Source organism: Rhinolophus hipposideros (assembly GCF_964194185.1).
Source record: "Rhinolophus hipposideros genome assembly, contig: HAP1_SCAFFOLD_260, whole genome shotgun sequence".
NCBI lineage: Eukaryota > Metazoa > Chordata > Mammalia > Chiroptera > Rhinolophidae > Rhinolophus > Rhinolophus hipposideros.
This window is the reverse complement of record NW_027669405.1, coordinates 1-72,089: the sequence shown is the minus strand read 5'-3', so window position 1 is coordinate 72,089 and position 72,089 is coordinate 1. Positions and strand designations below refer to the sequence as shown.

At 41.5% G+C, this 72,089-nt stretch overlaps 1 protein-coding gene across 2 annotated transcripts; it reads right to left on the bottom strand.

Annotated features, from left to right (window-relative positions):
* Positions 1 to 31,075: 31,075 nt before the first annotated feature.
* LOC308495605 (ankyrin repeat domain-containing protein 26-like) lies at positions 31,076 to 68,769 on the bottom strand. Of its 2 annotated transcripts, XM_081080573.1 has the most exons (6): positions 68,571 to 68,761; positions 67,140 to 67,365; positions 46,878 to 47,083; positions 45,430 to 45,655; positions 34,485 to 34,533; positions 31,076 to 33,168 (listed from the first exon to the last, which is right to left on the bottom strand). In XM_081080573.1, exons 1-6 carry the CDS (start codon positions 68,705 to 68,707, stop codon positions 33,050 to 33,052), a joined length of 963 nt encoding a protein of 320 aa, XP_080936699.1. In that variant the 5' UTR covers positions 68,708 to 68,761; the 3' UTR covers positions 31,076 to 33,049. The 2 variants fall into 2 exon arrangements, with proteins under 2 accessions (XP_080936699.1, XP_080936700.1); XM_081080574.1 differs by lacking the exon at positions 34,485 to 34,533 and having other exon boundaries at positions 68,571 to 68,769.
* Positions 68,770 to 72,089: the final 3,320 nt, after the last annotated feature.

Here is a 72,089-nt window from a genome sequence, read left to right as displayed (position 1 = left end):
TTGGTTGTGTCTTTCTGGGAGGCACCAGAGCGGTGATGCTCCTGCTCTGTCCAAAGATGGCCACCAGGTATGTCAGCCCTAGGGACTCCTAGAAGTGGCCCGGCCACAGGCCTAGTTCAGCCGCAGCCTATGTCCTGCGAGGGCCACCTAGCTTGACCACAAAGCAGGATGCAGATGGCTGCCACCTGCACCGGCTTTGGAGGTGCCTCAAGAGTTCCAGTTATGAACCATAGCCAGCTTCCATTAGTGCCATCTTGGGTCTACACAGCAAGAAGTAAAGGACAGCTGAGGCCACATAACGCTTGTTTAGGTTTTGTGAACCTTTGAGAGATTTTAGGCAAGTCTGCAGCATGAGCCAAGACAGGATGTTTTTTTTTGGAAAAGTCACTGGAAGAAGCTTGGGTTGGCTCTCAAGTTAGGTGGGGCAGGTTCTCAGGGAATCACTGTTCTCAGGGACAGTGTTAGCCAGGTTGATGTAGACTCAAGTGATGGAGGCCGTCTATGTCTCACACTGCGACGGGTGATGGATCAGTACAGAAACAATGGATTCTACAAGGACCTCTGTGTGGGAAGAAGCTCCCCTCCAGCCAGCACCCTAAAGGCAAAAAACTTAGTTCCTCCCCTTATATCCCTGAACTACTGCCCAGTGTTAGAGTTCAGGGCAAATGAATCTGTCAGTTAGTAAGCCCATTCCAAGCCCTATAAAAGAATCAACTGGGACTCTAGCCATCCTTTTCATCTCACCCAACCAGAATGACCAGTGGTTTCCACAGCCAGAAGCTATGGGGACATCTCTCTCTAGCATTGGAATCCTGGGCTAGGATGCCTGGTGTGGAGCTGGGACCTCTCACACCCCTAGTGGACCTCGACAAGCAAGATATCCCTCCAGACTTCTGACAGTCGCACAAGGGTCTGGCATCAGCTTGTTCTGTTTTTCTGCTCCTCCTACCAGTCTCGACGTGACTTCTTCTGTATGTCCCTAGAGGTAGGACGACTTTGGTTGAGCTTGACTTCAGGTGATGCTCAGTGATGATTGTTCTGTAGTTTAGTTGTAATTTTGATGTGGTCATGAGAGGAGGCAAGCATGGCATTTACCTACTCTGCTATCTTGACCACAAATCCCCAATTTTTCAATTTTTGATACCTTAATATAATAGATTTCTCTATAAAGCTGTGATGTGACAACTCATGGAACTCACATTCATGTAAGACTCCTTATCAACACATTATCATGTCACTCATATGAAAAGTATGTTAGCAACATAATGTGACTTAATTGACAAGAAGTCTAGACTAAATTTTTTTTCAAAGTTTCTTTGGCCACAAGAAGGACCATCAGAACAATCTTCTGTTTCCCTTGATGGGCATGACTGTCTAATGAAATTGCTTAGCCCTGGCTACTGTGACTGAAAGACACCAGCTGGAAGGTACATCTATGTCATTGGTCCACCTCAGGGGTCACAATGCGATCTTGTGATGGGAAATCCTAGGGAGCCTCTCCTACAGAGGACAGGAGGATGGCAGCGGAATGTTGTTCTGCTTAGGAAAGATAGTGACACGTTTTTCACTGTCCATCAGGAAATTGTCATCCTGGATGACACATCAATCTTTTCTGACATCGAACTGTTAAATCTTTAAAAGCCTATGATTAACTCAAGTGAATGGAAAAAGATTAGTTTCTAAACTTGCAAAGCTAGAATCACTATGTTACTATGTAAGGACTTGATTGGGCATTCATTTCTACTTTTACACTGGCATCTCTTTTCTTTTTCAAAATCCAACAAAGAGAAAAGTATATTCTTTTCAGGAAACATTTGCCTAATGACCCAGTATTCGTTAATGATGAAGAAAACAAATTAGAACATTAAAAGTAATTCATTCTCCAAATCTCACTAAAGGGTTTAGATTTCAAGGGAAATTTAGAATTCTGGATCAAATCATTACTCAAATGCCTGGACTCAAACAGATATTTGTAGTCCGATGTTTGTGGCAGCATAAATAGCAACAGCCAACAGTTGGAAAAACCCAAATGTTGTACACACGAAAGGATAAATGAAACATGGTGTATATCAAATGTTGCCTTTAGACTATCACAATCTTTTCCTATAAAAATCTTACTACAAAAATCATTAATTTTATGAACTGAGATTTCTTTCTCTGTGAAGAGGAATTACGTTACTCCCAGCAAGTAGTATCAACATGAATACAGTACTTTTATTAATGAGACTGTTCTTATTGTCTAAAATATCCTTATATGCTACTATGACAAACAGAAATTCCTTTGCAGTATGACAGAAATGAAGAGATTCACTTACCAAACTTGTACCTGACAGGTGCCTGAGAAGCTGTTCGATTATGCCCACTAGCTTTTTATTTGTCAGTCTTAGGTCAGTATTTTCAGCTGCAAGCCTAAAGTGAATATTTTGACATAATTATTCTCACACATTGACTTTAAAGCATACCACATAATCACTGAACAAATATCTAAGGTGCAACTACATAAAATCTTACAATTTGAAAAGCGCATGATTTGGCAATTGTGCTATTTTCTAGTTGTGAATTTTGCATAATATGCAAAATTAGAGATAATGTACACAAATTATTCTTTTCAAGGTAGCTCAAAGCTGACATTTTGACCCAGCTTTACACTCATGTGTTTATTGTTATAACTGATCTAATGGTCATACTACACTACACATCTGCTTTATAAATACTCAAGTTATTTTCTGTGCTGCTTTAACTTATACTTTTGCACGTGATCTTGTATCTTCTCAGTGCATCGTGCATCCTCTGGATGTCGAGCTCCTGCTTCTTGCAGCTAAAATAAAGAAAAAGTTATGTTTACTGATGATCTATGACATCTGACAATTAAGTTCGCAAACTTGTTGCAATGATGTTGCTCCCCTTTTTTTATATATATGTGAGGGACTGTTCATTATGAATTTCTACCAACTGGACACACAGTTAACCAAGTTTACTCTTTGGAATTGCTTAAAAGATTGTGTGAAAAAGTTAAGATGACCTGAACTTTTAGCCAACGACTCATTGCTCTTGCATCACGACAATGCACCAGCTCACAGGGCACTGTCTCTGAGGGAGTTTTTAGCCTGTAAACAAATAACTGTATTGCAACACCCTCCCTACTCACCTGATCTGGTCCCCAGTGACTAAATATGTCATTATCCAAAGATAAAGAAAATATGGAAAGGAAGACTATTTGATGACATTCAGGACATCAAGGGTAATATGATGACAGCAATGATGGCCATTCCAGAAAAAAAGTTCCAGAAGTGCTTTGAACTGTGAACTAGGCGGTGGCATTGGTGCACAGCTTCCCAAAGGGAGCTTTGTGACCGCAGTGATATTCAGCAATGAGGTATGGAGCACTTTTTCTTGAATGAGTTCTCACACATAATTATCATACCTTGTGGTACAAATGACCCAAGAAATCAAACATACTGTATTCCAAGCATCCCATCAACTCTAATTTTAAATATTCACATACGTGAATTACCAGGCTAGTCCAGTGATTATGAAAGTTAACAGGCTACTCTTGGGGGCAGTCAGATAGTCATGGAATAGTTTGATGGGCAGTAACTAAATAAGAGCCAAAATGCCTAGGTTTTTAATCCCAAGTCCATCAGTTATTAGCTGGGTAACCTTGAGCAAAATACTTAAATTTTTGGGGTCTCAGTTTCTTCATGTATAAAATGAGACAATAGTGGCATCTACCTCACTGGGATATTGGGAAGATTAAATTATGGAACATATGTAAAAGAAAAGGACATGGCACACAGTAAAACCAAAGGGTTTGCAGTTAGCCTTATTATTGTTGCTGTATTTTATGTTCTAATAAAATTTGATATTTTACACAGATGGGATGCCAATGGAAGTGGAACCAGTGTAAGAGTACACCAGTTACACTGAAATCATTCATCAAACTATCGGCAATGTCAGCAAATGGGGAGCATTAAGCCTAGAATATAACCCCAGTACTAAAATCCTTTTCCCAATTCCAAGAGCCAACAGTACATTTTCTCTGCTTGTAATAATGTATACGTTCCTATGTACACTCAGTGTAGTCCATAATGAGTATGGACTACAATGCAAATACCACCTCCTGGATTGAGCATACAATTTATATGACCGTGAGAGGCAGGGTAAAGCCACTGAAACAAATCTATAAATTATGATCCTCTCCTATTTGTTCCAGTATAAGAGTTTGAAAGCATACTAATTAAATTATAATCTTAGGTAAGTAACATAAAACAATTGTGATACATATGATACAGACTTCATATTGTAACAATGTAAGGTTCTTATAATTAAAGTATTATTAATATCCACTTAAGATTGTTAGTATCAAACATATTAAATATCAGCTATAAACCAGAGATTAGTATCCAAGATACTTCTCAGCAGCAAGTGATAAGGATGCCCACACCCTTTCTATAGGGAAAACAATATGGAAGCTCCTCAAAAATTTGAAAATAGAACTACCAGGTGGCATAGCAATCCCACTTCTGGGTTTTTCTCTGCAGGAATCCCAAACACTGATTTGAAACATGTATGCATCTGTATGGTTCTATTTACATTATTTACAATACTCCAGATAAAGAAATAACTGAAGTATCCATCCTAGTGGATAAAGAAGAAGTGGTACATATACACAACGACATACTACTTGGCTGTAAACAAAGAACAAAATCTTACCATTTGCGACAATGTGCGTGGACCTAGAGGGTATTATTCGAAGTGAAAAAAGTCAGATAGAGAAAGGCAAATACCACATGATTTCACCTATTGGTGATATGTAAAAAAAAATAAATGAACACAGTAAAAAGAAACAAACTCATAGGTGCAGAGAACTAACTGATCGTTGCCCAGAGGGAAGAGTATTGGGGAACAAATTGAAAAGGTTAAAGGGTTAAGAAGTACAAATTGGCAGTTATAAAATAGTCATGTAGATGTCAAGTACAGCACGAAGATATAGTAAATAACACTGTAATAACTAAGTATGGTGTCAGGTATACCACACTAATCAGGGTACCACTTTACACATTATATAAATGCCTAACCACTATGCTGTGCTCCTGAGGCTGACATCATTGAATGTCAACTGTAACAGAAATGAAAAATTTTACATTTAAAACTAAAAACTTTCTGAAATTTGATATTTTATTACGTAGTTTTTAAGAATCTCTGTTTTTGACCAGAGTAAAGAAATGATCCTGTCTTTTGCAGACACAGATCCTTTCTTTACTTTGGTCAATGCATCATGGTCAATGGGCATAAAATCTCATGGACATGTTTTTATAGGGAGCAGCTAAGAGCATCATCAGCTTTGGAGCCAAGTGGATTTTGCATCAAACCCTCAAACTTCTCCCTGGCTACTGCAAGACATGCTGCCTAGATTGCCTTGGACTCCATTTCCTTATCTCTGAACATGAGGATTCCCTTCCTTGACAAAGCTATTCAGAGGATTAAATCAGATCATGCTTGTTACAGAATAGGTACAGAACAAGTGTTGATTTGACGATGGAGTATTTCAGCATATCAGTTAAATGAAAATCTGTGTCGCTCTTGTGTATACGGACGCAGGGGCCCACGCATCAAAAACCATGTAATCAAACACGCCATTAAAACACTAAAATTGAAAAAAAAAGAACCTCTGCTTTGCAAATTGGTTATTATTTTATACAAAACATATACTCTTCAATTAGATAAAGACATTTAAATATATTCACAATGCAATGATTTAGAACATAGTGGAATCCCTTTGTAATTGGGTTTTGAGATAGAGAACATGAATTCTAAACTTTCAAAACTTCTACTATTATTTTAAGTCTAAATGATGAACCTGGTAAACCGGAAACTAATATAAAATAATATGGAATGTCCACGGGATGTAAGTGAAAAAATAATGGAGAAAACACTCCCTCCTAACAAGTATACCATACCAACATACAAAGCGTAAAAAAATAAAACTATATGTCATATGCTATATAGTTTTAAAACTGAAAGGTATCAGGAAGAATTCATGACTGTTACAATGAGTACCTGAATCCATTAAAGATTTCATTTCGGCACGAGTATGATAAAAGTCATGCTGGTATAACGTAAAAGTCACATTAAGAATCCTTACCTTTAACCAAATTGCATATCTCCGTCACTGTGGGAAAACTCCCTATAGAATTTTACTATCACTATACATTTCCCAGACCCTTCTTTTTTCAGCTCCCATCTTCGATACTTACTAAAGTTAAAAGAACAACAACAAAACAATGAAGCGTCAAATGGTCATATGTTATAAAATGGTTCACGCTGACCAATTTTCCATAACAAACATAAAAAAAATGATAGGTGGAGCACTGCTAAATTTTACAACTCGGTGCTACACAAAACTAAATTAAGAGCACAACAGTTAATTTCACACAGGAGCCTTTTACCTTGGTACCAACATCGAAGAGTCCATTGTCTGACGTAGACCATGAATCATCACTGCCAGGTTTCCAGGAAAGATTTCCGGGGAAAGATACACAACAGAAACAAGTGAATTCATTTCTTTACAAAGGCAGCAACAACAACAACAAAAGGAGTAAAATTCAGCTATCTGCATATGAAATGCGGTTTCTTGATATGATTAAAATTTAGACGATGTTCTAGAAAAGCTATCAGTTATCTATTGCTGCCTCCACCACTCCCAACTCGTGCAATATTTAATGAAGATACACTCTAAGTTTCCATAACAAAGAATGACAGCAAACATGTTGGCAACACCTGAGAGTACCTTGTTTTCACCAAAAGTCCTGAAGGCTGAATTGAAAACGCAATTAATAGCTGACAATAGGAACCTGAACCGAGACAAAAGCAATGACCTAAACCAAGGTAGAACGATACACTGAGCCTTCTCCACGGTCTGTCCCTGGTTCAAAGATTAATCTGTGTGGGTCACAAACGGCAGTCTTGCTTCTTTAACATAGAAAGCAGTTACTAAACTTACCCCATTCCTTGTTTTCACTCAAAAACACTACAGTGAGGTCCCTGAAATGCATGAAATGTTTGCAACTTACATGTACAAAAGTCAAAGAACAAATATGTATGTTGTTAGCCTCCCCACTTCCAGATCACTTGTCCGCACAGCTTCCTGGCAATCTCCAACCTTGAAAACTTCAGCCTACGAAGGCATAGACTCCTGAAACAAGGTTGGGCTCAAATGACCCACAGTAGGAGTTCTCTATTTCGCTGTTCCTGGAAAACAAGCTAAATGGAGCCTCAGTCATCCACTCCCAACACAGGCATGTTACCACCTACCCAACTCCATTACTGTTTTCACAATCAGTCCTCCCTCTGCCCAACCCTCCATCTCCATGGGAAGGACATCAGCGCGTTGGGAAAAGAGGTGGAGGTGACGAGACACCTGCCGTGGGCCATAGATCTATGTAGTTCAGCAATCTCCAGTGCCTTTGGACTCAAGGGGACCCCCTCTGTAATTTCGGGTGCAGGTGGATGATACCACATTCCTACTTGCTATAAAGAGAATGTTTCCAGAGGCTCAAAGGTTTAATATGTTTTCATACAAACCTTACATTTTGCTGGTTCCTCCAATTCAACAAACAAAACAGCAGCAACCTGTTCAGGCAGGACGCCCTTGAGCCCCTTATTTTAATCTGCTTTTTTAGACAACTACCAACATCCTGTGTCCTTCCTTCTTGTAATTTCTCTTTACCTTGTCATACCCTACCATTCTGATCTCTTTTCCCTCTACTGATGTCTAATCTCTGCTCTAAGAGCCTTATTCCTATCCCAACCTGTGTTGTTCCTCTTGAAACGTGGATTCCCCTGCTAATTCCATTCTTAGCCTCTTCCATTGCATTCACTAGAGCTTTCCATAATTAAAACACTCACCCAAAGGATGATAAAGAAGGAAGTGTACTGGGCTTAGAAACCTATACTAATCTCATTTCATCACTCACTGTAGTCAAATAAGTCACTTCAATCTCTTGGAGTTCAAACTCCTCATGTGATCAACCACTTGACCAAAACATTAATGGCAGCATGAAGTACTAGGGGTGTTTTGAATAATAATGATAATGTTTGAATGATAACATTCCTTCAACACCTGGAATTCTATGTACCTTTGATTCTGTCAAGAAAAATGGAGAACACTTAGCTGGCAAAAGTGGAAAAAAAAATAACATAACAACAGCAACAAAACTACCCCGAGTAAAGCAGAGAAAAAGGTAAAAAATCAAGAAAAGTCATGGAAGAAGGAAGAAAGACTCTGGAAAAAGAGAAAAAAACTTCCTAGAACAAGGTAAAGGTATTAGCCAGAAGGAAAACACAGGCTGAGGAGTCAGTAAGTAGAGGAATCAATTAGAAATATCCTCTCAATTTGTGCTGAATTAGCACAACAGTCTATACAGAGATGATCTTCACTTACAGAACAACGATTCGTCTCAAGAAGGGTACATCGCATTATCCCTGAAAACATTTATCTGATTAGGTCTTGCTTATGTACAACCTGTGGTTCTGTGGCCACAGCGAACTGACATCTGCCCTTAACACTGATGGTGAAAACAAGGTTCTCGTGACTGCTGCAATTGTCAAGTACATTAAGACAGAGCTTGGGCTACCTGGGCTTGATAGGAAACTTCGAAATCAGCTTTAAGGCATCACTAAACGGGACTCTCTGAGGCCACCTGACGTGCACCTGAATCTTGAATCCAGACCTGTCCAGGCACTTCTCAGTACAGGCTGAGGGACAAGAGAACGGACTTGGGAAGCCAAGCAGGCTGAAGGTCACACCACGGGTCAGCCACTTGGTAACTATGGAACCAAGGGTCAATTAATCCACCTCCTGGAACCACACTCCTCTAATGAATAAAAACGGCCGAACAGCACAGCTACTTTGCAAATCTACTGTGCCGACGACCTGGGATAACCAATATTAGGCACATAGTATAGGGTCTAGCCCAGAGCAGAACACTCATTAAAGCTTACTGGCTTCTCTCCGCAGTCTCTTAGTTAACATGCAATTTTAGAAATCCATAAAATCCTACCTGCTTGCATGGTCGCATTGAGAACACTCATCCACTGTTAAAAGAAAAAAGTCAAATACATTGTAAATACACAATAGAAAAACACAGAACTTTGAAAGTGTCAGATTGAAGTGATGTAAAAATATTTCTTTGGGAACACCCCTGAAGACTATAGTAGAGTGAATGTTACTCATACAACTGGTGGGCAATTAATACATGAAGAACTTTTACTTCCTCTCCTCTATGTCTGTGTGTGTGTGTGTGTGTGTGTGTATTTATATTTATATATTAATATATATATACATACACATATACACAAATATATATAAATATATACATATATACATATGTACCTATATATGTGTGCATGTATGCATATATACTCCCCAGTGTACGCTAAATACTAGTCTAAATGGAATCACACTTTCTTCTTATTCCCTTTCTTATTTCCTTATGTTACTCTGATTGAGGAAGAATGCCAATGTCTTCCTGAAAGTTATTTTATTTGGCTGTGAGTTGCGTAAACATAAAGCAGATTTTGCTACAAATGACTGTAGGAAATTCATAACTACGATCAACCTACACAGTGGTAGGCTAGGGTTGAACTCTTTCTGTTTTTTTTTTTTTTATTTCCTTCTTTGCTTTCTCTGTTTTCTTGTAGCTGTGATTCACACAATTCACGGAGCGAAGAATTATGTCAGAGAAACACACCTACAATCTGAGTCTTTCGTTTGTCTATGATGGTCATCTGTCCAAACTCTGTGGATGCTGACAGAGGTTTTCTCATTGAGTGCGTGGCAAATGGCCTTTTATCACCAAATTTGGAATTCCCGGATCTTTGACAAGTTCCATGATTGAAAGTCAAAGAAGTAGAATCCCAGCTGGAAGAATCTGAAAATAAAATTTTCGTTTATGAGGAGGTAAAAATAACACAAAGTTGACCATCTTGTAAAACTTCCTTCTTCAGAGAAGCAGTCCCACGTCCTCCTTTCTCCCAAACACTCTACTCCTTCAGTGCTCATTTTATTTTAGGTGTCTTATACTTGCCATTCACGTTAGTTAAGTTGAATTAACTATTGTCACTCAGCAATTTCTTTTATGTAATGTGTTTCCAATTAAAGCTTTTCTTCTTAATACTTAACATGGTGCTGGGTGTAAAATTTTTTGTCATTATCAAAATTTACGTCTAACCGCTTATCTTAATTTTAAATATGCGTGACAAACATGGATTTAAAAAAACTTTCATTGAATGGTACAATTCCAAATAAGAAACTACTTATTAAAAGAAAATGGTCTTTTCTAAATGTTCGAATATCTTCAGAATTCATTTTTTAAGCCTTAGATAACTGAAATTCAAATGACAAATGACAGGCTTGGGTGACCTTATTGTTTCCAAGTAAAATACAATTAAACTAGGTCCCCATGAGCTCCAAAGAGTACAGGGCACCATGAGACAGAAAACAAATACATAACAAAACATTTTCCTTTTGCTTTTTAAACACAATCTCAGCTTAAATCTATGAGACAAGTGAAAGAAAACCACAACAACTGTAGAAGTGAAGCTTTAAAGGCTCTTTTATCACTTCACATCCAGGAAGCCCGTACATCATTTAAAACGGTGGTTTCCAATGTCATGTGAGAATCCGTGAAGTCCCAGGGTCTGTCAGTCGAGGGGCTCGAAAAGGTCAAAGCTATTTTCACAGAAATACTGAATGTCATTTGCCATTTTCACTCTCATTCTCTTCTAAGTGTACAGTAGAGTTTTCCACAGCCGTGATATCACAGCTCTGATGGTGACATCATAGCTCTATGGTTACTGGGTCGTAGCTCCAATGGCTCACGGAATGCATGACTGTGTGTGCTCGTATTTTAAATTGTTCACTTTTTATTTCTAATATTGTAACTATCTATGGAGACTACCGACTTAAAAATATTCTTGGGAATTCTCAATAATTTTTAATCGCATAAAAGCATCCCAAGGCACAAAAGCTTCAGAATTCCTATTTTCAAAGATTGTGTCTACCAAATATTTATTACCATTAATTACTTCTCCCATTTTTAATAATTGAAGACACCATAGGCGCACGTACAGACATAGCCAGTGTCTGCTCAGCAGAACATCTGATTGGCTTAAGACCATCAGTGTCACAACACTAAGAGGAAGTAAAGTTAAAACACAATTGACATGGTAGCAACTGAGGCTTACTTGGGTAAACTTCAAAATTCAAATAACCATTTGAAACACTGGAAGTATGTTCCAGTTTGATTATTAACCTCTGAGAACCCCTATTAAGTACAGGGGTTCCAAACTGGGACATTTAGGGTATCGAACAAACGGAGAACTATCTTAGTGAAGTCACCGTTTTAAAATCTCATTTTCTTATTCCTGTGAATACCTTTTCTCAAACACCGATACTAACAATGAAATCACGTTATTTATGTCAAATCCTTCCATTAAATTTGTAACAAAAAAAAGGATTGAGGAAGAGAAGACTGCAAGCATGTCACATGTCCTTGCGTACTCCTTCCCAAAATTAAATTGGTATTACAAAGTGTACCTGGTCTGAAGGGTTGCACATCGTCCATTCCTATAGGTTTGTAAGGAACAGGATCTTCCACTTCAATGCTCGGCTGAAGGGGTTAGGAAACAAGATGATTAGTAATTAATGGACACTTCATGCAATCTCTAGTTAACAATTCAGGATAACAATATTAATGTTATAATCTGCAGGAAATGGACTTTTTGAAAAATAGGTATTTAAGCAAATATTAGGTTGGTACAAATGATACTGCAGTTTGTGCAATTTTTTTTAAACCTTGTAAACTGCAATTACCCTTACACCGAACTAATACCTTGAAAAGTGTACTTCCTATAACTTCGAAATATTTCTAATGATACATTATTTTTGTTTGTTTTTTTTTTTTAGTGTTAAAACAAGATACTTGCTTGACATGGTAAGAAACCTTGGTGTATGTCCTGTTGAGTCTAAATAGAACATTTTAGAACCTACTTCATCTAGGTCAACAAGAGCTTGGAAAAACCAAACTCTTATTTGATAAAAATTTTGATAGAAAAAAATGATTAAATAGAATGACAAAGTTGTAAGAAAAGCTTTTCGTTAAATTATATTTAAATAAATAATAGGAAAAACGTTATATATAGTTCTGCAACTTTTCAAAAAAGTTTAATAAATTCTAATCAGGGAGATAAGAACATTTATTTACTAACCATCTCAAATGTACCAGGCATCTGCCATGCACAGTTTATTTCTTTTCCACACAAACAACAAATATAAAAATGGTTTGATGCTGGTTAGCCCTCTTCCTGCTTCCTGACCATTCCAAGACATTAGAATAAAATGATGAACCCACACGATCCATTGCTGTCCGTGCCCAGCAGGTTTCGCTCCTAGATTGTCACATGACTGGCTCCTTCTCATGCTTCACGTGGCAGGATCCCACACAGACATTTACTTAAAGCTGCACCACTCAAGGAAAGTTACAGAGACCCCTCTGGCCCTCAGTGCCTGTTCTGAGATGCGGGAATGTGAGGACGACCTCCTTATTGGTATTCTGCAATGAGGCAGAACACAATACTGACAAATCCTCCAGAAAAACAAATAGCTGGTGGAATGTAAGTACTCAGAGTGTCTACTCATTGAATGTCAGCAAGACTGAGCTAGATAGACCCATGGTGTGGTTAGATGGAGAGAGGGGATACGGATGGCTCCACAGCAAGAAAGGGAGGGAGGTGACTTCTCTTCCTTTACAAGGGTGTGATGATTCATAGCTCACAGACAGTATCCATTATCATCTCCTGTGATGACAACAGCTGCCCTACGTCAGGAGAGGCAAAGCAGGGCTTTGACTTATATTTTACGGCAAACGGCACAAGCATTTAGAGATATCAAGTGGGTCACCCAGACTCGCAACACTGCTGTGTTGGGATCTGGAAGTAGTGGTTGGTGTTCAGGGCACAGAAATCACAAGCCCTGGGTCACCTGAGATAGTGCCCTGGACCCCTGAACCACACCAACCCTCCCTTCCTCCTGCCTAAAGTTTCAGTGGGTGGCAGATGACGCCCTGAACGAGGTGACAGAACTACGCACAGTCCGCACTCATCACTCAGCCCTGCCTTCCCTATTTGAGCCTTGACACAGATACAGAGGTTTCCCCGAAACAAAGCCCCTCTGAAGGACCAGGGAAAGTCCGCACGTTGGGCCATCCTTCCTCAGTGTCTTCACACTATCAGTGTTCCACACGAAGCTTTCCCCGTGATCAGGTGACCACGCTGAGGGGCCAGAGGTCTGTGTGCCTCCCAAGCCAGCTCAGAACATTCTGGGTCGACGGCCATGTGACCACTTGGCCAAAAACTAGCTTCCCTTTAAGTGACCTACTCTGGATGAGCAGTTCATGCACATGACCCAGGAAAGTAGCCGTCTGTGCTGGTGCTTTGGTAGATAGTTCAATGAATTATGGCTCAAACCTCCACTGTGTGCAGACTACTGATGTGAGCACTCATCTGGGAAGCCTGAAATCAGGCCTGACTTAGAGGGGGAAGTGGCAGCACCAGCTCTGAGTGTCCGCTTCCCTGCCCAGGGACCCCCTCACTATATCACAGCCTCTAAAACCGCCTCATCCCACCCGACCCGGAAGAAGCAGGGGGCAGAGTCCCGTTCCTCTGAGAGGGTCCCTTACTTAGTCATAGCCAGTGACCCTCCCTGAGAACTACCCAGACCCTCGTAATCCTAGTTCTTTGCACCCACTCGAGGCAAGGGCATGTCGCACTGACCTCCCAGGAAGAACCCACACAGTCACGTCCCCTGTGCACTTCAACCCATGGATTCCCACCATCTTGTGTCCATCTATTCTTAAAACCTCTGCACTAAGACTGCTGATGTCAGGTGTTGGATTTTACAACTGCAGTCAGAGAAGTTTCCCTGACCCAGACCCAGTGAAAGCGGCGTGTCTGTGCCTGCGCTTGATCTATTCTCTTGAAGAATGAGTGCAAAACTGGCACTAGGAAATGCTCCACTTTTCTAAGTTTAGGAAAATAAATGTCAGCCCTCTGGTTGGAAGAATCAGAAATGTCAATTAAGTGATACAAGTAAACTACAGATGAATTGATCACTCCACAGTCAAATTGGGAATGGTGGAAAGGACTTTAAAAAATGAGGAAAATATTTGCAGTAAAAGGTGAGCAGCCTGCTGAAGGAGCAGCATTCAGGCGATCATTGGGAACGTACCTCCACAGCAGTTGAGATTTCCCATCACTAGGATCTGAGGTGTGAGAGCCTAAGAAGGTCTCACCTCTTTCCTCTCAGTACACAGAGTGACAGTTGGAAGGGAAGGCAGTTGGGCATCATCATGTTACCATGGTGACCCGTCCTCATAGAACTTTCAGGGAGACCACTGTCTACACTACCACAGGGGCCCAACTTCTGCTTTCTACACTAGTGTGTGTTTACATGGACACATGTGGCATTTAAGAGTGCATGTTTGGTTTCAAACACTGAATCCCCTCATTATTATGCATGTCATGGAAATAGGTTACACGACAAAAGTGACCTGCCCACCTAAAATATTTGATAGTGGAAATTACAGGGTGAACACGAACAAGGCCAACATGTTGATAATCACAATTAATTCCATTCATGTTTGATATATGACTCTCAACCATTTTCACTATTCCTGAGACTCCAGACTTTCTAGAAAGAACAGCTTGAAATCAGTTCCACATAAAAAGCAGAAGTGATAGAAACTCAGTTTTAAAGTCATATTTCTGTCTAAGCATATAATTATCAAATTATATAATCCTTGCCTCATTCTTTATGCATATTACTTATTTTTCTCTGCATGCAATGAAATCTATATACTTATTCATGTCTCCATCTCTGCCAATTCTCTGAACAGTTTCCTGACATTCTGCGTTTTCAAGAGTGGCTCTTCACAGAGTAATTCAGAAAAACGAATCACTATATTTTACCAGTGGGTTGGGTGAATATATATAATCGATGCCTTTCTAAATGAATTTTACCTAACTCAAAACTCTAGAGGTCAAGTTGTGTTTTGTCTCTTAATGCAACACCCAATCACAATCTTACAATGTGGCCATGCACACTTGCTACAGCAAGGTATGTATCAGACCCCAAAATTTGGAACAAGTGACAATTTTAGGATAAAGATGAAAGTATTGCATATTTCAAACAAAGTGGATACCCTTCACGGTGTGAAAGGCCATAGTCCAAATCATTGCTGATTCAGGGCTAATTTCTAGAAGTAAAAAATAAAATTGGGTGGCAACGGGTCACTAATAAGTTATAAAACCTGCATTAACATACACGGTGCCATAGTTTCTCTAGGGATTACCCAAATGAGCAGAAGTGGGAAGAAAGTAATATTGTGTTGTTCTAAAGGAAGAATTTTGATGGTCTCTACTTGAAAACAAAGTGTGCCTGTGTGTATGCGCATACAAAGACAGAAACCGGAGGAGGAAACGAAGACTTGGACTTGCTGATGACGGAACATATGCTCCTGAAATTATTGGGCTTTCAAGACAGAAATGTTCGTTGGTCATCTAGCGGGAAAAAAGCCAGTGACCTGTAAGGGAAATAAAATTAGAATCTCATCCACCTTCTTGTACTAATTGGTACAAGAAGACAATGGAACGTTATAGTTAGTGAAGAACAGTGAGCCACGATCTTGTACTCAGTTAGAGGAGCTCATGGGTATGGAAGGCACTGATGGCCACGCCTGCATGAACGACCCCAGATAATATTATTGTTCGCAGAAACCCCCTTCCAGGAGAATGAAAAACGTCAGAAAATACAATTCCTAGAAAGATAATGGCATAAGGACATGTGGTAAGTATTAAATTCGAGGTTACTTTTTTGAAGGAATACTAAGTGAGGCTGATGGGAGAGATGGCGTGACTTGCTTAGGGTCACTGAAGTGACCGGGTGTAATAATTCATTAAGTTCTAACAGGTTTGGTATGCTTTTCTATGGATGTGTTTTATTTACATAAAATATTTAAAAGGAAATCAGTAGTAAATAAATACATTCATGTAAAAGTCTCTAGATGTAAACATAAAACATAGACCTAAATCTATACATTCAGGGATGAATTAACCACCACTATATGTGCTGGGCTGGGAGAGGAGGAACAGGAAGGGTGCTCCTGTTCCTTGGCCTCATGGAATCCCCTGAAGTTGTGCCAACTCCATCCCTCTGAGACTCAGGCCGAGGCCCCAGGTCTGGGCCTGCACAGGTATTGGTACCAGCTGTGCAAGGAGAACATGGCTGCTGGACTGCTGGGGAGTCACAGAGACGGAGGAGGGAACCTGGTGAGGGTGTGTGGGACCCAGGAGATTCCTCACACCCTGGAGAAGTGACCATGGGCCCTGATTTCCCCAGGGGTTAGGTCATGAGGCACTGAGGCCTGTGTGCTGCTCTCGGCTAAGGGTGAGGTCTCTGGCCTGGACTGTCTATAAATGTCTGACAGGAGTCAACTGAACCTGGACATTTAGCCAGGCCGGCTTCAGGTGACTGGTCCCCTGCTCAGCGAGACTGATGAAGAAGAAAGAGGGGGACTCCAGGTCTCCAGGAAGGAAACACCAAGTACGGCCCCTCCCATGCTCTGTGAAGAGCAGGAGGCCCGATGACAGGTGGGAGTGGTGACCCTGCCCCTCCACCCACACTCAAAGCCACCCAGCATGAGAGCAGCACAGTAAATGTGGACAGGCTCCTGGAATTCTTCCCTTTTCCTTTTTTAAATTTCAGTCTTTTTAGACTGGCTATCATCAGCAAGGCAAATATTAACAAGTGTTAGAGAGGCTGTGGAGCAAAAGGAACCCTCATACACTGTTGGTGGGAATGGGAATCTTTTTTTGTTTCTTTTAACATCCTGAAGCTTTCTCTGTGCCTTGCAATTTAAATACAATGATGTTGTGGTAATCATAATATTAATAATTATTTTATTATAAAAGAAATTTTGGCTTAGTGTAGTCTGGAGTGAAAAGATCACAGATGACAGACACAGCTGTTTTAAATGTAATGAAACCAATTATACTTCTTATACAGACTTAAAAATTGGAAAAGAAAAAAAGAACATAGGCAGATTGTAATCAAACCTTACCATATCCTAACAGAGCACTGCCCTGAGTTTTCAATATTTTTGTATTTTGATTGATTTGTTACATATATGTGAAAATCCAATAGACACTCAACCTGAAAAATGGTGCTGTGAGGCGACCCTGGCTCTCCACAGGCCTTTACAGAGGCTGAGAGGTCCCCACTGGTTGGCCTCATGTATATTTGCACATACAGTTACAATGAACCTACCCCACAATGAACAACCAGTTTAGGTTTTCACATGCAGAGTCTCCCTCCTCCTACCGGAAGTGGTCTTTGATGACTTGCTGGGTCAATATATCAAATCTGGCATCAGCAGGATCAAAACATATAAAGGAATTAATCTTTGGCCAATTACCTAACTGCACCTCCCACTCTCATACTTGATTTTCCCAGAGCCGTCACCTTACCTGCTTGACAACCCGATTGCTCCTTGTCCTTCACCTGCGCTGTGCATTCCTGTGACTCAGATCCTTCGTGTTGACATTTGGTCAGGGCTAACTCCATCCCTGCTCCCAGTTCCGTTTCCTAGGGCCCCATGCTTGAGCTTTAATGCTCTGCCCTTGACATCTTGAAATTTGAATTCGTGTTTGCCAAGTGAAGTCAGGCGGAAGCCAGATGGGACAATGATACATGAACTGGAAATGTGGACACTTGGCTGACATGCCGTCTCTCTTTCTGCCATGACTCCAGAGTACCTTCGCAGCAGCCCGACTCCCATTCCCTGGGGCCCGCACCCTGCTTGGCCTTCTCTCTCGCTTCTTTACACACACAATGATGGCTGCTGCTCTCCACCCCTGACAGAGTCCTGGATATGAGTGTGGGGAGGGCTGAGTTAGGTACCAGCATTACACAGCATCTCACTGCAAGGACTGGTGTTCCCTCCACATAGGCTGGAAGCACCACCCTGCATCTGGTGGGCAACCATCCAGAGGTAGCTTCTTGAATGCCATGAGCCTCTCACCCACCCCCACTCAAATAACTAGTGTGCCCCGGTGCAGAGGTTGAAATCCTTAGGAACCATCCATCCACCAAGGGTAGTGACAATGGGCTCATGAGAAAACTCCTGGCTCACATTCCTCACACTCCTCCCCAGCTGGGGTGTGGAACGTCATTTTGGTGGCTGGCAGACTATTGCGTTTGTGAGGGTTTGCACTGGCCTTGAAATGACCTCTCTACCTGGATCTTTCAGTCCACTACTTGCCTGCAGGGATCCTTTGTTCTCCTTCCAACGCTCTTGATTCTGACCTGTGATTTTTCTCTTCTGTCCTGCCGGGTGCACCCTTCAAGATCAGACACAAGATATACATTGTTTAATTTTGCTGGTTCTGCATCAAAGTTAAATGGTCTGATATTTGCATTTAAAACCGGCATGATTTTAGATGAACCAGGAGCAATAAAAATTCATCCTAGTAGTTTAAAATGTGAATCTTTATTTACTTAGAACAACATTAAATAGCAAACATAAAACACTATACGTCAAGATAGCGAGGCCATAGAAGAAAGACAAAGATTCATGCATACCTTTAATGACACTATGTTTTTATGGGTTTTAGAGAAGTAACTCCACAATTAATATTTGTTCTGGATCCTATAAATTACATAGTTAAATTACATGGTGTTAAATCCTGAAATTACGTTTTAATGTTATGAGCTGCCTTGATATCTAGTAAAACTGGGAGTGACTCAATTGTTTTAACTTAAATGAGTTCTCTTCCCTATTCTGCTCCAATGGATAAGGTCCCAAACAACCCCGCCAAAGCACGGGGCCGGACACCGTTCCTGCTTATCCCTGAGTAGATTTCCCTGCCAGTCTGTGGACTTATTCACACAAGCCAATCACATCTTCCTGCAGGAACCAGGGAGCGTTCTTCCTCTAGTACTGCAAAGCCTGCCCTCCACAGCCCCTGTTCACTCCGTTCCCAAGTACAATTCTTATGGGACATGCATGGCACGCAATATCTTCTACTCAGCTGTGCATGCGACTCTTAAACTGTTGTTATCTCATGTTCCTAGTGTCCACTGTCATGCGCTCATTCATGCTTTATAACATTAGTCTAGAAATCCCTCCCTCACAAGTGGAGCAAAGAAGTGCCAAGCACAACTGCCTGCTTCTGGTGTACAACAGAAATCATCTTTCAGCTTAGCTTCTAGTCACTGACCGTGTTAGTTATCTATTGCAGTCTAACAAATTAGCTCCAAATCTAGTGGTTTGAAACAACAAATGTTTTTTAACTCCCAGGGTCTGTGCTCAAGAACCTGGGTGTGGATTAGTTGTGTAACTCTGGTTGAAGATTTTTCAAAAGTTTGTAGTCAAACTACTGTCCAGGACTGAGAACTCGTCTGGGGTTCAGCATGGGTGGATCCACTTCCAAATCCTCTCACATGGCTAGGGACTGGCTTTATCCCCCGCAGCACGTTTCTCAGTGCCTCTCCCTCCCCAGGGCTGCCTCAGGTAAGGGCAACCTGGTTCTCCTAGGGCAAGAAACCTGAGAGAACAAGAGAGGGGGAAAAATCCGAGATTGAAGGTGAAGTCCTTTAAAATCGAACCTCAGAAGTGACATCCTATCATCTATACAGTATATTTGTAAGAAGCAAGTTGCTAAATCCAGCTCACACTCACATGGCGGGAACTGTGTATATTAGGAGGTTAGGATCACTGGGGGCCATGTCAGTGGCTACTTACCACAGTCACCTCCCCGGTTCCCAATGATTCACGTCTCTCCTACAGGCAAAATATACTCTCTCCCTTCTAAGGTTTCTGGGCTAGTTTCCTATGGCTGCTGTAACAAAATACTACAAAATGGACGTCTTAAAACAACATAAATGCATTATTTTGTAGTTAGGCAGACAAGAAGTCTGAGTCAAGGTGTTGGCAGGGCCATGTTCCCTCTAATGCTTCTAGAGGAATATCCCTCCTTTCCTCTCCTACTTTCCGGTAGCCTGAGATGTTCCTTGGTTATGACAGCATAACTCTTACTGCCCCCATGGCTGTCTTCTCTTTGTGTGTCTCCTTGTTTTCACATGCATTTTCCTCTCCGTGTTTCTTTTCTTCTTATAAAGACGCCACTCAGACTGGATCAGGTGCCCACCCTGTCCCAGTCTAACCTCATCTTAACTCATTACGTTTATAATAAGATCACATTCTGAGGTACTACGGGTACAACATATCTCTAGGAAATACCTTCAACCAATAAGATATCCAAATATACTTTAATATTATGAAAAACAGTTTTCTTATTTTAAAAGCTTTTTTACATTTGTTTTATGTAAATTAACACATTTTACTAAATCCAACGGATAAAAATAAGGAAATATATAATAAATGTATAACTTATGAACAAACTAATAATGTAACGCCAATCAATGACAAATACATTCCAGAAGAGTTCCTGAAACTTACATGTAGATGTACCCTATATCAATATCTGGCAATCCATAATAGAAGGGAGGAATACTAACATAAACACATTCATAGTTGACTGAGAGAAAGTGGATGTTAATTCTTATACACAAATTCACACTTGACTTTTATTGAGAAAGAAGCTTTTAAAAGATAGAAATAAACGTTTACATATGCAGTAAGCCAATTTATTTAGGTTTTGTTTCAGCTAAGACTGTGTTCTGATTTAGGTAACAGAAAATCTAACCTGCAATAGCTTAAAAAACAAGTATTCTTTTTCCTCACATAACACAAAATCTAGGAGTTAACATAATTTGCATAAATTCAGCCTATCAAAGATGCCAGACTGGGTCTCGCACGGCATTGTCCCATACAAAGCTTTTAGGAATAAATGGCTTTATTCTGCACGCTTGTTACTTTTGTTCACAAGACAACTTTTCTGCTGCAAAATATACATTCATTTTCAAGACAGAATGACAGAGAAAAGAGGGCAGTGCCATGTATGTCTGCTTTGTTTTTGGAGGACAAGCAAAAGAAAGACACACTTTCTAAAAAGCTCTCACTGAAAAATAGGTATGTCTCAGGGGCCAGAGTGAGTCACATGGTCACTAGACTCACTGAACTGAAGTGGCAAATGGCCACCTTCATCACCGTAGAGATCAGTATTCAGTGAAAGTGTTGATTTCACTAACTCATTCTCCAATATTTAAAACAAATTTATTTCAATACAAAATGAAGTAAAGAATAAAAACAAACAAACAAAAAAATCTGTAATTCAAAAAAGTGACTTTTTGACATATTAAGCAATTCGTACTAATGCAAATGTCATCAGTGGTTCACCTTGCGTGATAGAAAGAAGGCACTGTTTTCTAGTCCCAATATCTTGTACAATACTTTCCTGTAAGGAATATCTAGGTTCTATCACATCCCTAGAAAAATCTCAGACATTAGCCCTGAGGAGAACCTCGATGAGAGACAAAAGATGTTCAAATAAAGCTCCGACCTTCTTTGGCAAAGGAGAAAAATTGAGAATTTATTTTTGGCATATTATTGGGTCCAGGAAGAAAGTGGTGTCATGGGACACTAAGTCCCCATGAGGCAGACAACCCATCAATATTTCAAGTTTAGAATGTGACTGAAGTTCAACAAGACAGAGTGACTGAGGATGATTTAGTCTCTCTCTCTCTTTTTGTTTTTTTTGAGAGAGAGATTAAGCATGTTTTCTTTTGGAATAGCAAGATTTAAATTGTATTACGCAGGATGATGTTATTGCTGTACATTTTTAAAGATTTGAGTTCCTGAATAGTTTAATTGGCTAGAGTGGCTTTGATTGATTGGTACTCTGTCCCCTATCCATCTTGCATCTAGTGAACTCCCCGTCACATAGAGGATGAAAATCTGAAAACTTCTTATCTTGGGTTGTTTGCAATTGGCATGCTTGGTACTAAATTGGGTTTTATCACTAAGAAGCAGCGACTAAAGTTTGAGATGACAGAACTGTCAATTTTCTGTTGCTTTTTCCTATGTCTGCAGGACATTGGATGGATTCACTTATTCCCTATTCATACATGTCCAGGGGTAATTGCAGTTGTGGTGGTGGTGACGTGTTATACAATGACATCCTCATCTTTGGAGAGCAACTGCACAATGGTATGAATTTTTTTCACAAGAGTTCTAGTGACAGCCTCTGGGGAATATTCCTCCAAGGCTTTCAATAATTTTATAACCACTGAGTTCTCATATTAGATGTCTTTTGCTCCTTAATATTCTTTGGATGGTTTAGGTTTCAGTCACTGAATCCTGACGGATCCAGTTTAAGTATGTGTGTTGACATTATGGTCAAAACAACTGCAGAATGTAAACAGAATGTATATTTTTCGAGGCAATGAATGTGAGAAAACAAAATGACAAACTGCTCAATTGAAAAGAAGACAAGAAAAGAAAGGAAATATAAGAAACGGTACAAATAGGAAGTTCAAAATTTGAGTATACAGAAAGGTCTAAATGCAATACTATTTAAAATAATGGTAAATACACAGAATTCTAGATTTACTAAATTTACATTAACAGAATAGACTAAGGAAAATCCAACTACATGCTGTTTACAAAAAAAAACTAAATATAATTTAAAATATGTGTCACTAAAATATGAGCAAAATATGTCACATAAACACCAACCAAATGAAAATTCTTATAGCTGATCCTTTATGCTGTAACATATATTCAATATATATAAATCAAAAGTTGATAGAAATACATGAATAAATTAAGAAATATATAAATATATCGAGCGATTTGAAGATAACTTTCATACCTAATTAACTCCTCGGACACACATATTAGCATATGCACAAAAACATCCATAAGCAGCATTTACAATCAAAGAACATAATTGACACAATAAATTTAATGGACTCCAAGTTGATGCCTGAAACTTCGGATAATGCCAAACCTTAAATATAGAATGATTTTTCTTACACATATTATATATACCGATGATAAAATTTAATTTAAAAAGTAGGCACAGTGAGGGATCAACAAGAACTGATAATAAATTACAATTATAACAATATACTGTAATAAAAGTTACGTGAATGTGGTTTCTATCTCAAATTATCTTGCTTCACAAATATATTTTTTTTAATACCGTAGATCTTACTAACCTGCGTATATGGCTTTTTTTCCCCTTATTAAATCAAGAGCTTGCACCTTTTCACTTAAAGGTAGCATTTTACCACTTTTCTTTGGCCTATCTGAATTGCCAGCATTACTAATCTTGCACTTTAGGGGCATTCAGTAAAACAAGGGTGACTTGAACACAAGCACTGCCATACCATGATGGTCCATCTAATAATTGAGGTGGCTAAGTGAGTGATGGGGGGTATTGTATACAGTGTGATGAACAAAGGGGTGGTTCACATCCTGGGCAGCATGTGTTGGAGTGGGACAGCATGAGATTTAATCACACTACTCAGAATGGCCTGTAATTTAACTTATGAATTGTTAATTTCTGGAATTTTCCATTTAATATTTTTCTACCAGGGCTTACTGCAGGTAACTGAACCTGTGGAAAGTGAAACTTTGTGTGTGTGTGTGTGTGGGGGGGGTTGCTACCATTGTTTCATAGTAAATTTTGAAATTGGGAAGTTTGAGTCCTCCTACTTTATTCTTCTTTTTCAGGATTGATTTGGCTATGCTGGGTCCCTTGCAATTCTGAATGGATTTTAGAATCAGCTTGTCAATTGCTGCACAAAGAATTAGCTGGGATTCTTAGAAAGATTCCTGTTGAATTTGTTGATTAGGTTGTGTAAGGCTTGAGGCGAGATAATGAAGCTAAGAGAGTCAGGCAGGTTGAGAAAAGTGAGGGCTTTATTCTGCGCTCCCGGGCGAGGTGCAGCGGTCCGCAGACGGGGCCGGTGAAGTGGCTCCCAGGGCAGAGGAGGGAGGCAGATATGCGATTTGGGGGAGGGGGTTGGCTGAGTGAGGTGGCAGATGAGCAAGCCCGCACCCCCAGTGCAGATAGGGCCCCAGTGGCTGTGTCTGGAGTTGTTTATTGCACCAAGGTCTGCTGCCTCTTCTGGGAAATGCCAGGGGCCCCAGTTTCCATCATGCGAGGAGGGGTCTGACTTGGCAGAGGGGTATGACTTTGCTCCCGGCCTCTTTGACCATGCCCGTATCTGACCTAATAGGTTGAGGAATATGGCCATGTTAACAGTGTTCAGACCAAAATCGTGGAATATTTTCGCAATTAGGTTGTCTTTAATTTATTTGCATCAGTTTTGCAGTTTTTAGAGAATAAGTTTGGCTCTTATTTTGTTAAATATATTCCTAAGTATTCTATTATTTTTGATGCTGTTGCAAATTGAGTTGAAGTATGCAGAAATGCAATTGATTTTTATATATTGATCTTGAATCCTGCAAATCTGCTGACTTATACATGCAAATACAGCTGGGCCTTGGTCAGAGTTGTTTCCTTATAACTTGCATGAGTTGTGGCAGGAATGCACCTCTTGTTTATAGCAGTCAGCCTATGGTAAAATTGGTTTCCTTATATGTGGTTTCACTTAAAGCGTAAAACTTACCCATGATGTTAAGTGAGGACTTACTGTAGTTCTTAAGCGGAATTCTCATAATGTCGTATACTACAGGTTATGTAATCTGTGAATAGAGAGCATTTTGCTTCTGTCTTTCCAATATGAATGGCTTTTATTTCCATGTCTTACCTAATTGCTCTGGATAAAATATTCAGTACAATATTGAATAGAACTGGCCACAGTTGTCATCGTTTCGAGTTCACTGTCTTAGGAAGAAAGCATCCAGGCTTCCACTCTTAAATATTATGCAAGTTATAGCTGTTCTATAGATGCTCTTTTCAGGTTTAGAGAATTATCTCACATGCTTAGTTGGTTGAGGTATTTTTGTTGTTGTTGTTGTTGATTGTTTTTGTTTTTTGTTTGTTTTGTTTTTCATGAAATGGCATTATATTTTGTTAAATGCTTTTACTGAAGTTGTAGCAATGATCATGATAGTGTTTTTTGTTTAATTAATATGATGTGTTACATTAAGTGATGTTTGAGTTTTAAATCAACTTTGTATTTCAGGGATATCTCACATGGTCATGGAATATGCTTTTTTTCTGTATTTTGCTGAATATGATTTGCTAGTATTTTGCTGAGGATTTTTACATCCACTTTCATAAGAAATATTAGCCTTTAGGTATATTTTCTTTTGATGTGTTTGGTTTGGAATCAGTGTAACACTGGTCTCATAAAATGAGTTGAGATACGTTCCCTCGTCTACCTTTTGGAATAGTTTGTGAAGAATTGGCATTAATTCTTTAACCTTTGGTAGAATTCAGTAGTGAGAACTTCTGGGCATTTCTTTATGACTCATTTTTCGTTACCTATTCATATCTTTACTTAATCGGTTTATTTCTTCTTGAGTCAACTTTGTTAGTTTGTGTCTGTCTAGGAATTATTATTTCATCAAGTTATCTTATTTGTTGGTGTACAGTTTTTCATAGTATTCCTTTATTATCTTTTTATTTCTGTAAGGTAATGCCCCCTTTTTTGATTATGATTCTAGAATTGAGTCTTCTCTCTTTTTCTCTTGATCAATATAGCTAAATGTTTATCAATTTTGCTGACATTTTTATTGATTTTTCTCTATTATTTTTCTCTTCTCTCTTACACTAATTTCTGCCCTAATATATATTATTTCCTTCACAATTTCTTTAGGTTTAGTTTGTTCCTCTCTTTTCAGCATTTGAGGATGAAAGGTTAGATTATTTACTTGAGATATTTCTTTTTCTTAATATACATATTTTATAGCTGTATATTTTCCTCTAAGTACTGTTTTAGATGCATCAGAAAACTTTATTTATTTTGTCTTTATTTTTATTCATTTCAAAATATTTTTTATTTTTAGGATTTCCTTTGTGATTTATATTTTGACCGATTAGTATATATTAGTGTGTTGTTCTGCTGCTAGTTCTGCTTTTATTCCATATTGTCAGAAAACATAATTTGTGTTATTTCTTTTCTTTTAAATTTATTTTAATTTTTTTATGGCCTAGCACAATGTCTATCCTAGAGAATGTTCCTTGGGTACCTGAAATGAATGTCTAACCTGCTATTGATGTATTGTTATTGTTATTGGCTTATTTGTGTGTTCAGTACATGTTTGCATTACTTTCCTGAAGCCTATGTTTCCTCCCCCACTGTTAAGCCTCTATTGTTACTCCCCAAGGAGGTGCAGCTTTGCATGTAACTACAGTCACCATAGGATGACAATGGTTTTGGTCGTGAATTTTTGATCTCTGAACTCCAACCCGAACTCAAACTCAAACGCGGACAATCCGAACCTGTAGGAAACCGTGCTGAAGTGCTAGCAGGTGTTGCTTTGTGAAATGTTGAACCTTTGACTTCCTTGAGTGGTTTGTGCCCCCAGCAAGGCAAAACTTGCTACTCTGAGAACACAGAACCAGACAAGGTCAGGAAGTGTGGAGCTGGACAAAAAACAAGCCCTTGTGTATCCAAACATTGTAACTACTAGATTGCAGACAGTTCTGTTACTTTTTGATGCCCAGAGGATACAAGCTGCAAAAATAAATTTGGGCTGAGGCATTCTACTTAGAACTCCAGCAGTCTACTTAGAACTGCGGCAGTCTACTTAGAATTGCCTGCCCTCCCGATCCCATCTTTGTCTCTCTTCTTTTCTCTCAATCCTCACTCCCCACTTCAGGGACTGTTCCTCTCGTGGGCAGGCACCGACAAGTGGCGCCCGAACAGGGACCTGAATACTGGGGATAAAGTGAAGGACACCGCACGGAGCTGAGACGCGTCGCATAAGGTAAGGGGTTCGGTGAGACACCACGGTCAGGAGTAAAAAATCATGGGACAGGGTAACAGCAGAATGTCTTTTACTCAAATGTTAAAAAGTGTGCTAAACGGACTGGACCCCCAGGATGAGGAGGGCCTAGATGGGGAGGGGCCAGTGAGGGTGGTAGACGGTGCAGGGACAAGACAGCAGAGTGGGGCTGAGAGGATGGCAGAGGGGCCGGACGAGGCCCGAGGCCACCGTCCCGGGCGGGGCAAAGGTGGAGGAGACCAAGAGCCCGTCACTTCTCTGACGGGCCCTCCTGCCGCCACCCCGCATCCCTGGGACGAGCCGCGGGCCTCGCCTCCACTAAGGCCACCGCCCAGGAGTGCGAGCCACAGTGCGAGCCTGTGAAGCGCGGGGATGCGATATCCAGCTCCAGGGCAGGGCTGCCCGAGCCGGTCGGCTGCAAGTCGCCGGAGGCCGTGGCGCCCCGGGAGAAACCCGCGCAGCTGAGCGCCCGCGAGGACTCCCGGCAGGTGCACGCGTGGTTGTGGCAGTCTTATTGCGGCCACTCACCTGGCACAGCGGCCTGGCCGCCTTCCCAGCTTACTGTGGCCCCGCAACAATGCTATGGGGCGCTGCCGCAGTTGGTCCCCCTACCAGGGAAATCCATTCAGGAACTCTTCCCAGCAACCCCAGGCAGCGCAGGATTGGACCTCAGTAGCGCCGCCTACACAGAACTAACACCTGAGATGGGAATGCGAGCTATTCCTACAGGGGTCTTTGGGCCTCTGCCTCCACAGACTGTGGGACTAATCCTAGGAAGGAGTAGTATTACCATGACAGGGCTATTGGCTGCTCCGGGAGTGTGGATATGGATTATACAGGAGAGATCAGGATTATGACACATTCGCCTGGAGGCACTTCAGTGATGGATAAGGGCCAACGCACAGCACAGTCATTGTTAATTCCACGTGTCAAAGCGGGTAACACAGCAGGCCATAAATCCCGAGGCGACGCGGGCCTTGGTTCATCAGATGCTTATTGGGCCCAGGCCATTCACCACCAGGCCGGAATTACCACTATCCATTAATGGCCGTTCCTTCATGGGCCTTTTAGACACGGGGCCGATGTCTCTGTTTTAACTGCAGATCAGTGGCCTAGCCACTGGCCAAAGCAGCAAACACTAACCCAGTTACAAGGCATAGGACAATCTCAGTCACCAGAACAGAGCAGTGATATATTGTTGTGGAAAGATCAAGAGGGACATGAAGGATCCTTTCAACCATACATAGTGGCAGGATTGCCTGTCAATCTATGGGGCAGACGTGTCATGAGTCAGATGGGAGGTTACCTGTACAGCCCTAATCAACAGGTCACTATGATGATGTTCGATCAGGGACATCTGCCTAGAGATGGCTCAGGTCCCTCTGGACAAGGGAGAAAAGAGCCTATCTTTCCCTCGCCCTTACCACAAAGAGCTGGCTTGGGATATTTTTAACGGGGGTCACTACTCCTCCTGTACCCCATGCAGATGCTATCACTTGGAAAAGCGACACACCTGTTTGGGTAGAACAGTGGCCCCTGTCATCAGAAAAGATACAGGCTGCAAGGTTGCTGGAACAGGAGCAACTCGATAAGGGACATACAGCACTTTCTAACTCTCCATGGAACTCTCCCATATTTGTAATTAAGAAAAAATCAGGTAAATGGAGGTTGTTACAAGATTGGAGAAAAATAAATGAGACTATGGAGCTCATGGGGGCTTTACAACCGGGATTGCCTAATCCTTCTGCTATACCCCAAAACACATATAAGAGAATCCTGGCTTTAAAAGATTGTTTTTATACCATACCATTGTGCCCCAAGGACTGTAAAAGGTTTGCTTTAAGTAACTTACAAAAACCTATGAAAAGATATCAATGGCTGGTGCTGCCTCAAGGTATGGCTAATAGCCCTACTCTATGTCAAGAATGTGTGGCAGCAGCGTTAGAGTCTACCCCGTCTCCCCACATACAATCCTTAATCACACTCTTTGTTCTAAATTTTTTAAACCTGGATGCGCGTGGCAGATCTGCCGCAGATCGCTTCTGGCATCCTAACACTCAACAAGATTATGCCCAAGTGAGATGGCAGGATCCAGTTACTAACCAGTGGCATGGGCCAGACCCAGTCCTAATTTGGGGACGAGGGCATGTTTGTGTTTATTCACAGGACAATGGAGGTGCGCGGTGGCTGCCTGAGAGGTTGGTGTGGCTTGCTGATGAGCGTCTTCGAGATCCTGCTGGTTGCGCAGATGCCTCAGCATACTGGGCATATGTTCCTGACCCTCCCATGCTACACCCCACTGTGTGGAACAGGCCTGAAATCATTGGTGGGACAAATGACACTAGGCTATTAGGACATCCATTCGCTCCTGCCGTCCTACAAGCTGTTGGATTCAATCATAGCGGCTTGGGCATAGGACTCCTCATATGCTTCGCGATAATGTCAACGTTACTGGATGTTTCCGTGTGGGCAGCCAGACAATTCACGGAGACAACCTAGGACAGAGTGTCACATTCCATCAGCCAGCAGGATGGAAAAACATCAGGGATAAAAACCCACCTCCACCACAAGCCCATGATCCTTGCAGTGAGGAGAACAGAAAAAATAGCAGATCCATCCTTTGGAGACAATGTTATAAAGAACCCGGGGAATATAGTGTCCCTGGGTTTAATCAAGCTGTTATAGATGGCCCAGAGGCCATGACACAGGTGCTGATGTCCAACACGGGACTAAGACTGGAGTGGTTGTGGGATTATGGTATACCTCCCGGCCCCAAAGACATATTTGGAAACTAGTGGGAGCAATGGATACAGTGACTATGAGTATGGACGAGGGACGAGGCAAGGTAGAAGGCAATACCACTGCTTGTGTCAAGGCTCCATATGTGCTTATGATTGGAAATTTTAACATCACCCATATTGACAGGGTCCAGTTTAATGTATCTTGTATACAGTGTAACCTAAGTAATAGCATCAATTGGTCAAATGACAAAAGTAGAGCTGTAGTTCTCCACCGACCCTCTTTCATTATGGTACCTGTTAACATTTCAGGTCCTTGGTACTCGGACCTCAGAGGAGAATTCCCCTCCTTTCTAGCTCTGTTCCATTTGCTACTGCCTTTTGTAATAATCTTTGTTGGTGTTCCTCTATTCATGTGGTTTACTCCGTTGCTCACAAAGGTAATACTCAAGGGCTTCATCGATCTCCAAACAAAGGTTCATGAGTTGAGATTATCTGCCCAGGTTCACCGTGTCACTGACACCCGTGTATAAAGCCCCTACAATGGGTCGGCAGCCAAAGACGGGTTAGGATTTGGTAAGAATGTACATAACCTAAGACAGGAAACGTTCGCTAGAGGGATGGTCTCCTATGACGGGTAAATGGACATATCTGTACCAACCACCTAAGCCAGGCGCAACCCTTGTGTTAATTTTATATAAAAAAGGGGGACCTGTGGGAAACCATGCTGAAGTGCTAGCAGGTGTTGTTTTGTGAAATGTTGAACCTTTGACTTCCTTGAGTGGTTTGTGCTCCCAGCAAGGCAAAACTTGCTACTCTGAGAACACAGAACCAGACTAGGTCAGGAAGTGTGGAGCTGGCCAAAAAACAGGCCCTTGTGTATTACCTTTATTGTAACTACTAGATCGCAGACAGTTCTGTTACTTTTTGATGCCCAGAGTATATAAGCTGCAAAAATAAACTTGGGCTGAGGCATTCTACTTAGAACTGCGGCAGTCTACTTAGAATTGCCTGCCCTCCTGATCCCATCTTTGTCTCTCTTCTTTTTTCTCAATCCTCACTCCCCACTTCAGGGACTGTTCGTCTCGTCGGCAGGCACCGACAGTTAGTGTAGCCACAGCAGTTATATTAGTGGCCAGTGGCTCACTGGTTACAGCTGACGGCCAACTAGCCACAGCTGACGGCCATCCAACCACAGTTGATGGCCATCTACTACCTGAGCCAGCACCCCTCCACGTGAGGCCGAGAGCCTGGAAACTGCTCTCTGGGGCTCTGTCGTGCGGGGTACCCTGCTCGCTGCGCCATTTGTCGTGCTGGGTCTCAGCTCCCACTCCCCGCCCAAGAACGCAGGACATGGTAAGGCCAAAAAGGAACACCCACGGAGCCATAGATAGGGGAGTCAAACCAATATATTCTCGCTGGCGGCTGGGCTGGAGACACAGGAAGTAGGATCTACATAATCTGCCTAACAGCAGTCCGCGCTTGCCAGCCACCATCTTCTTGCTAGCCCCCATTCCTTTTTGCTAGCATAGCCACAGCCGTTGTATTAGTGGCCAATGGCTTACAGGTTACAGCTGACGGCCAACTAGCCACAGCTGCTGGCATCTGATCACAGTTTATGGCCATTTACTACCCGAGCCAGCACCTTTCTATGTGAGGCCGAGAGCCTGGAAACTGTTTTTTGGGGTTTTGTCCCCACACTCCACCCCTACAGGTTCTCGCCTCACAATCTACGCGACAAGTGTCTTCCGCGAGGGTCCCTGTGCGAGGAGCCTGGAGGTGAATGCAATATCCTGGACACAGCCAGGCTCTCTGAGCACAGCCAGGGTTTCTCAGGGCACCACCAGTACTTCTGGGCACAGCCAGACTTCCTGGGCTTCTTAAGGTACCACCAGTCTCCCCGGGCACAGCCAGGGTTTCTCAGGGCACCACCCCAGTACTTCTGGGCACAGCCAGACATCCTGGGCTTCTTAGGGTACCACCTGTTTCCCCGGGCACAGCCAGCTTTTCTCAGGGCACTGCCACTCTCTCTGGGCACAGCCAGACTTCCTGGACACAGCCAGGGCCTCTCAGGGCACTGCCACTCTCTCTGGGCACAGCCAGACTTCCTGGACACAGCCAGGGCTCACAGGGCACTGCCACTCTCTCTGGACACAGCCAGACTTCCTGGACACAGCCAGACTTCCTGGACACAGCCAGGGCCTCAGGGCACCGCCACTCTCTCTGGGCACAGCCAGACTTCCTGGACACAGCCAGGGCTCTCAGGGCACTGCCACTCTCTCTCTGGGCCTCTCGGGGTACTGTGCTGGAACAACAGTGGCTCACATCAAGGTGCTTACATATTATCAATGGTGGCCAGTCAAGACACAAAAGCAAACATCCGCCAGTCCCACTACATGATGGTATGTTCCCAAACAGTCAAGCGTCCATTAAATTAGGGATAGAAGGCAATTCCTCATAGTCCATAGTCATTCGCCAGGGCTGTCCTGGGGGTGAGGGATGACCTTGACTTCACCCTCATCTCACAATGAGGACTCAGCAAGCGTTTCCTCCTGGGACAAGTCCCGCATCCAGGCTGCGTCAGCAAGCAGTTCCCAGCCCACAGGGCCACAACAACCTTCGCTTTCTCCACTTTCTCCGGCCTCTGCTGGTTGGGGAACCATCCACATCTTCCCACCGCTCCACGGAAATCGAGCTCTCTGGCAGCTGCTCCTCCTGGTCTTCCTCAGACTGAGCTTTCATACGCACAAACTGCTCCACTGCCCTTCGGAGAGCTTTGGCCAGCACCGTATCCTGCCGACTACGCCATGTGTCACGCAGGGGACCCTGCTCACTGCGCCATTTGTCGTGCAGGGTCTCAGCTACCGCTCCCCGCCCAAGAACGCAGGACACGGTAAGGCCAAAAAGGAACACCCACGGAGCCATAGATAGGGGAGTCAAACCAATATATTCTCGCTGGCGGCTGGGCTGGAGACACAGGAAGTAGGATCTACATAATCTGCCTAACAGCAGTCCGCGCTTGCCAGCCACCATCTTCTTGCTAGCCCTCATTCCTTTTTGCTAGCATAGCCACAGCCGTTATATTAGTGGCCAATGGCTTACGGGTTACAGCTGACGGCCAACTAGCCACAGCTGCTGGCATCTGATCACAGTTTATGGCCATTTACTACCCGAGCCAGCACCTTTCTATGTGAGGCCGAGAGCCTGGAAACTGTTTTTTGGGGTTTTGTCCCCACAGGCTCTGTCCCCACAACATATGATACAAAAATATTTTCCTGTAATAAGGATTTCACATGCCATATATTTTGGGATACAATTAACATGTTGTTTAAACAGCCCAGTAAATACACTTGTACTATTTATATTTTAGAGCTTATACTTTTTTTTCAAATCGTAGACGATTTCTAGTTTTATATTCTCAAGTAGATTATCAATAGGTGATAGAGGAACTTTTCGATTGAATTTAGATTCATATTCAGCAGGAGCTGGAAAGAAAAAGACAGAATTATGTTCTTTAAAATACAACTAAGTATAAGTGTTAAGAAGAATGAGAAAACCTCTAGATGAGGCCACAGCTCACAACAGGAGATCATATTCAATACAGTTTGCCCACGGCTGCACACTGACTTGACTGCTATTGTGGCCAAGTATCAGAGCTTCTGGTTGTCTCATCCTTCATTCATTTATAAACAAGGTCGTACGACAAGCACTGAAGTTACAAGACGAAGATGACACGGTCCAGCCCTGACCCATCATCTACTATAAGCTGAAGGAACAGATGAACAGGCAATTTCCATTCAGAGGCCCCTATACCATACAAATGCACAACAGGACGCGAGTGGGACCCACAAAAGGGACATCCCAGTGTTGATTGTCTGCTCTCTGGTGGAGGTGACATGGATGTTGATGCCTGAAGGACAAGGACAGAGGATGCCAGAGAGAGGGAAGACGCAGATGCGAAGACTAGTGTGGGGGAGAACACTACGGAACGAGAAGTAGTCTGGTTTAGCTAAATGCTAGAGCAAAGGGGCAAACGAGGGTTGGTAGCAAGATATAGGCTGAGATGTTTGGTGAGAACTACATTGATTTGGGTGTTTTCATTCCATGCAAAGCAATGTGGAGTTTCTCCTGAGGGTACATGGTAAACTAATGACAAAGTAAATGACTGGAGATTTAAATGTCACCCATCAGGTGACAGCTACAGTGTTTCCTCCAAAAATAAGACTAACCAGAAATTAAGCCCTAATGCGTCTTTTGGAGCTATAATTAATATAAGACCTGGTCTTATTTTCGGGGAAATATGGTAGCTTGGCCCTTCTAGGAGGTACCGTATTTCCCCAAAAATAAGACCGGGACTTATATTCATTTTTGCTCCCAAAGACACATTAGGTATTATTTTCCGGTTAGGTCTTATTTTCGGGGAAACACCATATATGAACAGTAATTGCTTAAGTATCACTAGATAAGTCTTGTTATTGGGCCTCATATCACTGGCAAAAACATAAAAGTTGATGAAGCCCCGTTTTCAACGTGCACGTGGAAAGTTCCATAGGGATGGCAGAAGAAAGGAAGGGGACAGGCCATAAATAAAAAGAGATACATAGACTCTTGAGATATTACTCATATGACCTTGTCTTCACTATGAATGTTTATGCTTTCACCTTTTTTATTTGCTAAGGCCAAGAAAATATTTAATGTAGTATCTATTATCAGAACATGGAAAGGGATGCCATTTAATATTTACATTTTATTCCAGAAATCAATGATATCTAACTTGAATTAATACATTTTGGCAACATACCGTCTTTGTATAGTTCTTTAGTTTTTTTTTCCTGGTACTCCAGCAGCGACTGAAATAAATCAAATCTTATTATAGTATTTAAGGTAAACAAGAGACTTTATTGTAGAAATGATATATCTTATGAAATGTGCTCTTTAAATAATGCCTTTAGAGAATAGACTTAACGTATGATTTATATAAATACAAAAAAGTTTAAAAATGAATAACATAAATTACTGCTTATTTTGATTGTACATAATAGAGACCATCTATATGAGATGCTATTTAGATTAATCTGACCAACAGTGCAATTGATATTGGTCTACCTAAGATACATAATTTCAAAAGAGTGACGTTTGATTTGATTGGTACAATGAAGTTTAAACAAGTCAAGTCATATTTTACACTGAATGCATTACTTTGCAATTTTTAGAAAAATTGTCCTTTATAAATGTTTCTTGTTCTTTGTTTTTACTTTAATGGACTTTTCCTTAAAATGAGCTTTCCATTCTTGCACTTCTAGAAAAGTAATCTCAAGGTGTATTCTAGGCTATTCATTTTTCAGCATAGAACCTTAAAGACATAAAATGATGAAAGTGGTACTGTGCCGTCATGTGAAAATTCTACTGACAGAAACAATAACCAAAACGATTTTGCAGTCTATGACTGAAACATTACCGTATTCGTATGCACAGAAAGATTTCCGAAAAGCTGCTTGAATAAAGTATGACCTAGAGCCAGTTTTCAAATTTACTTTCTCATTTATGACTTTGTAGAGTTAGAAACAAAAAATAATATATAATTTTTAAATGTGACTTTGTTCCTTAGAAATCAGGTCCAATTTTTGAAACACTAAAATAGCTGTAGTTATAGTCTATTTAATTATGAAATGTGTGGGAGTATTTCAAACTATATTACAAGTGTCCCAGTCTAGAGTGGTCTTACTGAAACCTTTCTTCTGAAAGCTATCCTCTCACAAAATGTCCAAAGTAGTGCTTAAAATAATATCCAGAAACTAATAGACACTATGGTGACAACAATGTGACAGCCAATCCTTGTACAAATTTAGGGGGAATGTGGGAAACCGTGCTAAAGTGCTAGCAGGTGTTGTTTTGTGAAATGTTGAACCTTTGACTTCCTTGAGTGGTCTGTGCTCCCAGCAAGGCAGAAGTTCCTACTCTGAGAACACAGAACTAGACAAGGTCAGGAAGTGTGGAGCTGGCCAAAAAACAGGCCCTTGTGTATTACCTTTATTGTAACTACTAGATTGCAGACAGTTCTGTTACTTTTTGATGCCCAGAGTATATAAGCTGCAAAAATAAACTTGGGCTGAGGCATTCTACTTAGATCTGAGGCATTCTACTTAGAACTGCGGCAGTCTACTTAGAATTGCCTGCCCTCCCGATCCCATCTTTGTCTCTCTTCTATTTTTTCTCAATCCTCACTCCCCACTTCAGGGACTGTTCTTCTCATCGGCAGGCACCGACAGGGGAAGACAAATTTGTTTTCCAATATTTGCATAACACTTTTTTTTGTGAATGGCTTGATAGAAAGGGCTTATAATGTGAATAATGTGACAACAACATCACCAGACAGGCCGTGTAAAATCAATAACTAAATACCATAGGAAGGGAGAAGACTTTCATGAAACAGTTTTAAGTTATTGTTAATCAACAATATAAAATGTAAATCACATTTTTACACGACTTGAATTAAGGAACTACCAATGTAGCGTTATTATTATTTTCCCCCAAAACAGCTCTTTTCTTAAATATTTACTTCAGCACTTTCTGTCGTGTTTCCCTGAAAATAAGATGTAGCTGGACCATCAGCTCTAATGCGACTTTTGGAGCAAAAATTAATATAAGACCCGGTCTTATTTTAACATAATATAAGAATGGGTCTTATGTAATATAAAATAATATCAGACCAGGTCTTATACTAATTTTTGCTCCAAAAGACACATTAGAGATGATGGTCCAGCTATGTCTTATTTTCGGGGAAACACGGTATGTTTATTTCTAGGTGAGGAGTGTGTTCAGATGGTGGAAGTAGCTTGAAGTCCAACATTAATAAGGACAACATATCTGCAGTCTTATTATACTTTTCCATTTATCAAATATATAGAAAGGTGAGAAAATTATACACAAAAAAATGTATCAGCAAACTTTAATTCAAAGGATTTCAACTAGAAGGATTTTCTCATTACTGGCAGTTCTCACTAGACTACGTCTCGGAGAAAGCTCAGGTTCCACTGGGGACACCCACGGGATAGCACAGCTTAGGAGTCTGCATCCCTCCTTTAGCTAGGTAGCTCTACACGTCTCTGCTTTGGTTTGTTTTGTGTTAATTGGGGACTACTGAGGAACAGTTTGCTTTTCCCGGATGTCAAATTGTTCTTTTTTTCAATCTAGTTGTGGATGGTGCATCTCACTGGCCAATGTGGGACTTGAACCGGTTACCTTGGTGTTATGGGCACCTCGCTCCAACCACTGAGCCAACAGGCTCCCCACCAGCAGCCCAATTCCAAGCTCAACCCATTGCTTCTCACGGGCCTATGTGGGAATCGAACTGTCAACCTTGGTGTTATGAGCACAGTGCTCCAACCACTGGGCCAACCGGCTGCCCACCATGGTTCATCTCCAAGTTCAAGCCATTGTTTTCAATCTAGCGGTGGAGGGCGCAGTTCACTGGCTCATGTGGGAATCGAACCCACAACCTTGTTGTTAAGAACTTGCACTCTAACCAACTGAGGCAACTGGCCACCCTTGGTCTCTGTTTTTATATACCGTGTTTCCCCGAAAATAAGACCTAGCTAGACAATCAGCTCTAATGCATTTTGGAACAAAAATTAATTAAGACCCGGTCTTATTTTACTATGATATAAGACCGCGTATGATATATGATATGATGTGACGTGACGTGACCGGATCTTACATTGATTTTTGTTCCAAAAGACACATTAGAGCTGATTGTCCGGCTAGGTCTTATTTTTGGGTAAACAGAGTCATTAAACAAAAAAAATTTTCTCAAAGAACGGTACTATTCTTTGATAAAAAGAATATTTTTCAGGTCTGAAAGTCACTGATTTAGTGAAAGTCCCTAATTTTGCATAAGAGGCAACCAAGACTCACAGAGATTATATAGGTCACCTGAGGTCACCAAACCAAGGAGCTGCGGGCCAGGAATGGGATAAGTCTCCCTATTGAGGCTAGCCTGCTATGCCAGCTACTACCTCATATTCCGGAAAATTCCATCAATTTCTGAGTACAACTCAAAAGAAAATGAATATGCAAAACTTTGTCATGTAGCTCAATAATGTTAAAGCATGAGAAACAAAATAGTAGCTTTCTAACTCAAGTATTATCTTTAAAGTCATTATTAAAAATAAAGACAGATTAATATCACAAGTCCTATTAACAGTAGTCAAACACACTCAATTTATAAAGCATAAACATTTCTAAACACAGAAAAGGGAACTTGAAGGAGAAAATCATGAGTTAAAGAAAGCAAACTCAAGTTGAGGAAATTCTTCCTTAAAATGACTTGTCTTTTCCTCAGAATCAAATTTGGCTGAACAATATAAACCAACACAGGTATTATTCATGGTGGGGGTTAAGTATAGCGAAATTGGAAACACAAAACAGATTTCTCTTTACCATCTAGTGCACTTGTGTCCAACCTCACATCATCACAATTACATCATAAGTCTTTCCAGTGTTCCCTAGTGATTTGGGACACTTATCTCTGGATCTTGACAGAGTGGGGCTTTTCCATCTCTTATTCAGCCTTGCATGATTGGGCAACCCAACGCCTCACAAGGGAACAACGTTGGCCTTGGAATGAGGGCATTGACTTTAACATAAACAATTTTCCAATTTATGAGGAAATACTGAAAACTAAACACCTCTTTCCTACCAAAAAATAATTAAAGGAAAAATGTCCACAAGCATATTCTCTCTCATTGCTTCTGCCTTTACACTCTTTCATCTTCTGATTTCTGTGGTGAAACCACTGAGAACATTTTAATTGTGCATCATGCTTAAGAATTTACAGAAGGGTTGGCCATTCACTTTCTTTTTGTACCCAGTCCTTCCTCCAGGTTCACCACTTTGAAGGACTTGGACTCCATTTAGCCGAAGGGCTGTCCGAAAATCCTTGGCTTTGTTCTCCTATGATTTATTAAGGGGAAGCTAAATGAAAACACAAGGTTGGAGCCCCATTTAGCACAGGCCTGTGCTATGTTTCTCTGCATTAAGAAGGCCACAGTTGTTAGATGGGTGGGGGGGAGGGGGTTGGAGATGGGGGGAAGGGTGAAGGGATTGGGGGGCGGTTGGTGACCACAGGATGGCCTCAGGGTCTTTTGAGAATTACTTTGGGGAACTTACTCAATAGTGTTTGGGGATTTTGTTGGGTGTCCGATGGACATGTGTCCTGTTTGGGAGACCACCTCAGGGATGCGGTGGATGCTTGGTCATGGCATTGTACACCAGAGACTGGACATTAATGAATGCCAACTATAATTTTATGTGTATAATGTGATGGCTCGGTGTGAGGTCGGGGTGGTGGTGGATGGGGGGAGGGGGGTTCACGTTGTGAGGGATGTAAAAATAAAATAAAACTAAAAAAAAAAAAAAAGGACGCCACAAAACACCATCAAAACCACAAACCACCCTGCATTGATCAAAATGGATATTCTTTGGAATGATGTAAACATCATGTCAAGAGAGACAACCCCTTTCTATCTCCACGATATCTACAACTCATCGGGCATCTATAGCCCAAGAAAGGATCTTCTGCTCAACACACTACGATTCCTTAAAAGACCACGCATCTGTAAAAGGGAAGGAGGGTGCACTGGATGTGAAAGGGAGGCAGGATGGAGGAAAGCACAGGGACAGCCCACAGCTGCAGTTCCAGGGGGACAAGGCTGAGCCTGAAGCCCCAGCAAAGGCAGTGGCGGTGGAGGGGACGGGGTGCAGCTCCCACATCACTGCCCAGGGGAGGCTAAGCGGGGCAGCAGCAGCATCCCCCCACCCCTCTCCAGATGCAGCAGTGCTGGCACCACCAGGGACCAGTAGCAGCAGCAGAAACAATTCTCCAGTCTCACGACCACACACAGTGCTACCAGTAGACATAGGGAACCAGGTAGCAGCGCAGCGGGCTCAAGAACACGCTCCCCTCAACCACCCACTTCCCCCACCTGCGTGGTGGTGGTGACCAGAGACCCTGGAGACCTGGATACAGTTGCAACACCCATCTCCCTGGTCACCCAGGCTTGGACTCCCACCCCCACAGCTAAGCCCCCGCCCCTGGACCTCCCATACTCAAGGAGCACCTGTGGGAGAAAACAGAAACTATACTCTTGTACCATCTACTAAAAACAAAAGAAAGACCCCTAATTATATACCTGTTTAATTGTTCAAATCGAAATGTACCTACATAAGAAAGTATTCACTACTTCAAATGGGCCTGTAGAGGAACAAGCCACTCAGCAGCATGAAGAAGCAATGTGACATGGTTAACACTGAGAGAAGATGACACTTCTCCAGAAACCAAGTCAAAGTTACGGAAGATTGTGATCTCTGTGACCGAGATTTCAAAACAGCAGTCATGCTCTCTGCTCATCACACAGGGCAGCTAAGAGACTTGTAGGAGGATGACTTGAAGGTGGGCAAACTGGGCGAGCAGGGGAAGTGGGAAGGGAGACGTGGCCCGCATCCATGGCTGCGGAGATGCAGGTGGTGCCAGGACAGAACAGAGACCACAGGAGCCAGGAGGTGGGCTCTTTCCCTGTGTCCCACAGCTCATCTCCCTGCTCAGAGAGCAGCATATCCAGAGTTTGAGGCAGTCACCTCACTGAGACCTCCAGCTGGGCCCTAGGTGGGACAAAGGAAGTAAGCACCATACCTGGGCCCCTCCCCCGACTCTCCCAATCCTACCCCCACCCTTCCAGAGACTCACGCTGGCCCCTGATCTGAGGAGTAGTGTCAGATTACAGAGGACCCATAGTGCTCAGGATCTGGGAGGACCCGGTTTGTAGCTACTGCGACCCAGGGAAGAAGCTGGGAAGTGTGTGACACTGCTGGGCTGAGAGAGAGAAGACTCCTCCATCCCCAGTCCCCACCTTCTCTGACCTGCCCAGGGCAGGGCAATTACAACTGTGGAGACATGCCCAGGGGTTAGCAGTAGGCAGCAGTCGCAGCTCTGGGCTTTCAGCAGCTCAGAAATCTCCCACCACACACGCACACATGCACGCACGCACACACACACGGAAGGAGTGACCTAAGACTCAGGAGACCTGGGCACAGGGCTGGTTGTGTTACTCTCAGTGCGCATATGTGCAGGCAAGAGCAGAAACTGCACTGACTTTGTAGAAACTACCATCCACACCCGATAGCCCCACTCATCTACATCTGCCGTCCCAGGGTCACTCTGGGCACCAGGTGACCGGCTCTGCCTGAACAATACACAGAGGACTCTCTGGTACAGCAGAGGACGGCCTGGAGATTACTTGGTGGGCTTAAGCCAAGACTGGCGCTGCGTTTTTTGTTTTGTTTTGTTTTTGTATCTTTGATATTTTTGCCTGTGTTGAGTGTGGGTTACTGGTTGTTTTCACACGTGAGTGTATTTGGTTTTGACTTTGTTGTTGCTGTTGTGCTTGGTGATTGGCTTTGTTCTGAAATTGCCCTACACCAGGGCCCAGCCCAAGAGTCACAAGATTCGACACCTCCTGACACCAACTCCAGACCCAACCAGAGTATTATTGGGTTTGACCTACAAGTGACACACCCAGAGGGAATTCTCTACAGGCACAAGAGCCCATAGAGGCCAAGTCTAATCGGAGTGGTCCACCCTCACGCAGCAGATCATCCACCGAGGGCAGAGCTAAGTCTCACAACTAGGCAGCCTAGGATCAACCCCACCTACTGACCAGCCAAAAGCAATGGAAGTTCAACTTTACACAGCACAATATACACAACACCAGGGTCACCTTTGGAGCACACGCACAGGAGAATAGGGAAGTGGTGCAAGTCAGATATAAAGGACACACACTACATAAGATAACCCAGCAAAGACCGAGCATCCTAGGGGATCTACCTAATACATCGAAGCAAACACGGAGAGTCAACCAGAATGGGGAAACAAAGAAACATGTCCCAAATAAAAGAACAGAAGAAACCTCCAGAATTGGAACCAAATGAAATAGAAGTTAACCAACCTATCAGAGACAGAGTTCAGAACACTGAGGATAAGAATGTTTAAAGAGCTTAGTGACGACATAAAGAAGGATAGAGAAATCATAATGAACAACCAGTTAGAACTAAAGAATACAACAAGTGAAATAAAGCACACGCTTGAAGGAATTACCAGTGGGTTAGATGAGTCAGAGAATCGAATCAGCGACTCAGAAGACAAGTTAACAGTGAACACACAAGCGGAACAAAAATAAATCCACGCCTATATGGCCATTTAATCTACGACAATGGAAGCAAGAATTTACGGTGAGGTAAGGACAGTCTTTTCAATAAATGGTGCTGGGAAACCTGGACAGACACATGCAAAAAGATGAAGCTGGACCACCTCCTTACACCATATACAAGAATAAATTGAAAATGGGTCAAAAACTTAAATGTAACATCTGATACCATAAAACTCCTAGAAGACAATATAGGAAGCAACTTTACATATATTACCCGGAGTAAGATTTTTACTGATACATCCCCTTGGGCAAGGGAAGCAACAGAAAAAATAAACATATGGGATTACATCAAACTAAACATTTTTTTCACAGTAAAGGAAACCATCATTACAACAAAAAAGGGTCCTACTGAATGGGAGAAGATATCTGCCATTGACATATCCAAACTTTATTAAAAAACTCACTCAACTCAGCTCCGAAAAACAATCAACCCAATTAAAAAATGGGCAGAGGACATGAAGAGACATTTTTCTAAAGAGGACATACAGATGGCAAACAGACATATGAAGAAATGCTCAACCTCACTAACCATCAGAGAAATGCAAATAAAAACCACAATGAGATACCACCTCACTCCAGTCAAAATGGCTATTATCAATAAATCAACAAACAACAAATGCTGGCGCGGATGTGGAGAAAAGGGAACGCTACTGCACTGTTGGTGGGACTGCAGATTGGTGCAGCCACTATGGAAAACAGTATGCAGGTATCTCAAAAATCTGACACTGGAACTACCTTATGACCCAGCAATTCCACTCCTAGGCATGGATCCGGAGAAATCCAAAACTCTAATTCAAAAAAATGTATGCACCCCTATGTTTATTGCAGCTCTATACACAATAGCCAAGACATGGAAACAATCAAAATGCCCATCGGTAGAGGACTGGATTAAGAAACTGTGGTACATTTATACAATGGAGTATTACGCAGCCATAAAGAAGAAGGAAATCTTACCATTTGCAACAATATGGATGGACCTAGAGAACATTACGTTAAGTGAAATAAGTCAGACAGAGAAAGACAATACCTTATGATCTCACTTATATGTGGAATCTAAAGAAAACAATAAATGAGTGAACTAATCAGAAACAGTCTCAGAGACACAGAGAAAAAACTGAAGGTTGCTAGATGGGAGCGGGGTGGGGATAAGGGGGAAGGTGAGGGGATTACAAAGCACAATCGATAACCCCAAGATTGCTATGGCGATACGAAAGTCAATTTGGTGAATGTAATCAATAATGTAAAAATTTTGTAGGGTATCTGATTACACTTGTCTCATTAGGGAGAGCACCTCAGAGATGATGTAGATGCCTGACAACTGCACTGTACACCGGAAGCTGAAGCTGAACAATAATGAATGTTAATGTTAACTACAATTGTTATACACACACACACATATACATGTATGTATATATATTTTTACAAGAAGTAGAGTACAGCCTGAGGGATAGAGGCAGTGGAAATGTAATGGCTGTATGTGATGTCAGAGGGGTCGTTGATGAGGGGAGAGGGGTCATCATTATGTGAGGCATACAAATTATAAATGTGTAACTATTACATTGTTTTGTACACCTGAAACTAATAATAAAAAAGAGTTAAAAATAATAATACTCATTCACTGAAAAAAAAGAAGACACCCAGAACTAGTTTCTGCACAGTAAAACAAACAAACAAAAAAAAAATAGCACTTCTTGATGACTTTCAGGCACATATATAACACCTGTCAATCAGCAATCTGGCCATCAGCTTAAAATAACCCAGTTCAACACAGTCGAGTCATGCCAAAGAGAAACAGGGCTGAGCTATTTTCAGCTGTAGCCCCAGCAAGAAGCTGAGTATATTATATACTATATTATATAAAATACTATATGTCAATAGTCAAAAGACATACAGTATTTACTTCTAGGGCCAAAGATTAGCACGAACCAGGAAAAGCTTGTTCACCTGAAACTAACGACATACATTATACTTCACTTAATTTTTCAAATACAAAGGAGATAACAGACTCTCTGCCACATATTATAAACTCCCCCATGAAAGAATTATTATTTCGTTATCCTTTTTATGCCTACTGCTGCCTAGAGGAAAAAAATCAAACTCACTTAAAGCCCTCCTCAATTTGACCTCCACTAACCGTTTTAAACTGATTTTCTATATTGTATGCTGCATATAAATTAGACCAATTGTTCCGAGCAGATGATTTGTGCTTTCCTTCCTGTATTCTCCACGTTGCTTAAATGTAATAAACATTTTGGAGGGTAAAACAAAACAAAGTAACAGCATGAAGAATGTCACTGAGATATAACAACACTCACAGGCAGTTCAATGAGTTCAGGAGTAAAATTAATGACCCGGAGGAGAACTTTATCAAAGAGATGGAAACTATGACACAGAACCGAACAGAACTCCTGCTGGTCAAGAACTCAAGAATGAGTATTTTTAACAACCACGTCACACGAAGAAGACGAGTTGTGATTTAAAGTCTCCCTAGCACTGCCACCTTACTCATCAATTACCCAAATGCTGTCAAGACATATAGACATAAGTGAACTTCATTTTAAAAATTCAATTATTTGCTTAATGTCCCTATTTAGAATATGTACAACTGTGAAGCAACTCATTTTAAAACACTGAAATAGGTAGTGCTACGAATAAAATAAAAATTAAGGATATACTCTCTTGTTAGAAGATAACTTTAACCATAAAAACAGAGACTAATCTTTTTTCAGTATTATAAGTTTGCCGAATTAATAAAAAGGATTATATCTGTTTCATTTAATAATAAACATCCATTTGTGGTTAGGTGTTTGGCCGGCCATCATTCACTTACGCTTAGGGGAAGAAAAACTGGGATGCACAAAACTTTAAAATTTTTATGAATCATCTCCAACTAAAACCAATTAAGAAGCCAAAGCATCTCAAAGCATACCATTGGTTATTAGGCAATGATATTTAACATCTGTAATAAAATTTAAAGGCAAATTTTCAAGCATTTTAAATGTATCACTTTAGTTACATTTATTAAATAATAATAAATAACTCTTAACACATGAGAGCTCTAGGGACTTAAAAAAAAGATTGTAAAATTTCTATCTCCTTTCTATGCATATTAGCACACATATTATGCCTTTTACTTCGTGTGCATTAGTCAATGAAACAACTCAAAATTTCATCAACGACAAACAAAGAAACAAAAACTCATAGACACAGACAACACTTAGAGGGTGAGGGGGGAGAGAGAGAGGTAGAAGAGGGAAAAGGGGGTCAAATACATGGCGATGGAAGGAGAACTGACTCGGGATGGTGAACACACAGTGAAATATATACATGATGTATTATGGAAATGTACACTTGAAACCCATATGATTTCACTAACCAATATCACCCCAATGAATATATAAGACAAAACAAAACAATATTATATCAAATAAATAAAAAAGAAAGAAATCTGAAATGCAAGGGAAAGAAGCTAATATAACGAACCTTGGGACAGTAATACCCCATGATGTCATTTGAAGCCCGTGCGGTTGACTTAGCAATCACCAAATTTTCTCTTGGAGCAGGATTTCCACTGAGGAGTAACTCAGTATTCAAACTTCCAACACATGGTGGCTCAAGGACTCCCCTCCTAAGAGCAGTGCTGAGAAACTCCTTCGGCTGTTCCTTTGCGCGAAGATGGGTTCTAGCCTCTGCCAGTCTTTCATTAGCACTGTGAAGATTGTAAGACACAAAGCTTTGAATGTTATTTTTCCTGAATGACTTGCATTTTTTTCAAGTTGCCATAATAAATAGTAAAAGAAATTTCCCATTAAACAGCATTTTAACATTGAAAATTCGTCAGGGCAGACCTACCATGCACAAGGATAGGTTTCAAATTATCCTAAACAAGCACATATGTTTCTATGGGGACACCAGACTAAGAAGAAATTCAAAGTAGGGAGGGGAGGAAACGGGCTATCAGTGACATCCACGGCTTCACAGATAATACTTGCTGCCTTCTGCAATGGCTGAACCAATAAGATTCTTGAGGATTGCCATGAGACATACATAGCAAACGAGTTTAGAATTTTTTAAAAATCCCACCAAGATATTTTCAAGCCTTTGCTGTCACCGCCCTTGGGTAACGCCCTCATTACCCTGAGGAAATTAACCATTTGGGACTGAGGTGTCATGTAGAACAACAGCCTCTGGGGGAGAAGGAGGGAGCCTGGTTGGTGATCCTACTGAATGAAACCGCTCCGCAGGCATGTAGCTTATAATATAACACTGTGACCAAGGCGCTGGGCGTGGGCTCTGCGCTTTCTGTCTTCCACACACCCCCTCAGGCTCACCACCTTATCTTTTTAGCCACTTCTTGGGTTATACTACCCTCACCCCTACGTTGTTAACCCTCTGCTATATTTCACATATATGCCTTTGTGGACATCAGAAAGACTAGAAAGAAGAGCTTGTCTGAAAGCGACCTCTAGAGATAATAACACAGAGCACAATGGAGACAGTACATGTACCAAGTGCCAGAATATGCAGAGTACTTAACCCTTTGGGTTTAAGTTGTTATCTTATAATAAATAGTTACCTCATTAAAAACTATTTAGGGGAATTCTGACAAGAAATTTTATAAAAAATAGCGTTGTCTAAATCATAAAGTTTCAAAAACACTTTGCTTAAAGACTGGTAGATCAGATTAACTCTATGAAAACCGCGAGAAGGAAAAATACAATCATGTAAAACCAAAAATGGGGAGAGATGCAAATGTCCTGAACTAACTAACATTTTAAAAGTAATTTATTCACTAACATCATTTTCCAAAATTATACTATTTAGTAAGCTTTCATTTACTATCAATCTCGGGAATATGCCTGGATAAAAATTATACTTCAGAGGCAAATTAATGAGCTCGATTGATTTTCTCTGACTTTATTTGGACTTACTTGTTTAGTTTGTTTTCCAATGATGTGATAAGTTTTAATGCCTCTAGGTAGAGGTGTTCATATTCTTCCAATTCTATTTCATGAGAAGTTTTCACTTTGGAGAGTTCAGATACCAGATATTTAATTCTGAGTATGTCCATGTCACTTACGGAAGCGCCATCATGGTCATTTAACGGGTGTACGTTTTTTTGAGATGCTGCTTGTTCCTAAAGCCAACAGAAAGGATACGTTTTAAAATTAAATATAAACTGAATAATTACAGTCTATTTGTATTCTTTAGTTTTAAGTCAATGATTTGGAGGGCAATTTAAATGAAAAAAAAAGCTGAAGTTTAAAATATTTACCATCAATACGGAATGAAATAGATCTGAATCATGAAAATATTTTGAATCATCTCATCTAACTATTCCAATAAGAGAATCAATTTTAAAAATTGAACAATATGACTTAATAATCTAAGAATATGGTGCATTTTATTTTCTTTATTTCCTAATAGTCTCGTTTTATATCAATTGGTCTTAAAAATCAAATGATTTTTCAGAAAGAACAAATCTCAAAGATCAACTGAGTGACAATAATGATGGGAACTGAAATATTAAGAAGGAGAAGCAAATACCACCTTAGTTCCAGAAATCTAAAAAAAATAAAATAAAAACAACTGCCGTTAAGGGGAGTTGAAGAATCACATACACTATGCATATCGAAAACGTAATTTGCAGCAAAATGAATTAAGGCGTGTTAAAAATCAATGAATTAACCTGTAAAAATAGATTTAAAAACTTTTTCTACTACATCCTGTCTTGCTCAGTCTTCAATATCCCAGAATTTACTGTGTTCTGCTTCACTCTTTTTTACCACATTCGTGACTATATGAATTTTGAGGTTTAATAATTTTTATCTCCACTCTTTTTATTCTCACTTTTTCACATGACTTTTGTACTCCTTTCATAGATAATAACTCTTGTTTAAGATTGATTTTCTTCAATAAGCTATAGATACCTTTTTATAAAAAAACTTTTTAAAACAAATTTTTTTTTTATAACTGGGGAACACTGTTTTTTCCAGGACCCATCAGCTCCCTGTCAAGTAACAGTTTCCAATCTAGTTGTGGGATGCGCAGCTCAGCTCCAAGTCAAATTGTTCTCTTCAATCTACTAGTTATGGAGGGTACAGCTCACTGACCCATGCGGGAATCGAACCGGCAACCTTGGCGTTATGAGCACTGCGCTCTAACCACTGAACCAACGGCCGGCCGCCCACTGGGGGCTCAGCTCCAAGCTCCAGCCATTGTTTTCAACCTAGTTGTGGAGGGTGTAGCTAACTGGTCCATGTGGGAATCGAACCAGCGACCTTGGTTACCAAGGATTGGAACCAGCACGATTCTCTAACCATGGAGCCAACTGGCCACCCCACAGATGGAGACATTCTGAAGATGCAGTTTCCAGTTTTGCTTTGAGAGCATCATTCTGAATGAGTAAGATAGTATGATTTGGTTACGAAGGAAGTTGACTGAGAATAGTCTAACCCCAAACCAGTATCAACTTGTGAAATAAACTCAGTTGCCATAAAATGTCATCCATACTGTAGTAGAGTCTTAGAATGTGGAAACTTGAATTACTCAGAATGAAGAACAAAGAGAAAAGCACCAGGAGACTCAAAAATGTATCCTTTATTGTCATCGACTTTGCCACACAACATCTGTACTTGATTTACTACGATTTCCTGAATGATTGGTTCATGTTTTTCTTCTATAAAATGACTGTAAGTCACCTCTGAGTTGATAGTCTCTCACCTGTTCCCCATTTTAACTCTCCGTAATTTCTTACGAAGTTGTAGGGAGTTACGAGTAACTCATCTTGAGATAGTTAGGCCTCCGTCAGCTACAAATGTTTCATGGTAATTTGAATTGCTTTCAAGAAGAAATGATTCCCAAGGTTAAGGAGAAATCACATCTCACACTGTGAATGTTTAGTGAGATGATCGCTACATTTTTTCAACAACAAAAAAGTGTCTTAATTCGATAATGCTATCTTGTAATCCTCTCTTTCCACAATATACAAGAACATCCTAAACAGCAATAATAACAACAAATCTGCTGGAATTTCAGTGATACTGAGTTGGGTAGAACTACTTTCCTGTAGATACAATGCTTATTTGGTAAGATGAGGTGAGTGGATGGATGTAGTGTTTTTAAAACATGGCTACAAATTCTTGACATTTCTCCATGAAATTCCCTCCCTTTTAATATGTGCTGGCCTTAGGATGTAACTGGATTCTAGTGCATGGAATAGGGCAGAACTGCTGTGAGAATGCTATGCCTGCGGCAGAAAATGTGATACAGCTTCCATCTGACTTTCTCTCGGGAAGCTCACCCTGAGAACCCAGCCACCATGTTGTGCAGATGAAGAAGCCCAGGACACACAGTGAGGCCTCCTACAGATGCTCGCGCTGAGACGGCCCCAGTGGGCGTCCCGGCCAAAACCCCGCTTCAACTGCTACACGTGTGTGTAACAGCCTTTAGATGATTCTCATTCGCAGCTTCATGGCAACGCAGCTGATGCCAAGTGGAACAGAAATGAGCTAGTCTCACTGAGCTTCACTCAACTGCATTACTGGTGAACAAAACAGATGCTGTTTTGAGCCACTAGCTTTTGAGTTGGTTTCTTGAGCAGCAATGAACAACTGGCATTGATACTGATATTCAAAATGGTGTGAGGCCACAAAGAAAAGCAATCTAAAACCTGTAGGAGTGCCTTTCCACCAGGAGGTAGGTGGAACCCGAAAGGATGTGGAGAAGAATGAGAACGACACCCACAAGAGCATCCAAGAGACGGTTATTGGGGGCTTGCGGGCCCCTAAAGAGGCTGGCCACAAAGACTTCTCAGCTAGTGAAGAAAATGAGTCTGAAATCCGGATAAAAGGGGACTCTTGCTGTGAAGTAACCAAGTAAAACCCATGAGATACATGAGCTAACGAAAGACTGTGAACTGTAAAGGAACCAGGACTTATTGTGTTCAAATGTGTTTCCCATTTACAGCCTCTCCCACATGCCCTGTTGTCAAATCATGCTAAAATGAAGAAATGGCTTCTGAGTGAAGATCAAATTCGCTGTGCTCCCAGGAAGACATGATCTACGGATGAGGACAAGACTGTAAAGCCTTCCTCAAGACTTCCAAAGAGTGAAGGTGGGGCCTTAAATTCCTGGAAGGCTTTTCAGAGGAAAAGAATTTTAAAGGCATGGTCCTACAACAGCTACAGGAAGCCCAAGAGCTTATCTCAAAACGATGTATGACGGTGGCTTTTCTAATGGCACGAACCCCAATAAACTCTCACGCAACTCCAAGTTTTTAGGATAATCAAGTAGCAAAAAACCACCTTGTTACCTTGGACTAATAAAAACCAAGAGAGTGAAAAATAGAGGAGGCCTGTGGGTCTTAGACATTTGGGTGGAGGAATGACGCTGAGGGAAGAGCTGCAAGCACAGGTCATTTCTTATGAAAAGGACAGAACAAAGAGCTCACAGGGGACAGCAAAGGGCCATGGAGAAGCATTGGCATGATTAGGACTAAGTCCTAATCAAAGAACGGACAGCACACATCAGGCTGTATTTCAGAATTGCTATGTACTAACGTGCCTTCCACTTTCTATTTCTGCAGGGGAAACTTCAGCAGTCGAGCAGAATGTTGGGTGTGTGGGTGGTAGATAACTTGTCTCTTCCTTTCTCATGTTTTCATATTGAAAGGAATTGTCCTCAAGGGGCTTTATCCTAGAAACCAAAACCCAGGCCCTTCATCCCCATTTGCACCAGACTAAGATGGTAAAATCTTAGATTCGAACCTGAGCCTGATGCCATTAAATTGAGACTTGTGGCGAGTATTGTGTAGGGATGAGTGTATTTTCCATGTGGGGGGAATGTAAAGAATTGTGGCCAGTGGACAGATCAAGGTGGTTTTTAAATGTGTCCGTAAATTTTGAAATATTCATTGCATAAAACCACTAGAATATGGGTCAACATTAGTGACTGGCTCCTAATGAACAGAATATGTTGAAAGACATTTCGTGTGAATTCCAAGACTCCTTCACAAAGGGCAACACAACTGTTGGTTATGTCTCTGAGGATCTGAACCTTGGAATCCAGCCCCGTGTTGTGGGGAGGCTCGGGCCACAATGCGAGCCGGGTGTTCAGGTGTAGGTCTTCCTGCTGTCTGCCCCAAACAAATCTTTTACTTGTTTCTGATTGATTAATTACTTCCTGAATTTTAACAACTGTACTCTTGAAATGTTTTCTTTGGATGGGATAAAATATTTATTCCATTAATTATATATGAAGCTAAAGGTACAACTATGCATCTCAATGTGTTTCTGAGAATGTAGGATCTATGCCAAGAACAAGATTGGCACCAGTGTTTCAGAAAAGAACCGGGTCAAACAGAATCTACTTTTCAATTGCAAGATGATGGATTAGAGAGATTTCTAAAGAGGAAAGCAGATGGTCCAGGTTTCATCTTCTCCTTCCTAGACAGTGAAATCTATGGAAGAGGCTATGGATTAGGAGATAGACAAAATGAAGAAAGTTGTCCACCAAGTATCAGATCCTATTACCGACATTTGATGGAAATGGGAGTGAAAGGGAGGCACTGGGTTAAAGATTAATGTTTGAATGAAGAAAACAAAAGGAATGAGTCGACTTTGTAAGCCTAATATCCCATCATGTCATAAGGTCACCAAGGTCTGCGGGCCACAGGCTCCATCCAGAAGCAAAACATCTCCACAGAAGTGGAATTAAAGATATTCCCCTACATTGACATTTTATTATTCCATAAGGCATCTGGTAATATGCAAGATGACTGGGGAAGCGTTCTCATAACATTTGATTTGGTAATGGCGTAAGGACAGATCTATAGACCAATAAATTGGAAAAGATGATCCAAAAATTAACCCTCATATATATAGTCAAGTGAATTTTGACAAGGGTGCCGAAAAATCCAGTTGGGCATGAACAGTCTTTTGAACTAACGATACTGGGTCTACTGGATATCCTCATGCAAAAGAAAAATTAAACCTCTACATCATACCATATATAAAATTATTTCAAAAGGTAAAAGCTAAAACTATAAAAGCTTTGAAGAAGCTTCATGTCTCCATGACTGGAGTTGGCAATTGTGTCTTAGATATGACAGTACCAAACAAAAGTAGATAACTGGACTTCATTAAAATAAAAAAAAAAACTCTATGCTTTAAAGGACACCATTGAAAAACTAAAAAGGCAAGCTAATGAAAGGGAGAAATATTTGAAAATCCTATATCTGATAAGCGATTTGTATCTAGGATATATAAAGAATTCTTACAATTCAACAAGACAAAGACAAACCAATTTTAATGGGCAATGGAATTGAATAATCAGTTCTTCAAAGAAGTTATACAAATGGACAATAAGCATGTGAAAAGATAGCTCAGCATCATTAGTCATCAGAAAATACATCAAAACCACAATATGGAGCAGAGAGTTCACTAGTGGTTCCCTAGGGCTAGGAAGAGTGGGAAGGGCAGACGGGCACACGGTGAAGGCTAACAGCACACAGATACTTTCCAGGGTGATGAAAATGTTGTAAAACTGATTGTGATGATGACTGCATAAAGCTTTGAATACACTAATGTGGGAAACCGTGCTGAATTGCTAGCAGATGTTATTTTGTGAAATGTTGAACGTTTGACTTCCTTGAGTGGTTTGTGCTCCCAGCAAGGCAAAACTTGCTACTCTGAGAACACAGAACCAGACAAGGTCAGGAAGTGTGGAGCTGGCCAAAAAACAAGCCCTTGTGTATTCCAACATTGTAACTATTAGATTGCAGACAGTTCTGTTACTTTTTTGAGGCCCAGAGTATATAAGCTGCAAAAATAAACTTGGGGTGAGTCATTCTACTTAGAACTGAGGCATTCTACTTAGAACTGCATCAGTCTACTTAGAATTGCCTGCCCCCCCTCCCCCCCCCCCCCATCCCATCTTTGTCTCTCTTCTTTTTTCTCAATCCTCACTCCCTACTTCAGGGACTGTTAGTCTCGTCGGCAGGCACCGACAAGTGGCGCCCGAACAGGGACCTGAATACTGGGGATAAAGTGAAGGACACCGCAAGGAGCTGAGACGCGTCACATAAGGTAAGGGGTGCGGTGAGATACCACAGTCGGGAGTAAAAAATCATGGGACAGGGTAAAAGCAGAATGTCTTTTACTCAAATGTTAAAAAGTGTGCTAAACGGACTGGACCCCCAAGATGAGGAGGGCCTAGATGAGGAAGGCCTAGAGGAAGCCGGTCCTCGATATCATGACCCTGAAGATTATAATGGGGTGGTTCAGACAGAAACAGGTGCTAAGACAGGACATCTGAATCCTCTCCAGGCAGAGATTGATGGATTGCAGTCAGCAATTGCCTCCCTCTCTGTGCAGGTGCAGATGGTACAATCGAGGCAGGCAGAACAGACTTGCCCTCGTGATTCTCCTCTGCGTAAGGTTTTGCAAACCGCCTGCAAGTTAGGGGAAGATACTGGAGATTCTGGGTTGGCATTTCCAGTGATAGAAAGACAGGACGCACAAGGAAATCCTGTCCGAGACCATGTGCCTTTTGCATTCAAAAGTTTAAAAGAATTAAAAATGGCATGTTCTCAATATGGTCCTAATGCCCCGTTCACCCAGGCCCTGCTAGAATCACTAGCTACAGAAGCCCTGCCGCCTAGTGATTGGAAGCAACTTGCTAGGGCTTGCTTATCAGGAGGGGACTATATCTTATGGCAGTCTGACTTTGCAGAATTCTGTCAGAGTACTGCAGAGATAAATCAGACACAAAACATTCCTATCTCCTTTGATATGTTGGCAGGTGAAGGACCTTATAGAGACTTGCAAACACAATTAAGTTTTGACCCGGCTGCTTATGCACAAACAAGTGCTGCCGCCAGGCGTGCATGGAAAAATTTTCCTATGCCTGGAAAACGTTCTGAGGACCTCTCTAAAATTATCCAGGGGCCTGATGAGACTTTCCAAGACTTCCTTTCGCGATTAATGCAGGCGGCTGGAAGAATTCTGGGAGACTCAGATGCCAGCATGCTGTTAGTTAAATAGCTCGCTTTTGAGAATGCTAATTCTGCATGCCAGGCTGCATTATGACCTTACAAAAATAAGAGTGACTTGTCAGATTATGTCTGGTTGTGCTCAAAAATAGGACCTTCTTATACACAGGGTCTTGCAATGGCCGCTGCTTTGCAAGGAAAGACTGTTAGAGAAATGTTATTCCAACAACAACAACAAAAGAAAATAAAGGGACAGGGCATCTGTTTTGGGTGTGGACAGCCGGGCCATATGATCAAAAACTTCCCTAATAAACAAGGTCAGCCTCAAAGGAAGGAGGGCCCAAAACAACCTGGATTATGCCCAAAATGTAAGAGAGGTAAACACTGGGCCAATGCATGTAAATCTAAGAGGGATGCCTCCGGTAATCCTCTTCTTCCAGGAAACAGGAAGAGGGGCCAGCCCCAGGCCCCGCAACAATGCTATGGGGCGCTGCCGCAGTTGGTCCCCCACCAGGGAAATCCATTCAGGAACTCTTCCCAGCAACCCCAGGCAGCGCAGGATTGGACCTCAGTAGCGCCGCCTACACAGTACTAACACCTGAGATGGGAATGCGAGCTATTCCTACAGGGGTCTTTGGGCCTCTGCCTCCACAGACTGTGGGACTCATCCTAGGAAGGAGTAGTATTACCATGAAAGGGATATTGGTTGCTCCGGGAGTTGTGGATATGGATTATACAGGAGAGATCAAGATTATGACACATTCGCCTGGAGGCACTTCAGTGATCCCTAAGGGCCCACGCATAGCACAATCATTGTTAATTCCACATGTCAAACCGGGTAAAACAGCAGGCCGTAAATCCCGAGGCGACGCGGGCCTTGGTTCATCAGATGCTTATTGGGTCCAGGCCATTCACCACCAGGCCAGAATTACCACTATCCATTAATGGCCGTTCCTTCATGGGCCTTTTAGACACGGGGGCCGATGTCTCTGTTTTAACTGCAGATCAGTGGCCTAGCCACTGGCCAAAGCAGCAAACACTAACCCAGTTACAAGGCATAGGACAATCTCAGTCACCAGAACAGAGCAGTGATATATTGTTGTGGAAAGATCAAGAGGGACATGAAGGATCCTTTCAACCATACATAGTGGCAGGATTGCCTGTCAATCTATGGGGCAGACATGTCATGAGTCAGATGGGAGTTTACCTGTACAGCCCTAATCAACAGGTCACTATGATGATGTTCGATCAGGGACATCTGCCTAGAGATGGCTCAGGTCCCTCTGGACAAGGGAGAAAAGAGCCTATCTTTCCCTCGCCCTTACCACAAAGAGCTGGCTTGGGATATTTTTAACGGGGGTCACTACTCCTCCTGTACCCCATGCAGATGCTATCACTTGGAAAAGCGACACACCTGTTTGGGTAGAACAGTGGCCCCTATCATCAGAAAAGATACAGGCTGCAAGGTTGCTGGAACAGGAGCAACTCGATAAGGGACATACAGCACTTTCTAACTCTCCATGGAACTCTCCCATATTTGTAATTAAGAAAAAATCAGGTAAATGGAGGTTGTTACAAGATTGGAGAAAAATAAATGAGACTATGGAGCTCATGGGGGCTTTACAACCAGGATTGCCTAATCCTTCTGCTATACCCCAAAACACATATAAGATAATCCTGGCTTTAAAGGATTGTTTTTATACCATACCATTGTGCCCCAAGGACTGTAAAAGGTTTGCTTCAACTAACTTACAAGAACCTATGAAGAGATATCAATGGCTGGTGCTGCCTCAAGGTATGGCTAATAGCCCTACTCTATGTCAAGAATGTGTGCCAGCAGCGTTAGAGTCTACCCCGTCTCCCCACATACAATCCTTAATCACACTCTTTGTTCTAAATTTTTTAAACCTGGATGCGCGTGGCAGATCTGCCGCAGATCGCTTCTGGCATCCTAACACTCAACAAGATTATGCCCAAGTGAGATGGCAGGATCCAGTTATTAACCAGTGGCATGGGCCAGACCCAGTCCTAATTTGGGGACGAGGGCATGTTTGTGTTTATTCACAGGACAAAGGAGGTGCGCGGTGGCTGCCTGAGAGGTTGGTGCGGCTTGCTGATGAGCGTCTTCAAGATCCTGCTGGTTGCACAGATCCCTCAGGGTGAGACATACTGGGCATATGTTCCTGACCCTCCCATGCTACACCCCACTGTGTGGAACGGGCCTGAAGTCATTGGTGGGACAAATGACACTAGGCTATTAGGACATCCATTCGCTCCTGCCATCCTACAAGCTGTTGGATTCAATCATAGCGGCTTGGGCTTAGGACTCCTCATATGCTTCACAAAGACTGTCAATGTTACCGGATGTTTCCGTGTGGGCAACCAGACAAGTCACGGAGACAACCAAGGACAGAGTGTCACATTCCATCAGCCAGCAGGATGGAAAAACATCAGGGATAAAAACCCACCTCCACAACAAGCCCATGGTCCTTGCGGTGAGGAGAACAGAAAAAACAACAGATCCATCATTTGGAGACAGTATACCTCCCGGCCCCCAAGACATATTTGGAAACTAGTGGGAGCAGTGGATACAGTGACTATGAGTATGGACGAGGGACAAGGCAAGGTAGAAGGCAATACCACTGCTTGTGTCAAGGCTCCGTATGTGCTTATGATTGGTAATTCTAACATCACCCCTATTGACAGGGTCCAGTTTAATGTATCTTGTATACAGTGTAACCTAAGTAATAGCATCAATTGGTCAAATGACAAAAGTAGAGCTATAGTTCTCCACCGATCATCTTTCATTATGGTACCTGTTAACATTTCAGGTCCTTGGTACTCGGACCTCAGAGGAGAATTCCCCTCCTTTCTAGCTCTGTTCCATTTGCTACTGCCTTTTGTAATAATCTTTGTTGGTGTTCTTCTATTCATGTGTTTTACTCCGTTGCTCAGAAAGATAATACTCAAGGGCTTCATCAATCTCCAAACAAATGTTCATGAGTTGAGATTATCTGCCCAGGTTCACCGTGTCACTGACACCCGTGTATAAAGCCCCTACAATGGGTCGGCAGCCAAAGACGGGTAAGGATTTGGTAAGAATGTACATAACCTAAGACAGGAACCGTTCGCTAGAGGGATGGTCTCCTATGATGGGTAAATGGACATATCTGTACCAACCACCTAAGCCAGGCGCGCGACCCTTGTGTTAATTTTATATATATATATATATATATATATATATATATATATATATATATATATATATATATATATATATAACAAAGAAGGGGGACCTGTGGGAAACCGTGCTGAAGTGCTAGCAGGTGTTGTTTTGTGAAATGTTGAACCTTTGACTTCCTTGAGTGGTTTGTGCTCCCAGCAAGGCAAAACTTGCTACTTTGAGAACACAGAACTAGACAAGGTCAGGAAGTGTGCAGCTGGCCAAAAAACAGGCCCTTGTGTATTACCTTTATTGTAACTACTAGATTGCAGACAGTTCTGTTACTTTTTGATGCCCAGAGTATATAAGCTGCAAAAATAAACTTGGACTGAGGCATTCTACTTAGAACTGCAGCAGTCAACTTAGAACTGCGGCAGTCAACTTAGAACTGCGGCAGTCTACTTAGAATTGCCTGCCCTCCCGATCCCATCTTTGTCTCTCTTCTTTTTTCTCAATCCTCACTCCCCACTTCAGGGAGTGTTCGTCTCATCGGCAGGCACCGACAGGGGAAGACAAATTTGTTTTCCAATATTTGCATAACACTTTTTTTTGTGAATGGCCTGATAGAAAGGGCTTATAACGTGAATAATGTGACAACAACATCACCAGACAGACCGTGTAAAATCAATAACTAAATACCATAGGAAGGGAAAAGACTTTCATGAAACAGTTTTAAGTTATTGTTAATCAACAATATAAAATGTAAATCACATTTTTACACGACTTGAATTGAGGAACTACCAACGTAGCATTATTATTATTTTCCCCCAAAACAGCTCTTTTCTTAAATATTTACTTCAGCACTTTCTATCGTGTTTCCCCGAAAATAAGATGTAGCTGGACCATCAGCTCTAATGCGACCTTTGGAGCAAAAATTAATATAAGACCCGGTCTTATTTTAACATAATATAAGAACGGGTCTTATGTAATATAAAATAATATCAGACCAGGTCTTATACTAATTTTTGCTCCAAAAGACACATTAGAGATGATGGTCCAGCTATGTCTTATTTTCGGGGAAACACGGTATGTTTATTTCTAGGTGAGGAGTGTGTTCAGATGGTGGAAGTAGCTTGAAGTCCAACATGAATAAGGACAACATTTCTGCAGTCTTATTTATACTTTCCATTTATCAAATATATAGAAAGGTGAGAAAATTATACACAAAAAATGTATCAGCAAACTTTAATTCAAAGGATTTCAACTAGAAGGATTTTCTCATTACTGGCAGTTCTCACTAGACTACGTCTCGGAGAAAGCTCAGGTTCCACTGGGGACACCCATGGGATAGCACAGCTTAGGAGTCTGCATCCCTCCTTTAGCTAGGTAGCTCTACACGTCTCTGCTTTGGTTTGTTTTGTGTTAATTGGGGACTACTGAGGAACAGTTTGCTTTTCCTAGATGTCAAATTGTTCTTTTTTTCAATCTAGTTGTGGATTGTACATCTCACTGGCCAATGTGGGACTTGAACCGGTTACCTTGGTGTTATGGGCACCTCGCTCCAACCACTGAGCCAACAGGCTCCCCACCAGCAGCCCTATTCCAAGCTCAACCCATTGCTTCTCACGGGTCTATGTGGGAATCGAACTGTCAACCTTGGTGTTATGAGCACAGTGCTCCAACCACTGGGCCAACCGGCTGCCCACCATGGTTCATCTCCAAGTTCAAGCCATTGTTTTCAATCTAGCGGTGGAGGGCGCAGTTCACTGGCTCATGTGGGAATCGAACCCACAACCTTGTTGTTAAGAACTTGCACTCTAACCAACTGAGGCAACTGGCCACCCTTGGTCTCTGTTTTTATATACCGTGTTTCCCCGAAAATAAGACCTAGCTAGACAATCAGCTCTAATGCATTTTGGAACAAAAATTAATTAAGACCCGGTCTTATTTTACTATGATATAAGACCGCGTATGATATATGATATGATGTGACGTGATGTGACCGGATCTTACATTAATTTTTGTTCCAAAAGACACATTAGAGCTGATTGTCCGGCTAGGTCTTATTTTTGGGTAAACAGAGTCATTAAACAAAAAAAATTTTCTCAAAGAACGGTACTATTCTTTGATAAAAAGAATATTTTTCAGGTCTGAAAGTCACTGATTTAGTGAAAGTCCCTAATTTTGCATAAGAGGCAACCAAGACTCACAGAGATTATATAGGTCACCTGAGGTCACCAAACCAAGGAGCTGCGGGCCAGGAATGGGATAAGTCTCCCTATTGAGGCTAGCCTGCTATGCCAGCTACTACCTCATATTCCGGAAAATTCCATCAATTTCTGAGTACAACTCAAAGAATATGAATATGTAAAACTTTGTCATGTAGCTCAATAATGTTAAAGCATGAGAAACAAAATAGTAGCTTTCTAACTCAAGTATTATCTTTAAAGTCATTAATAAAAATAAAGACAGATTAATATCACAAGTCCTATTAACAGAAGTCAAACACACTCAATTTATAAAGCATAAACATTTCTAAACACAGAAAAGGGAACTTGAAGGAGAAAATCATGAGTTAAAGAAAGCAAACTCAAGTTGAGGAAATTCTTCCTTAAAATGACTTGTCTTTTCCTCAGAATCAAATTTGGCTGACCAATATAAACCAACACAGGTAATATTCATGGTGGGGGTTAAATATAGCGAAATGGGAAACACAAAACAGATTTCTCTTTACCATCTAGTGCACTTGTGTCCAACCTCACATCATCACAACTGCATCATCAGTCTTTCCAGTGTTCCCTAGTGATTTGGGACACTTATCTCTGGATCTCGACAGAGTGGGGCTTTTCCATCTCTTATTCAGCCCTGCATGATTGGGCAACCCAACGCCTCACAAGGGAACAACGTTGGCCTTGGAATGAGGGCATTGACTTTAACATAAACAATTTTCCAATTTATGAGGAAATACTGAAAACTAAACACCTCTTTCCTACCAAAAAATAATTAAAGGAAAAATGTCCACAAGCATATTCTCTCTCATTGCTCCTGCCTTTACACTCTTTCATCTTCTGATTTCTGTGGTGAAACCACTGAGAACATTTTAATTGTGCATCATGCTTAAGAATTTACAGAAGCGTTGGCCATTCACTTTCTTTTTGTACCCAGTCCTTCCTCCAGGTTCACCTCTTTGAAGGACTTGGACTCCATTTAGCCGAAGGGCTGTCCGAAAATCCTTGGCTTTGTTCTCCTATGATTTATTAAGGGGAAGCTAAATGAAAACACAAGGTTGGAGCTCCATTTAGAACAGGCCTGTGCTATGTTTCTCTGCATTAAGAAGGCCACAGTTGTTAGATGGGTGGGGGGGAGGGGGTTGGAGATGGGGGGAAGGGTGAAGGGATTGGGGGGCGGTTGGTGACCACAGGATGGCCTCAGGGTCTTTTAAGAATTACTTTGGGGAACTTACTCAATAGTGTTTGGGGATTTTGTTGGGTGTCCAATGGACATGTGTCCTGTTTGGGAGACCACCTCAGGGATGCGGTGGATGCTTGGTCATGGCATTGTACACCAGAGACTGGACATTAATGAATGCCAACTATAATTTTATGTGTATAATGTGATGGCTCGGTGTGAGGTCGGGGTGGTGGTGGATGGGGAAAGGGGGGTTCACGTTGTGAGGGATGTAAAAATAAAATAAAACTAAAAAAAAAAAAAGGAGGCCACAAAACACCATCAAAACCACAAACCACCTTGCATTGATCAAAATGGATATTCTTTGGAATGATGTAAACATCATGTCAAGAGAGACAACCCCTTTCTATCTCCACGATATCTACAACTCATCGGGCATCTATAGCCCAAGAAAGGATCTTCTGCTCAACACACTACGATTCCTTAAAAGACCACGCATCTGTAAAAGGGAAGGAGGGTGCACTGGATGTGAAAGGGAGGCAGGATGGAGGAAAGCACAGGGACAGCCCACAGCTGCAGTTCCAGGGGGACAAGGCTGAGCCTGAAGCCCCAGCAAAGGCAGTGGCGGTGGAGGGGACGGGGTGCAGCTCCCACATCACTGCCCAGGGGAGGCTAAGCGGGGCAGCAGCAGCATCCCCCCACCCCTCTCCAGATGCAGCAGTGCTGGCACCACCAGGGACCAGTAGCAGCAGCAGAAACAATTCTCCAGGCTCACGACCACACACAGTGCTACCAGTAGACCTAGGGAACCAGGTAGCAGCGCAGCGGGCTCAAGAACAGGCCTCCTCAACCACCCACTACCCCCACCTGCGTGGTGGTGGTGACCAGAGACCCTGGAGACCCGGATACAGTTGCAACACCCATCTCCCTGGTCACCCAGGCTTGGACTCCCACACCCACAGCTAAGCCCCCGCCCCTGGAACCCCCATACTCAAGGAGCACCTGTGGGAGAAAACAGAAACTACACTCTTGTACCATCTACTGAAAACAAAAGAAAGACCCCTAATTATATACCTGTTTAATTGTTCAAATCGAAATGTACCTACATAAGAAAGTATTCACTACTTCAAATGTGCCTGTAGAGGAACAAGCCACTCAGCAGCATGAAGAAGCAAGGTGACATGGTTAACACTGAGAGAAGATGACACTTCTCCAGAAACCAAGTCAAAGTCACGGAAGATTGTGATCTCTGTGACCGCGATTTCAAAACAGCAGTCATGCCCTCTGCTCATCACACAGGGCAGCTAAGAGACTTGGAGGAGGATGACGTGAAGGTGGGCAAACTGGGCGAGCAGGGGAAGTGGGAAGGGAGACGTGGCCCGCATCCATGGCTGCGGAGGCGCAGGTGGTCCCCGGACAGAACAGAGACCACAAGAGCCAGGAGGTGGGCTCTTTCCCTGTGTCCCACAGCTCATCTCCCTGCTCAGAGAGCAGCATATCCAGAGTTTGAGGCAGTCACCTCACTGAGACCTCCAGCTGGGCCCTAGGTAGGACAAAGGAAGTAAGCACCATACCTGGGCCCCTCCCCCGACTCTCCCAATCCTACCCCCACCCTTCCAGAGACTCACGCTGACCCCTGATCTGAGGAGTAGTGTCAGATTACAGAGGACCCATAGTGCTCAGGATCTGGGAGGACCCGGTTTGTAGCTACTGCGACCCAGGGAAGAAGCTGGGAAGTGTGTGACACTGCTGGGCTGAGAGAGAGAAGACTCCTCCATCCCCAGTCCCCACCTTCTCTGACCTGCCCAGGGCAGGGCAATTACAACTGTGGAGACATGCCCAGGGGTTAGCAGTAGGCAGCAGTCGCAGCTCTGGGCTTTCAGCAGCTCAGAAATCTCCCACCACACACGCACACATGCACGCACGCACACACACACGGAAGGAGTGACCTAAGACTCAGGAGACCTGGGCACAGGGCTGGTTGTGTTACTCTCAGTGCGCATATGTGCAGGCAAGAGCAGAAACTGCACTGACTTTGTAGAAACTACCATCCAGACCCAATAGCCCCACTCATCTACATCTGCCATCCCAGGGTCACTCTGGGCACCAGGTGACCGGCTCTGCCTGAACAATACACAGAGGACTCTCTGGTACAGCAGAGGACGGCCTGGAGATTACTTGGTGGGCTTAAGCCAAGACTGGCGCTGGGTTTTTTTTTTGTTTTGTTTTTGTATCTTTGATATTTTTGCCTGTGTTGAGTGTGGGTTACTGGTTGTTTTCACACGTGAGTGTATTTGGTTTTGACTTTGTTGTTGCTGTTGTGCTTGGTGATTGGCTTTGTTCTGAAATTGCCCTACACCAGGGCCCAGCCCAAGAGTCACAAGATTCGACACCTCCTGACACCAACTCCAGACCCAACCAGAGTATTATTGGGTTTGACCTACAAGTGACACACCCAGAGGGAATTCTCTACAGGCACAAGAGCCCATAGAGGCCAAGTCTAATCGGAGTGGTCCACCCTCACGCAGCAGATCATCCACCGAGGGCAGAGCTAAGTCTCACAACTAGGCAGCCTAGGATCAACCCCACCTACTGACCAGCCAAAAGCAATGGAAGTTCAACTTTACACAGCACAATATACACAACACCAGGGTCACCTTTGGAGCACACGCACAGGAGAATAGGGAAGTGGTGCAAGTCAGATATAAAGGACACACACTACATAAGATAAGCCAGCAAAGACCGAGAATCCTAGGGGATCTACCTAATACATCGAAGCAAACACGGAGAGTCAACCAGAATGGGGAAACAAAGAAACATGTCCCAAATAAAAGAACAGAAGAAACCTCCAGAATTGGAACCAAATGAAATAGAAGTAACCAACCTATCAGAGACAGAGTTCAGAACACTGACGATAAGAATGTTTAAAGAGCTTAGTGACGACATAAAGAAGGATAGAGAAATCATAATGAACAACCAGTTAGAACTAAAGAATACAACAAGTGAAATAAAGCACACGCTTGAAGGAATTACCAGTGGGTTAGATGAGTCAGAGAATCGAATCAGCGACTCAGAAGACAAGTTAACAGTGAACACACAAGCGGAACAAAAATAAATCCACGCCTATATGGCCATTTAATCTACGACAATGGAAGCAAGAATTTACGGTGAGGTAAAGACAGTCTTTTCAATAAATGGTGCTGGGAAACCTGGACAGACACATGCAAAAAGATGAAGCTGGACCACCTCCTTACACCATATACAAGAATAAATTGAAAATGGGTCAAAAACTTAAATGTAACATCTGATACCATAAAACTCCTAGAAGACAATATAGGAAGCAACTTTACATATATGACCCGGAGTAAGATTTTTACTGATACATCATCCCCTTGGGCTAGGGAAGTAACAGAAAAAATAAACATATGGGATTACATCAAACTAAACATTTTTTTCACAGTAAAGGAAATCATCATTACAACAAAAAAGGGTCCTACTGAATGGGAGAAGATATCTGCCATTGATATATCCAAACTTTATTAAAAAACTCACTCAACTCAGCTCCGAAAAAACAATCAAACCAATTAAAAAATGGGCAGAGGACATGAAGAGACATTTTTCTAAAGAGGACATACAGATGGCAAACAGACATATGAAGAAATGCTCAACCTCACTAACCATCAGAGAAATGCAAATAAAAACCACATTGAGATACCACCTCACCCCAGTCAAAATGGTTATCGTCAATAGATCAACAAACAACAAGCGCTGGTGAGGATGTGGAGAAAAGGGAACCCTTGTGCACTGTTGGTGGGACTGCAGATTGCTGCAGCCACTATGGAAAACAGTATGGAGGTATCTCAAAAATCTGAGAATGGAACTACCTTATGACCCAGCAATTCCACTCCTAGGCATCGATCCGGAGAAATCCAAAACTCTAATTCAAAAAAATGTATGCACCCCTATGTTTATTGCAGCTCTATACACAATAGCCAAGATATGGAAACAATCAAAATGCCCATCGGTAGAGGACTGGATTAAGAAACTGTGGTACATTTATACAATGGAGTATTACGCAGCCATAAAGAAGAAGGAAATCTTACCATTTGCAACAATATGGATGGACCTAGAGGACATTATGTTAAGTGAAATAAGTCAGACAGAGAAAGACAAATACCTTATGATCTCACTTATATGTGGAATCTAAAGAAAACAATAAATGAGTGAACTAATCAGAAACAGTCTCAGAGACACAGAGGAAAAACTGAAGGTTGCTAGATGGGAGGGGGGTGGGGATAAGGGGGAAGGTGAGGGGATTACAAAGCACAATCGATAACCCCAAGATTGCCATGGGGATACGAAAGTCAATTTGGTGAATGTAATCAATAATGTAAAGATTTTGTAGGGTATCTGATTACACTTGTCTCTTAGGGAGAGCACCTCAGAGATGATGTAGATGCCTGACAACTGCACTGTACACCTGAAGCTGAAGCTGAACAATAATGAATGTTAATGTTAACTACAATTGTTATACACACACACACATATATATGTATGTATATATATGTTTACAAGAAGTAGAGTACAGCCTGAGGGATAGAGGCAGTGGAAATGTAATGGCTGTATGTGATGTCAGAGGGGTCGTTGATGAGGGGAGAGGGGTCATCATTATGTGAGGCATACAAATTATAAATGTGTAACTATTACATTGTTTTGTACACCTGAAACTAATAATAAAAAAGAGTTAAAAATAGTAATACTCATTCACTGAAAAAAAAGAAGACACCCAGAACTAGTTTCTGCACAGTAAAACAAACAAACAAACAAAAATAGCACTTCTTGGTGACTTTCAGGCACATATATAACACCTGTCAATCAGCAATCTGGCCCTCAGCTTAAAATAACCCAGTTCAACACAGTCGAGTCATGGGCAAAGAGAAACAGGGCTGAGCTATTTTCAGCTGTAGCCCCAGCAAGAAGCTGAGTATATTATATACTATATTATATAAAATACTATATGTCAATAGTCAAAAGACATACAGTATTTACTTCTAGGGCCAAAGATTAGCACGAACCAGGGAAAGCTTGTTCACCTGAAACTAACGACATACATTATACTTCACTTAATTTTTCAAATACAAAGGAGATAACAGACTCTCTGCCACATATTATATACTCCCCCATGAAAGAATTATTATTTCATTATCCTTTTTATGCCTACTGCTGCCTAGAGAAAAAAAATCAAACTCACTTAAAGCCCTCCTCAATTTGACCTCCACTAACCGTTTTAAACTAATTTTCTATATTGTATGCTGCATATAAATTAGACCAATTGTTCCGAGCAGATGATTTGTGCTTTCCTTCCTGTATTCTCCACGTTGCTTAAATGTAATAAACATTTTGGAGGGTAAAACAAAACAAAGTAACAGCATGAAGAATGTCACTGAGATATAACAACACTCACAAGGCAGTTCAATGAGTTCAGGAGTAAAATTAATGACCCGGAGGAGAACTTTATCAAAGAGATGGAAACTATGAAACAGAACCGAACAGAACTCCTGCTGGTCAAGAACTCAAGAATGAGTATTTTTAACAACCACGTCACACGAAGAAAACGAGTTGTGATTTAAAGACTCCCTAGCACTGCCACCTTATTCATCAATTACCCAAATGCTGTCAAGACATATAGACATAAGTGAACTTCATTTTAAAAATTCAATTATTTGCTTAATGTCCCTATTTAGAATATGTACAACTGTGAAGCAACTCATTTTAAAACACTGAAATAGATAGTGCTATGAATAAAATAAAAATTAAGGATATACTCTCTTGTTAGAAGATAACATTAACCATAAAAACAGAGACTAATCTTTCTGCAGTATTATAAGTTTGCCGAATTAATAAAAAGGATTATATCTGTTTCATTTAATAATAAACATCCATTTGTGGTTAGGTGTTTGGCCAGCCATCATTCACTTACACTTAGGGGAAGAAAAACTGGGATGCACAAAACTTTAAAATTTTTATGAATCATCTCCAACTAAAACCAATTAAGAAGCCAAAGCATCTCAAAGCATACCATTGGTTATTAGGCAATGATATTTAACATCTGTAATAAAATTTAAAGGCAAATTTTCAAGCATTTTAAATGTATCACTTTAGTTACATTTATTAAATAATAATAAATAACTCAACACATGAGAGCTCTAGGGACTTAAAAAAAGACTGTAAAATTTCTATCTCCTTTCTATGCATATTAGCACACATATTATGCCTTTTACTTCGTGTGCATTAGTCAATGAAACAACTCAAAATTTCATCAACGACAAACAAAGAAACAAAAACTCATAGACACAGACAACACTTAGTGGGTGAGGGGGGAGAGAGAGAGGTAGAAGAGGGAAAAGGGGGTCAAATACATGGCGATGGAAGGAGAACTGACTCGGGATGGTGAACACACAGTGAAATATATACAAGATGTATTATGGAAATGTACACTTGAAACCCATATGATTTCACTAACCAATATCACCCCAATGAATATATAAGACAAAACAAAACAATATTATATCAAAGAAATAAAAAAGAAAGAAATCTGAAACGCAAGGGAAAGAAGCTAATATAACTAACCTTGGGACAGTAATACCCCATGATGTCATTTGAAGCCCGTGCGGTTGACTTAGGAATCACCAAATTTTCTCTTGGAGCAGGATTTCCACTGAGGAGTAACTCAGTATTCAAACTCCCAACACATGGTGGCTCAAGGACTCCCCTCCTAAGAGCAGTGCTGAGAAACTCCTTGGGCTGTTCCTTTGCCTGAAGATCGGTTCTAGCCTCTGCCAGTCTTTCATTAGCACTGTGAAGATTGTAAGACACAAAGCTTTGAATGTTATTTTTCCTGAATGACTTGCATTTTTTTCAAGCTGCCATAATAAATAGTAAAAGGAATTTCCCATTAAACAGCATTTTAACATTGAAAATGCGTCAGGGCAGACCTACCATGCACAAGGATAGGTTTCAAATTATCCTAAACAAGCACATATGTTTCTATGGGGACACCAGACTAAGAAGAAATTCAAAGTAGGGAGGGGAGGAAACGGGCTATCAGTGACATCCACGGCTTCACAGATAATACTTGCTGCCTTCTACAATGGCTGAACCAATAAGATTCTTGAAGATTGCCATGAGACATACATAGCAAACGAGTTTAGAATTTTTAAAAAATCCCACCAAGATATTTTCAAGCCTTTGCAGTCACCGCCCTTGGGTAACGCCCTCATTACCATGAGGACTGAGGTGTCATTTAGAACAACAGCCTCTGGGGGAGAAGGAGGGAGCCTGGTTGGTGATCCTACTGAATGAAACCGCTCAGCAGGCCTGTAGCTTATAATATAACACTGTGGCCAAGGCGCTGGGCGTGGGCTCTGCGCTTCCTGCCTCCACACACCCCCTCAGGCTCACCACCTTATCTTTTTAGCCACTTCTTGGGTTATACTACCCTCACCCCTACGTTGTTAATCCTCTGCTATATTTCACATGTATGCCTTTGTGGACATCAGAAAGACTAGAAAGAAGAGCTTGTCTGAAAGCGACCTCTAGAGATAATAACACAGAGCACAATGGAGACAGTACATGTACCAAGTGCCAGAACATGCGGAGTACTTAACCCTTTGGGTTTAAGTTGTTATCTTATAATAAATAGTTACCTCACTAAAAACTATTTAGGGGAATTCTGACAAGAAATTTTATAATAAATAGCGTTGTCTAAATCATAAAGCTTCAAAAACACTTTGCTTAAAGACTGGTAGATCAGATTAACTGTATGAAAACCGCGAGAAGGAGAAATACAATCATGTAAAACCAAAAATGGAGAGAGATGCAAATGTCCTGAACTAACTAACATTTTAAAAGTAATTTATTCACTAACATCATTTTCCAAAATTATACTATTTAGTAAGCTTTCATTTCCTATCAATCTCGGGAATCTGCCTGGATAAAAATTATACTTTAGAGGCAAATTAATGAGCTCGATTGATTTTCTCTGACTTTGTTTGGACTTACTTGTTTAGTTTGTTTTCCAATGATGTGATAAGTTTTAATTCCTCTAGGTAGAGGTGTTTACATTCTTCCAATTCTATTTTACGAGAAGTTTCCACTTTGGAGAGTTCAGATTCCAGACGTTTAATTCTGAGTTCCATGTCACTTAGGGAAGCGCCATCATGGTCATTTAATGGGTGTACGTTTTTTTGAGATGCTGCTTGTTCCTAAAGCCAACAGAAAGGATACATTTTAAAAATAATTATAAACTGAATAATTACAGTCTATTTGTATTCTTTAGTTTTAAGTCAATGATTTGGACGGCAATTTAAATGTGAAAAAAGCTGAAGTTTAAAATATTTATCATCAATACGGAATAAAATAAATCTGAATCATGAAAATATTTTGAATCATCTCATCTAACAATTCCAATAAGAGAATCAATTTTAAATTTTAAAAATTGAACAATATGACTTAATAATCTAAGAATATGGTGCATTTTATTTTCTGTATTTCCTAATAGTCTCGTTTTATATCAATTGGTCTTAAAAATCAAACGATTTTTCAGAAAGAACAAATCTCAAACATCAACTGAGTGACAATAATGATGGGAACTGAAATATTAAAAAGGAGAAGCAAATACCACCTTTGTTCCAGAAATCTAAAAAAAATAAAATAAAAACAACTGCCATTAAGGGGAGTAGAAGAATCACATACACTATGCATATTGAAAACGTAATTTGCAGCAAAATGAATTAAGACGTGTTAAAAATTAATGAATTAACCTGTAAAAATAGATTTAAAAATTTTTTTCTACTACATCCTGTCTTGCTCAGTCTTCAATATCCCAGAATTTACTGTGTTCTGCTTCACTCTTTTCTACCACATTTGTGACTATATGAATTTTGAGGTTTAATAATTTTTATCTCCACTCTTTTTATTCTCACTTTTTCACATGACTTTTGTACTCCTTTCATAGATAATAACTCTTGTTTAAGATTGATTTTCTTCAATAAGCTATAGATACCTTTTTATAAAAAAACTTTTTAAAACAAATTTTTTTTTTATAACTGGGGAACAGTGTTTTTTCCAGGACCCATCAACTCCCTGTCAAGTAACAGTTTCCAATCTAGTTGTGGGATGCGCAGCTCAGCTCCAAGTCAAATTGTTCTCTTCAATCTACTAGTTATGGAGGGTACAGCTCACTGACCCATGCGGGAATCGAACCGGCAACCTTGGTGTTATGAGCACTGCGCTCTAACCACTGAACCAACTGGCCGGCCGCCCACTGGGGGCTCAGCTCCAAGCTCCAGCCATTGTTTTCAACCTAGTTGTGGAGGGTGTAGCTAACTGGTCCATGTGGGAATCGAACCATCGACCTTCGTTACCAAGGATTGGAACCAGCACGATGCTCTAACCATGGAGCCAACTGGCCACCCCACAGATGGAGACATTCTGAAGATGCAGTTTCCAGTTTTGCTTTGAGAGCCTCATTCTGAATGAGTAAGATAGTATGATTTGGTTACGAAGGAAGTTGACTGAGAATAGTCTAACCCCAAACCAGTATCAACTTGTGAAATAAACTCAGTTGCCATAAAATGTCATCCATACTATAGTAGATCCTTGGAATGTGGAAACTTGAATTACTCAGAATGGAGAACAAAGAGAAAAGCACCAGGAGACTCAAAAATGTATCCTTTATTGTCATCAACTTTGCCACACAACATCTGTACTTGATTTTCTACGATTTCCTGAATGATTGGTTCATGTTTTTCTTCTATAAAATCACTGTAAGTCACCTCTGAGTTGATAGTCTCTCACCTGTTCCCCATTTTAACTGTCCATAATTTCTTACGAAGTTGTAGGGAGTTACGAGTAACTCATCTTGAGATAGTTAGGTCTCCGTCAGCTACAAATGTTTCATGGTAATTTGAATTGCTTTCAAGAAGAAATGATTCCCAAGGTTAAGGAGAAATCACATCTCACACTGTGATGTTTAGTGAGATGATCGCTACATTTTTTTCAACAACAAAAAAGTGTCTTAATTTGATAATGCTATCTTGTAATCCTCTCTTTCCACAATATACAAGAACATCCTAAACAGCAATAATAACAACAAATCTGCTGGAATTTCAGTGATACTGAGTTGGGTAGAACTACTTTCCTGTAGATACAATGCTTATTTTGTAAGATGAGGTGATTGGATAGATGTAGTGTTTTTAAAACATGGCTACAAATTCTTGACATTTCTCCATGAAATTCCCTCCCTTTTAATATGTGCTGGCCTTAGGAAGTAACTGGATTCTAGTGCATGGAATAGGGCAGAACTGCTGTGAGAATGCTATGCCTGCGGCAGAAAATGTGATATAGGTTCCATCTGACTTTCTCTCGGGAAGCTCGCCCTGAGAACCCAGCCACCATGTTGTGCAGATGAAGAAGCCCAGGACACACAGTGAGGCCTCCTACAGATGTTCGCGCTGAGACGGCCCCAGTGGGCATCCCGGCCAAAACCCCGCTTCAACTGCTACACGTGTGTGTAACAGCCTTTAGATGATTCTCATTCGCAGCTTCATGGCAACGCAGCTGATGCCAAGTGGAACAGAAATGAGCTAGTCTGACTGAGCTTCACTCAACTGCATTACTGGTGAACAAAACAGATGCTGTTTTGAGCCACTAGCTTTTGAGTTGGTTTCTTGAGCAGCAATGAACAACTGGCATTGATACTGATATTCAAAATGGTGTGAGCCACAAAGAAAAGCAATCTAAAACCTGTAGGAGTGCCTTTCCACCAGGAGGTAGGTGGAACCCGAAAGGATGTGGAGAAGAATGAGAACGACACCCACAAGAGCCTCCAAGAGACGGTTATTGGGGGCTTGCGGGCCCCTAAAGAGGCTGGCCACAAAGACTTCTCAGCTAGTGAAGAAAATGAGTCTGAAATCCGGATGAAAGGGGACTTTTGCTGTGAAGTAACCAAGTAAAATCCATGAGATACATGAGCTAACGAAAGACTGTGAACTGTAAAGGAACCAGGACTTATTGTGTTCAAATGTGTTTCCCATTACAGCCTCTCCCACATGCCCTGTTGTCAAATCATGCTAAAATAAAGAAATGGCTTCTGAGTGAAGATCAAATTCGCTGTGCTCCCAGGAAGACATGATCTACGGATGAGGACAAGACTGTAAAGCCTTCCTCAAGACTTCGAAAGAGTTAAGGTGGGGCCTTAAATTCCTGGAAGGCTCTTAAGAGGAAAAGAATTTTATAGGCATGGTCCTACAACAGCTACAGGAAGCCCAAGAGCTTATCTCAAAACGATGTATGACGGTGGCTTTTCTAATGGCACGAACCCCAAGAAACTCTCACGCAACTCCAAGTTTTTAGGATAGTCAAGTAGCAAAAAACCACCTTGTTACCTTGGACTAATAAAAACCAAGAGAGTGAAAAATAGAGGAGGCCTGTGGGTCTTAGACATTTGGGTGGAGGAATGACGCTGAGGGAAGAGCTGCAAGCACAGGTCATTTCTTATGAAAAGGACAGAACAAAGAG

Coding starts and splice junctions, on each gene's coding strand:
- LOC308495605 (XM_081080573.1), bottom strand. CDS start 68,707: ATGGAACTCAGAATTAAACGTCTGGAATCTGAACTCTCCAAAGTGGAA. Junction 45,656..46,877: donor TTGGAAAACAAACTAAACAA/GTAAGTCCAAAT, acceptor CAATCTTCACAG/TGCTAATGAAAGACTGGCAG. Junction 33,169..34,484: donor TAAAGAACTATACAAAGACG/GTATGTTGCCAA, acceptor TTTTCTTTCCAG/CTCCTGCTGAATATGAATCT.